Source organism: Lactuca saligna, chromosome 9 (genome assembly GCF_052625555.1).
Source record: "Lactuca saligna cultivar CGN05327 chromosome 9, ASM5262555v1, whole genome shotgun sequence".
Lineage (NCBI taxonomy): Eukaryota > Viridiplantae > Streptophyta > Magnoliopsida > Asterales > Asteraceae > Lactuca > Lactuca saligna.
Window position 1 is genome coordinate 43,100,655 of NC_136425.1, and position 72,089 is coordinate 43,172,743.

A 72,089-nucleotide genomic window follows, 5' to 3' on the forward strand; every position below is an offset into this window, starting at 1 on the left:
GTAGTGGTGCTCAACGACGGCTCACGGCGGCGACCACCACCTCATAGTGGTGGTTATGGTACTAGTCCATTTTTGTCCAAGGATCCCAAAAGCAACTAAACGCAAGCAAAAGCACACTGCCACCTAACATGGCAACTGGTGGCGGTAGCCACCACATCACGGTGGTGGTTATGAGTTTTCTTTTTATTATTCTAGCACCGATTACAACATTACAATGTAAAATCCCAAATAACACACACACACACAACCACCCTTGTGGTGGTCGGCGGTGGCACATGGTGGTGGTGGGGATGTTTCTTGGTTTTCCGGTTGACAAAAACATACATTATCACACTCTCAAATGCACGCGTACACACTAGAACACACACAGCCACCACCATAGGGAGGTTGGTGGGGGAGGAATAGTTGGTACTAGGTGGCAGCCACCATGGTTGGCCGCCTTGGTGGTTCTCTCATAGTTATGGCTAACAAAAACGCTCAAAAACACGATAAGCAATAGCAACACTCGACTTTTACGCCTAAAAGAATGTAGCCACCCACCTGGTGGCGCATGGTGACGGCAGTGGAAACGCTAACGGCCATAGCGACGGATGATGGTAGTTTACAGCAGCAACGGGAGCCTAGAGCCCAGTGACATCTTTGTCTTTGATGGAGACGGGAAACCGCGACGCTAACAGGATTGAGACACATTGCCGGTGAAGAGATGTGGAACAGAAAATAGATGGCTGCAACATGGCAGCGACAACATCTCCGATCTCTATCCGGTGCAGCTTCATTCGACCGTTCTCAGTGGTTTTTCCCTGGCTACACATGGCGTCTAGTAGTGGCGATGGAATTCCGATGGCGAAGAGGTAAGTGGCATGGTGGCAGTGGCTGGAGGAGGGGAGTAGTGAAGGTGGCGGCTGGTGTTTGCTTTAGGGTTAAGGTTATCAAGGGTGGAGTAAAGTGACGGGTTTAATACCCGATCACACAAACTTTGTGTCCAAAGAACACCTTTTGTCCCTCCTTCCCGATTTCTTTTCAAGATTAGGCTATATTTTACAGAGCAGCCCCAACATCCCAGATTCTTTCATATTAAGTCCAAAAGTTACCAAACACCCCTTCGCTTTGAAAATCTTTTGGAAAACTAATCCAATAATTACCCTTTTAACCCCCAAGATTTCAATTATGATATATTCAGCCCTTCCTTATCTTTATCTTTCAAATTTACTTCAAATTTACCCAAATAGCCTGTAACAGCCCGGAATTTCAGGTATTGCTTTAAAACTATTTTTGAGGCATTTTTAGGAGGGGACTCGGCGAGTTGGTGCCTGACTCGCCGAGTAGGACCACGGTCTTGGTCACAGATTCGCGACTGGACTCGACAAGTCCATTAGGGACTCGGCAAGTCAACGCTGTTCAGCAGAAACCCTAGCCGTTTGATTCTGGATCGTATATAACGTCTTTAGGGCCGTCATTTCTCGTCTTTTGGCCGATTGAGGATATCCTAAACGTCTGTGGGCATCTGGAGCAGGAGTGAAGGCTAGTGGAAACTTGAAGGAGTTGTTAGGCAAGAAGAGGCAAGGTTGTGGTCAAAGGAGGATCAAGAGGATTGAGCTCTGAAGGTTGGGGACACAGAGAACACGTTTTCCAGGTAATACTCGGATCATTTCTGTTGTTTTGGTGTTGTACACGAATCTAGGGTTTATGAGACCCATTTGAGGATTAGATAGATTATTATGTTGTTACCCAATCGTTTATACCCCAGTAATAGGATGCTTAGAGGTCCAGAAAGTCCCATGGGTGCATGTCTCGGGACCATGCGTATTTCAGGAAGCAGATGATCGACTGCATGGCATGGACTCGCCGAGTCCAATGATCAGACTCGGCGAGTAGCTTGAAGATTTACTGAGACTCGCTGAGTTGTTCTTCAGACTCGGCGTGTAGTTGAGGATTCATTGGAACTCGTCGAGTTGTCTTCGGACTCGGCGAGTGGAGTCGGGGTGGCCCCGCGATTCCTCCACGAGGACCTCGTCGAGTCAAGAGGGATACTCGACGAGTAGAAAGGAGAACAACAGGGAAAATTAGGGAGGACGTCTAGACTCGCCGAGTCGCCTTTGCACTCGACGAGTCCGGTCAAGTTGACCGTTGACCAGAGTTGACCTGCATGTAATTCTTAGGGTCAGTTGTCTTGAATGATAAGAGTATTAATAAGGGTATATGGTATTATAGGGAGTCTGCAGATCGGCGGATCTAGCGCGAGTAGTTTCAAGAGTTGATAGCTTACATTACCACGAGGTGAGTCTTCTCACTATACTGTACCCGGAAGGGTTTAACTGTGTGACCGGAAGGTCGGATATGTTATGTGTTATATATATGCTATAATTGAAAGGAATAGTTGCTATGCATGCTATGTATGTTTCTATGGGCCGGAAGGCAATGTATTATGTGACAGGAAGGTCAGGTATGATATATGATATATGTGATATATGTGTTAGAGTAAACGTATTATGTGTTATATATGGTTATGGGCCGGAAGGCAATCATGTTATGGCCGGAAGGCAATTATCTTATGGGCCGGAAGGCAATTATCTTATGGGCCGGAAGGCGATTATCATATGGGTCGGAAGGCATTGTACTATGGACCGGAAGATCCGGGCCTGGAAAGGCGTATATGTGTAAGTGGTATACTGGGGAACTCACTAAGCATTTATGCTTACAAGTTGTTATGTATGTGTTTCAGGTACTAACGAGGACCGTGGAAAGGCGCCGGCATGATGCATACACACTGCTGATATTTGAGATCTTGGGGATTTTACATATGTATTTGTTTTGAAACATGAAATAAATATTATTGGTTGAATGAATTCACTTTATTTAAAATGAAAAATTTATTTGAAAATTTGCGTTGTTACATAGCCCCTCCTCTACAAGATATTTTTACTATAAGTCCACAAACTACAAAACGAGTCCGATTGATTATCCTTTAGCCATATGTTCAAATATTCTTTCCACTACGAACCTCGAAAGCCCTTTTTAGACCTCCAAAACAAATTATAATGCCAATTACACACCTTTTCACTAAACTCTTTATTTAAATATATACATATATCGAAATAAAATAATACTAAAAACACATTTTCAAATTTTAGGGTTTGACTTGTAAACGGGGTGTTACAACTCCCCCCCCCCCCCCGACTTAAATTAGATTTCGTTCTCAAAATCATTCCTTACTGATGTGTGACATGGACATCTTATGATTTTGTTACCATCAAGATTGTAAGCCTAGTGTTGTGAACATAACCTAGGGTTAACTACAAAATAAGTAAGTTAATGTGTGAGGTATATATGATGACCAACCATATATGAGTTAATTGAACCAACCAATTTAATTAACTACCATTACAAGTCTTGCACGATTCGAACTTAATACTAGGAAACTTGTTAATTTAATCAACTGATCACTGCTTGAATTGTTTTTTTGCTAAAGGATTATTAATAGTGAACATGAACCTAATCATATTAGAAATCGGTAATTGATAATGCACTAATCCAACGCACTTGCCATAAAATCAACCATAGGATTAAGTGAATCAAATCAAAATGGAAGTCTCTTTAATATTCTTGAATCAAGTCGTCTTTTGTCATTCAATTAGTTGTTAATTGTTTCTTTGTTAAGTGCTTAATTGAATCTTTCACCGTTCCCTGTGTTCGATACCTTACTTACATGCACTGCTCTACTATTCGATTAGGTACATTGCCTATCGTGTGTTGGTTTTTGGTTAAGCGAGTTAGGATTAAAACTAGTACATTTCGCATGTATCAAGTTTTTGGCATCATTGTCAGTGAACGATTATAAATAGTTATGTGACATCCCCAAAATCTCGGCCCGAAAAGACCGATTTCATTTATGCTTTTTAAAATAATTTTCAGAGTAAATCCTTTTAATTTTAAAAGAGATGCGGAATTTGTTCCCAAAAACAAAACATGATAAAATAGATATTTATCAAAACATTTCATAAAGAAATATGATTTCATTTCATAATCAAAAGTCGGGATGTCATGTTCCGATACAGATCATAAAGCATAAACGATAGCATTACAAGTCTTTCAACAAATATATACATATACAGACTTGTAAACAAAACAACTTGATGTTCGCCCATCTTAAGCTCTTGCGCCACTTCCTGTAAAATAAATCAACTGAGTGGGTCAGGCTTGGGAGCCTGGTGAGCATATAGGGTTTTCAACCCACAATAAATAATTAAATTAATTATTATCAACCAACAATAACCCAGTTACCCAATCCCGTTATTCTCACTTTATGTCCCTAAAATAACTAACACAAGGGACCTAGTCTAAGAATATTTCATCGGGGCGACTACACATGCTTCGGGGGTTCCTCGGCAATATAAGTCAAATAAGGCAACCATGGGGGGGATGGAATACAGCGAATGAACACCCAAGTTCATTAACACCTACAGGTTATGAGCCTGCTAGCGTTCCACTGGACTGTCTAGAAAAGTCCGTGGTCGTCATCTAAATTCCGCTAGATGACTGGATCAAAACAACATCGAGGCCTCTCATCTGTTTATTACACACCAACTATCTACCCATATTCTACCCAACATATTAGTAGATAAAATATACATTTTTATACGTAGTTTCAAAACCTGTATAGCATGCTCAATCAAAACATTTTTCACATAACAGATGAGGCATACACACATAACACGTATTTCATAGAGAATACTTCAGATCTATAAGATAGAAGAGAGTGAGTATACACTCACACGTATAACAACCAAATATATACACATAGCACGTATTTTATAGGAAATACTTCATAATATTGTGCTGGAATGAAAGTAACTACACACTCACTTGATCAGAAGATGATCGGGCAACACTACGGCTTGCAGAAGAGGTGTTTCTCCGTAGATCTGGAAGATCTTCACAAAACCGGGCTCCTCGCGGGCAGCGTTTCGGCTCGGGAATAACGCTCTTCGGGATTCTCGGGGCTTCAGATCTTGCTTCGGGGCTCGAGAATATTACCGGGGCTTCGGGGTATAAACGGCACGCAAAACGAGGCAAAACTTAGAGAGAAAGAAGACTTTGAACAAGAGAAAATGGCTGAATTCGAGTTCTATTTATAGGCTGCTGGGTCTGGGATTACGCGGGGCGTACTCAAATTACGCGGGGCGTACTCAGTACGCGGGGCGTACTCAGGTTACGCGGGGCGTACTTTGACGTCACTGCGTGCGTCGACTGGTGGCACTCGAGTATTGGTCAGACAAGTTGCATCCGACTGAGTACGCGGGGCGTACTCAAATTACGCGGGGCGTAATTGACTTGTCAAACTTCTAAATTGCGTAACTTTCGCATACGAGCTCCGTTTTCGACGTTCTTTATATCCACGCGAAGGTCAGACCATACTCTACAACTTTCATTTAGACTCCGTCGGCTAATTTTGACTTTTATTTTTATTATTTATTTTTAGAAGGCCGGGACAGAAAAACTTCGTTATAAATTCATAACTTCTTCGTCTGACGTCCGTTCTCGCCTAACTTTTCATTGCTTTGCTACTAACAACAAGATCTTCGATTCTCATTTAGATTGTTTCGGCTAAAAACCGCTCGATCTCAAATCGAGTATTCGGGCTGCATACTGCTACGTCGAAACTTCAGAAAGTCATAACTTCCTCATACGAAGTCAGATTTGGGCGTTCCTTTTATGCATGCTCTCGGTTTAACGAAATCTACGACTTTCGTTTAGATCGCTAAGGCTAAATATCGCTCTATCTTAAATTCATATTTTACGTCACTCGGCGTCGTGCCGGTTCTGTCGCGAAACTTCGACAGGTCATAACTTTTTCGTTATAACTCGGATTTTGGCATTCCTTATATATCCGGAATCCTTGTTTCAACCACTACAACTTTATGCAAAGATATCAAGCTTATCTCACACTTTAATTTTGACGCTTATTTTATTCTTAATTCATTAAATTATAAAAATTAAGAAAATACACACATAAATCACATAATTCAAATAATTCACAAATAATACATTCTTATTATTTCAAGTTGAGTTACAAAGGTTAACCTAGACTATTACATTGCTAAAAATGGCAAGCCCAGAAACACGGGCGTTACAATTCTCTCCACCTTAGAATGATTCCGTCCCCGGAATCACACACCAGCAAACAAATGTGGATAGCGACTCATCATATCACTCTCCGTCTCCCAGGTGAGATTTGGCCCATTCGTGTGTTTCCATCGGACAAGCACTAACTCCACCATCTTACGTCGCAATTTCTTAGTCTTTCGGTTAACAATTGCCTCTGGTTCCTCAATCAACCTTTTGTTCTCATCAATCCTCAACTCTGAAAGTGGAATAATGTCGGGAACTTCTCCCGTGAACTTCCTCAAATAACACACATGGAAAGTGTTATGAATTCCATTTAGTTCTTCTGGTAGTTCGAGCTTGTAAGCTTGGTTCCCAATCCTCTGAAGAACTTTAAACGGTCCAATAAACCTTGGACTCAACTTTCCCCTTTTACCAAATCTTATAAGTCCCTTCCACGGCGAGACTTTAAGCAAAACCGAATCCCCAACTTCAAAAGTCATCGGTCTTCGCTTTTTGTCAGCATAACTCTTTTGACGATCTTGAGCTGCTAACATTCTTTCCCTAATTATTTTCAACTTTTTAGCAGTCTGATGAACCATCTCCGGTCCCATAAACTGCTTTTCCCCAGCCTCAAGCCAACAAGACGGCGTACGACACTTTTGTCCATACAAAGCTTGGTAAGGTGCCATCTTAATGCTCGAGTGAAAACTATTGTTATAGGAAAATTCTACCAATGGTAAATGTTCATCCCAATTACCTAGGAATTCCAAGGTACATGCTCTCAGCATATCTTCAAGTGTTTGTATCGTTCGTTCGCTCTGACCATCGGTCTGCGGATGGTAAGCTGTACTTAAACACAACTTGGTACCCAATTCTTCTTGTAGACTTTTCCAAAATCGCGAGGTGAAACGACTATCACGATCCGACACAATTGTTAACGGAACACCGTGAAGCCTCACAATTTCCTTTACGTAAGAATTCGCAAGCTTTTCCATAGACCATTTCTCCTTGGCTGCTATGAAATGCGCACTCTTAGTGAATCGATCAACGACCACCCAAATCATGTCGTGACCATTCTTTGTTCTGGGCAGTTTAGTGACAAAATCCATGGCAATGTCTTCCCACTTACCCATAGGCACAGGTAAAGGTTCTAAACTCCCGTACGGTTTCTGATGTTGTGTCTTGACTCTCGCACAAGTCACACACTCGGCCACATACTTTGCAACATCAAGCTTCATCGTCGGCCACCAGTAGTAGGGTTTCAGGTCCCTATACATTTTAGTGCTACCGGGATGAATCGAATACATGGTCTTATGAGCTTCTTCCATCAGAAGATCTCTAATTCCTCCTGACTTAGGTACCCAAATACGATCTTGGAATACCTTCAGTCCATGGCCGTTTGTACCAAACACCAACGTTTTACCCAAACGTTCCTCCTTTCGGTCATTTTTCTCAGAAGCTTCCTCTTGAGCTTTCTTTATACTTTCCACAATGGTCGAGACAACTTCAATTCTCAACGCTCTTGGCCTTTTCCTTTCAAGATTGACTTTCCGACTGAGAGCATCAGCAACAATATTAGCCTTACCGCGGTGGTAAAGTATCTCGCAGTCGTAGTCCTTGAGTAATTCCAGCCAGCGTCGTTGCCTCATATTCAATTCCTTCTGATTAAAGAGATATTGTAGACTCTTATGATCAGTGAAAAGTTTGCACTTAGTGCCATAGAGGTAATGCCTCCATATCTTCAGAGCGAAAACTACTGCTGCCAACTCCAAATCATGAGTCGGGTAGTTCTTTTCATGCTCTTTCAGTTGTCGAGATGCATATGCTATCACCTTTTCTCTTTGGGTTAAAACACAACCCAATCCAACCCCAGACGCATCGCTATAAACAGCAAAGTCTTCAACTCCATCGGGTAGAGAAAGTATCGGTGCCTCGCATAGTTTCTTCTTTAGCTTCTCGAATGCTTCTTTATGCTTCTCACTCCAAGCATAAGCAGCTCCTTTGTGGGTCAAAGCTGTCAATGGAGTAGCAATCGAAGAAAAGCCTTGGATAAACCTTCGGTAATATCCGGCTAATCCTAAAAAGCTTCGGATCTCCGTGGGACTTTTCGGTTGTTCCCACTTCATTACAGCTTCAATCTTTGCTGGATCAACCATTATCCCTTCATGGTTGACCACGTGACCCAAGAATTGGACTTCACGAATCCAAAAATCACATTTGGAGAACTTAGCATACAACTTCTCCTTCTTCAAAACTTCTAACACTTCTCGCAAGTGTCTGCCATGCTCCTCCTGGCTTTTTGAGTAAATCAGAATGTCGTCGATGAACACTATCACGGATTTATCAAGGAACGGATTACAAACCCTATTCATTAAATCCATGAATGCTGCCGGAGCATTGGTTAGTCCAAACGACATAACCAAGAACTCGTAGTGTCCATATCTAGTTCTGAACGCAGTCTTCTCTATATCCTGCTCTCTTACTTTCAGCTGATGATATCCTGACCTAAGATCGATCTTCGAGAAATAGCTCGAACCTTGCAATTGATCAAATAGGTCATCAATCCTTGGCAACGGATATCTATTCTTTATTGTTGCCTTGTTCAGCTCTCTGTAATCAATGCACATTCTCATACTTCCATCTTTCTTCTTCACGAATAACACCGGAGCTCCCCAGGGCGATGAACTAGGTCTAATGAAACCTTTGTCCAACAACTCTTGAAGTTGCATCATCAGCTCCTTCATCTCCGTTGGTGCTAATCGATAAGGTGATTTTGCTATTGGCGTGGTTCCTGGTAACAAGTCAATACGGAATTCCACTTGTCGATCAGGTGGTAATCCAGGAAGATCTTCGGGAAATACTTCCGGATAATCACACACCACAGGAATACTCTGCATCACCTTCTTCTCCTTCTTAGCATCAATCACGAATGCTAAATATGATGTATATCCCTTGGTCAAACACTTTCTGGCTTTCATTAGGGAAATGATTCCAGAATTCACTCGGCGTTTGTCCCCATACACCATAAATGATTCCTTCCCAGGCGGGTTTACTTTAACAATCTTCTTTCTTGCATAAAATTTCAGCATCATTGGCGCTGAGCCAATCCATTCCCAACACGATGTCGAAACCGTTAAGTTCGATAGGCAATAATTCCTCGCAGAACTTATTCCCATTCAAGTCGATTAAGATGTTTTTCATACGATGGCTAGCAGGTACAAACTTGCCACTAGCAACTTCGACTAATAAAGCATTATCTAGTCTATCAACAGGCAAAGCTAGTTTTCTACCAAATTCATGCGATATAAAGGAGTAGTTGGCTCCAGAATCAAATAAAATTTGGGCAGGCAAATTGTTAACGAGAAAGGTACCTGAAGCGACATCAGCTTCATCCTTAGCAGCTTCCAGTGTCATCTGGAATGCTCTCGCCTTCGGCTTTGGTGGAATGTTGGGCTTAGCTGCCTCCTTCTTCTTCGGACAGTCTTTCAAAATATGCCCCTCTTCATTACAACCAAAACACATCCTTTTGTTGTTCGGACATTCATTGGCAAAATGTCCAACCTTTCCACACTTGTAGCAAGTTACATCCTCGCTACATTTCCCGAAGTGCTTTTTCTTACACTTTTCACACCACTTCGCTTCCCCTCCTTTACCCCCACCAAACCTTTTCGAATCAGATTTCGAAAATTTGCTTTTCTTGCCGGAACCAGATGTTCCCTCAAACTTCCTCTTCTCACCAACCTCAACCTTGCTGGTGGTTCTCCCCTTTATCATGTTCTCAACAGACTTGGCAGCCCAGATAGCTGCCTCTAAAGTATGTGCCTGACGTACTGGCACCTCATACTCCCATGGGAGTCCCTTCGCATACCGGTCCACCTTCGTCAGCTCGTCTGGAACGATACGCAAAGCAAACTCCATCTTATCGGTGAAGTTATTGGTGTATTCATCAACTGACATACTGCCCTTAGTCAATGTCAGGAACTTGTTCTCCAACTCCAACAGATTTTGAGCCGAGCAGAACTTGCGCTTAAACTGCACCAAGAACTCCGCCCATGACAATTGCAGTGGCTCATTAGGGCTCAAAGTCTTCCCTAGAGTGTTCCACCAACGAACGGCTCCACCTCGGAATTGACGCACGACATAGATGGTTTGCAACTTACCTCTGCAGCCACACGTCATGAAGGCTAGCTCCATTTCGGAGATCCAATCCATAACCCCAATCGGATCCTCCTTTCCATTGAAGGTCGATGGTTTGCAAGTCAAAAAGTCCTTATACTTGCATCCCATTCCATCATTCCTTCCATCGCGGTTATCTTGCCTAACTATCGGTGGGTTGGCTTGACCAACTGATCCACTGAAGTTTCCACCTTCCGAGTGTCCTTCATTTAATTCAGGCTCTTCCACACGAATCGACAGTTCTTCACGATTTTGTTGAAGCAACCGTCTAGTTTCCTCCATCTGACGATCCAACATCGTCTGAATCATCAATTGCACACCAGCCATGGTTATTGGCTCAGGTGCTGCTGCTACAACAGGTCTTTGTTCAATCACTGGTGGTTGATTCCTATTTTCATCAGCATTTCCAACTCCACTTCTTGTTCTCACCATTTTTGATCTACACACCGAATAAGGTGAAATTAGATCCTTATTCACGATAGAATTCAAATCATCCTTATCACTCCGAAACGTTTACATGCTAGTTCTAATATCGTAGACGTACGCTTAGAATCCTACACACATAAGGTTTCTAGATCCGGTCGGCAACAGACCATAGATCCGAACAAATAATATCATATATGGCAACATATAACATTTAGCACATAAAGCATTTTAGGCAACTTTCCTAAAATAAACTAGTGCTTGTGTCTTAAAACATAACAGACACATCTCAAAATTCCACTTAGCATTCTAAGTTTAAGTCTAGAAATCCTACAAATTCCTAGTTCACTTAAACTAATGCTCTGATACCAACTGTGACATCCCCAAAATCTCGGCCCGAAAAGACTGATTTCATTTATGCTTTTTAAAATAATTTTCAGAGTAAATCCTTTTAATTTTAAAAGAGATGCGGAATTTGTTCCCAAAAACAAAACATGATAAAATAGATATTTATCAAAACATTTCATAAAGAAATATGATTTCATTTCATAATCAAAAGTCGGGATGTCATGTTCCGATACAGATCATAAAGCATAAACGATAGCATTACAAGTCTTTCAACAAATATATACATATACAGACTTGTAAACAAAACAACTTGATGTTCGCCCATCTTAAGCTCTTGCGCCACTTCCTGTAAAATAAATCAACTGAGTGGGTCAGGCTTGGGAGCCTGGTGAGCATATAGGGTTTTCAACCCACAATAAATAATTAAATTAATTATTATCAACCAACAATAACCCAGTTACCCAATCCCGTTATTCTCACTTTATGTCCCTAAAATAACTAACACAAGGGACCTAGTCTAAGAATATTTCATCGGGGCGACTACACATGCTTCGGGGGTTCCTCGGCAATATAAGTCAAATAAGGCAACCATGGGGGGGATGGAATACAGCGAATGAACACCCAAGTTCATTAACACCTACAGGTTATGAGCCTGCTAGCGTTCCACTGGACTGTCTAGAAAAGTCCGTGGTCGTCATCTAAATTCCGCTAGATGACTGGATCAAAACAACATCGAGGCCTCTCATCTGTTTATTACACACCAACTATCTACCCATATTCTACCCAACATATTAGTAGATAAAATATACATTTTTATACGTAGTTTCAAAACCTGTATAGCATGCTCAATCAAAACATTTTTCACATAACAGATGAGGCATACACACATAACACGTATTTCATAGAGAATACTTCAGATCTATAAGATAGAAGAGAGTGAGTATACACTCACACGTATAACAACCAAATATATACACATAGCACGTATTTTATAGGAAATACTTCATAATATTGTGCTGGAATGAAAGTAACTACACACTCACTTGATCAGAAGATGATCGGGCAACACTACGGCTTGCAGAAGAGGTGTTTCTCCGTAGATCTGGAAGATCTTCACAAAACCGGGCTCCTCGCGGGCAGCGTTTCGGCTCGGGAATAACGCTCTTCGGGATTCTCGGGGCTTCAGATCTTGCTTCGGGGCTCGAGAATATTACCGGGGCTTCGGGGTATAAACGGCACGCAAAACGAGGCAAAACTTAGAGAGAAAGAAGACTTTGAACAAGAGAAAATGGCTGAATTCGAGTTCTATTTATAGGCTGCTGGGTCTGGGATTACGCGGGGCGTACTCAGTACGCGGGGCGTACTCAGGTTACGCGGGGCGTACTTTGACGTCACTGCGTGCGTCGACTGGTGGCACTCGAGTATTGGTCAGACAAGTTGCATCCGACTGAGTACGCGGGGCGTACTCAAATTACGCGGGGCGTAATTGACTTGTCAAACTTCTAAATTGCGTAACTTTCGCATACGAGCTCCGTTTTCGACGTTCTTTATATCCACGCGAAGGTCAGACCATACTCTACAACTTTCATTTAGACTCCGTCGGCTAATTTTGACTTTTATTTTTATTATTTATTTTTAGAAGGCCGGGACAGAAAAACTTCGTTATAAATTCATAACTTCTTCGTCTGACGTCCGTTCTCGCCTAACTTTTCATTGCTTTGCTACTAACAACAAGATCTTCGATTCTCATTTAGATTGTTTCGGCTAAAAACCGCTCGATCTCAAATCGAGTATTCGGGCTGCATACTGCTACGTCGAAACTTCAGAAAGTCATAACTTCCTCATACGAAGTCAGATTTGGGCGTTCCTTTTATGCATGCTCTCGGTTTAACGAAATCTATGACTTTCGTTTAGATCGCTAAGGCTAAATATCGCTCTATCTTAAATTCATATTTTACGTCACTCGGCGTCGTGCCGGTTCTGTCGCGAAACTTCGACAGGTCATAACTTCTTCGTTATAACTCGGATTTTGGCATTCCTTATATCTCCGGAATCCTTGTTTCAACCACTACAACTTTATGCAAAGATATCAAGCTTATCTCACACTTTAATTTTGACGCTTATTTTATTCTTAATTCATTAAATTATAAAAATTAAGAAAATACACACATAAATCACATAATTCAAATAATTCACAAATAATACATTCTTATTATTTCAAGTTGAGTTACAAAGGTTAACCTAGACTATTACATTGCTAAAAATGGCAAGCCCAGAAACACGGGCGTTACAAGTTAATTTTATTTGATAATTGTTATCGATCCTTTGTGTGAGATTTATCTCATATAAAGTTAAAAGTTTTTTGTTTTAATTTTCATATCTATTTTATTCTATTTTTGCATAAAACACATCGTGGTCATTTTTGAACACGCAGTGTTTATCGTGCTTCTAGTTTTCATTTTAGTTCGTTTTACGCGTAATTTTCTGTTTCGTTTCGGTTAGTTTATGACCCGGAGCTCTAATTCTACAACAATACCACCATTGGAAGATCCGAAATCAATTTTGTGCAAAAAGAAGCACAAAGCAATCGGGGAATCAAGCGGTTTTGAAAGTTTCGAGAAAAATCAAGAAGACAAGGCAGTGGATCACGAGCCCAAAACACCCAAATCACCTAAACCATAAGTAAAGATGGAGGATATTGCATATATTTCCATTGAGGAATACAAGAAGAGGATGTGTGAGGATACCAGACCATGTTTGTGCAACCCACCATTCCGACGACAACAAACATTGAGTTGAAGGGTCACATACTCACCCAACTGAAGGACATCCCATTCTATGTGAAGGATCACCTAGATGCCTATAAACATATTGACGAGGTCAACAACATAGCCGACTACTTCAACATTCCAAATTTTCCATGCGAGACTGTGCTACTTAGGATGCTACTGATTACATTCAAGGGTTCTGCAAAGGATTAGTTGAAAGAACTTCCCCCAGGATCAATAAACACATGGCCAAAAATGCGTGAAGAGTTCATTCAGCAGTTCTCCCCCCTCCCCCTGAAGGTCTCAAAGTTAAAGAAAGCAATCGCCAATTTTGAACAGCAACGGGGCGAATCACTTTATGAAGCATGGGAAAGATACAAAGGCTTTCTGAATAATTGTCCCTAGAATAACATCAATGTGCAATAGGAAGTCTCCATTTTCTACGATGGGCTAAATGTGACAACCAGGTAGCTCCTCTACTCCCAAGGACCACTCACGAAGAAAGCACCAGCTGTGATAAAGGGGTTGATTGAAGAATTCTCTAAACACTCAAAAGAATATCATAATCCTCAAAATAACACGACTCGAGGGACAGTGAATATAGCTACAGATGATATGGAGGTGGTAATAGCCAAGTTGGAGAGCATGGATCGTAGGATGAAAAAGATAGACTAATCCATGCATGCCGTTCGTGTGGGATATGATAACTGTAGTGTTCTGCATCTTACAATAGATTATAACCTTGATGAGAACGGAAATCGGAAAGCCTAAGTGTGTTATTCAAGCAGAGACAACTTTGATGAAGATAGGAGGAAACCTAAAAAGGAATGGATATGATATGAGGAATACAAGAAGGGTAAGGAAGAGAAGTTCAATACAAAAATCTAGAGGGTTCTATCAAAAAGAAGAACCGGTGCCAGAAAAGAAGATAGATCTTGAAGCAATGCTCATTCGTTTTGCATCTGCATCAGAGAAGATGCATAATTAAATGGATGCGACAATAAAAGATCAATAAGCTATGATGAGAGATCAGTAATCCCTTATGAGGAATCAGCAAGCTTTAAACCTCAACATCGAGAAGCAACTCGGGAAACTTGCAAAACAATTCAACGAACGGTCACCTGGTGGACTTTCGAGCAACACCGAGCAAAATCCAAGAGCGGAAAATATAAATGTTGTAACAACAAGGAGTGGGAAATTTCACTCCTTTAACACCAATACCTAATGAATATGTAAAGGTTATGCGGGAATTAGGATGAGAGAACCGGATATCACACTCAGACAACCAAGCACATCATGTTGAAGAGAAGAACATGATGTGTTCTTCGACTAAAAAGAATAAAAATCTTCTGATAAAGCCATATCAGTCTCCATTTCCATTCCTAAGACGAGCTATACGAAAAAAAAAAGTATAAGAAGTATCTAGAGCATATCAAGGCCGTAGAAATCAACATTCCATTCATTGAGGCGGTGTCTCAAACGCCAAAGTATGTCAGGTTCTTAAAGGACCTTCTCACTAATAGAAAGAATATGGAGGAGGCATCTAAGGTGGTTTTGAACGAAAATTGCTCAGTGATGTTGAATAAACTACCAAAGAAGATGGGGGGCCCGAGAAGTTTAACTTTCCCATGTTAATTCGAGAACTTGGCTACAAGTTATGCATTGGCCAATTCGGGAGCTAGTGTAAACCTTCTGCCTTACTCATTTTTCAAAAAGTTGAATCTTCTAGAACCGAGGCTTATTCGTATGAAAATTCATCTAGCTAACAAGACAGTGACATTTCCAAGAGGGATATGCGAGCATCTACTTATGAAAGTCGACAAATCCGTGTTTCCTATAGATTTTATTGTGCTAGATATGGAACAAGATTATTAAGTGCCGCTAATCCTTGGAGGACCGTTTCTAAGCACCACTCGAGCCCTAGTGGATGTGAGAGAGTCCAAACTCACTCTATGGGTAGGAGAAGATGTCGTCACCTTTGGATTTGATCGATCAATGTAACATTCAAGATCTAGTGATAATGCAATCTCCTTGGTGGGTATGGTTGATGAGTTGTTAGAAAAGGAATTAGCGAGTTGGCAAGGATATAGTTCAATGGAATTCACGTTATTATTAGAGGGGGACGTTGGTGCAAATAAAGACCTACAAGAGTTGGAGAAGTTGATTAAAGGAATTATAGTTGAAAAATGTATAAAAAAACTCTGAAGAAGAAACATGTCGTGTGTAACACCTGCGTTTCCAGGCTAGGTATTATTGTTGATGTAATAGTCTAGGTTAACCCTTGTAACTCTTTTTGAAGTATTAATAATGAAATATTTGAGTATTATGTGAATTATGTGTTTATTTTCTTAACTATTATACTTTAATGAATTAAGAATAAAATAAGCGTCAAATTTAAAGTGTGAGATAAGCCCGATATCTTTGCATGAAGATGTAGTGGTAGAAACAAGGATTCCAGAGATATAAAGAATGTTGAAATCCGAGTTATAACGAAGAAGTTATGACATGTCGAAGTTTCGCGACAGAACTGGCGACGCTGAATGACGTAAAAAGTAAAATATATGTTAGAGTGATATTTAACCTTAGTGATATCAACGAAAGTCGTAGAGTTCGTTAAACCGAGAGCGTGCATAAAAAGAACGCCCAAATCTAACATCATATGAGGAAGTTATGATTTTCCGAAGTTTCGACTCAGCAGTATGCAGCCCGAATACTCGTTTTGAGATCAAGCGGTTTTTAGCCGAAACAATCTAAACGAGAATCGAAGATCTCGTTAATAGTAGTGAAACGTTAAAAAGACAGGAGAAAATGGATGTCAAATGAAGATGTTATTAATTTATAACGGAGTTTTCCTGTCCCGGCCTACTAAAAATAAATAAATAATAATAAAGTCAAAATTAGCCGACGGAGTCTAAATGAAAGTTGTAGAGTATAGTCTCACCTACACGGAGATATAAATAACATCGAAAACGGAGTTCGTATGAGGAAGATATGAATTTTTGAAGTTTATTAAATAATTAAAATATTAAATTTAATTATAAATTCCGATATTATCCAAAGGGGGGGGGGGGGGGGGGGGGGGAGTCAGCGACCCTATCCGGGTTACACCCAGCGTAACTAGGATTTACGCCCAGCGTAAATCGAGGATCCAACCCCCTATAAAAGGAAGTCGAGGCTGCCGAGTTTCAGTTGCTATTTTCTTTCCTTCTCTAGCGTTTTTACCTTGTTTTGCGTGCAAGAAATATTCCGAAGCCCCGGTATCATTCCTGAGACCCAAAGCTAGTCCTGAAGCCCCAAAGATTCCGAGAAGTAAAATTTCCGAGCCGAAGCTCTGCCCACGAGGAGCCCGGTTTTTGTGAAGGTCTTCCAGATCTGCCGAAGAATGCTACTTATACAAACCGTAGTACTGTCCGATCATCTTCTGATCAAGTGAGTGTGTAGTCACTTTGATATATATATATATATATATATATATATATATATATATATATATATATATATATATATATATATATATATATAATCATTAATTACCGTTAGGCCAAATTCCCCTTTTTATATATATATATATATATATATATATATATATATATATATATATATATATATATATATATATATATATAAAAAGGATGGTTTGTGTTCAAACTGAAAACTCATACATAACCATAACAACCTTTTTTGTAATTTACTTTAATAAATTTAATACTAACAGTATTATAAATATATTCTTGATATTAATGAATTTGATGATTATAGTATTATAAATATAATGTCATTATGTTTTTAATGATATAACTAGGATTTTACATGGTGTATGTTGCGATGATAATAATAGATTTACATAAAATATAAAATAACTCTTTCAATGGCATTATAAGTTTTGGAGGACTTGGGTTGTTAAACCACAAATATCAAGGATCAAAATCATACATAAAAACTTAGGAGGACTTAAGTTGACAAAACACAAAAATCAGTGACCACATAGATGTACAAGAAAAATGCTTAAATATAAGCACGAAAACCTAAAATTTTACGTAGAAACATAGATAAAACCGGTGGATATGAAAATCAAATTATATATAGTATGGAGGGTAAACATGAAAGTTTAGAAAATGAAGGGTGTATAAGGTTGCGACGATAATAATATATTTAAGAAGGAAACTAAGGGGTGAAAGTGATATATTATACAATAAAAATCAGATTATATACAAATTATATATACTATGGGGTAAACTCGAAAGTTAAAAAATGGAAGGGATGGAAATGACAATTTAAAAAGTTTTTAAAAGTTAAAGGGTGTAAAAGCATAATCTTGAAAAGTTGGGGATATAAAGTATTCATATACAAACTAAAAGGAGAAAAGTGATAGAAATAAATAGTATAGGGACTAAATATTGAAAAGAAAAGTAACCACCGACTTTCCTTTTTAGTGTTATATATATATATATATATATATATATATATATATATATATATATATATATATATATATATATATATATATATATATATATTGTTAGGCTAGATAACATTCCTTAACATCTTGCAACATTATATTTTTAGATAACTTCTCGTTCTTAACATTTGGTATAGAGTGATAACACTTCTAATACTTTATTTTTTTTTCAAATTTAGTTAAATATTATAACCATCAAATTTCAAATGCAATGAGATAGAGAGAAACTTCAATCTATACCATTTAAAGTGTTTCAAGAAGCATAAAATGAATGATTTTGTCAATTAGACATTTTACCACTTTATATATATATATATATATATATATATATATATATATATATATATATATATATATATATATATATATATAAAAGTAATTTCATCTCATTGGAACCCATTTAATCATAGAACATCAAAAGATATGGGTTCATGGATGCTTGCAAACTCGACAAAACTAGAAGGGATCGAATTTAATCCTTAAAGTAAGAAGAATTGATCGATCGATCGTCAAATCCGCAAACATCACCGTGAAATCATCTAAATCCAGCACACATGCTCCACTCTTATTGCTCTCCAAAACATTCAACAACCTCTTGAAGAAAATCACGTCGCACCTCCTCTACCGATATTAGATCTACATCGACACCTTTCTCCAATCACAACCAAGTTCCTGCTTCTCTCTCCTATCGTTACCTCCGTAGTGTCTTCTCCTTGGCGAGTCCCCTAGCAAGTGCTAGGGGGCGGTGTTCTATATCCATAAAGAGCCTTAGCGAGGGTGTATAGCGAGTCCACCTCTTCTAGCCTTATATTCTTTGACGATAAATTTAATATTTTAAAATGTTAAAGTTAAAGTGAAAACTATATTGTGTTTTTATGGGAAAAAACTCTTTTAAAAAACAAAAGTATAAATGGAAAGTTCATTAGATCATCCGTTATACCCACCACATACCATATATGTGGTGGGTGCCACATCAGCACCACATTCTTCTACCACTAACATGGGATACCTACCACTAACTTACTACTTCACCTTATTTTTTTTATTTAAATTAAATTCAAAAATACATTAAAACACAATAACATATTTTTTTTAATTAAATTTAATTCAAACACACAATAAAACATATATATATATATATATATATATATATATATATATATATATATATATATATATTATATTATTAAACTAGCTTTTTATTTAATAAAACAAGATTACATTAAATTAAAACTAACAACATTAAAAAAAACATAAAAAAACCTTAGAAAATACAACCACAAACAACTTAAAACTACTTTTTAAACCTTATTTTACTCACTACTTTTTAAACCTTATTTTACTCACTACATTTTGGGCACTCTCTTAATATTCGCAAAACTTCAACGTGTTTAAACGATGTGTGTTTCGTGTCTTTATATTGGTTTATGGCCACCGCAAACGGGTCGTTTTCATGTACGTTGTTTATAATAAAGTTATAAATACCACTGAATTCAATGCATTTAACTCTCATATCGCAATACTTCGAACATATTTCATCAACACTACGATTTTGGCAACCCATTAATTCATGAAAAATGTTTCCAACCTTTATCCAAAAATTAGGACGCGTTACTTAGTCTTCTAAAACCGCTACTCATGCTCGTGCTAAGTTTTCTTCTTCATTTTCTCCCCAATTCATCCTTTTAGGAAACATTGGTTTTGGAATAATGTAAAAGAAATATGTGATTTTGTGAGAAAAGAAAGAAGAAAGTGAGTGAATATGTTTAATAGAAAGTGTGGTATTTATAGAAGAAAGTTAATATGTTTGAAAGGTAAAAAAGAAAAAATAAATAAATAATACCATTGCAATCCAAAAGTAGCCGTTGCAGTATCGAGCCAATAGAAATGCCCGTTTGATTTCGTGGTACACACAACGAACGAACACGACCATGATCGACCATGACCGGCCGAGACGATGTGCATGGTCGTGATCGTGGTCCACGTATATCACGATCGACCTCGTGCTATGTATACCGTATGGCCTTACATATTGGAGAGGTTAAAATAAAATTTTGATGATTGATATGATAAGGGGTATAGTTGGAAATTGAGGGTGTGCGCATGCCTATAAGTTCAGCTTAATCGTATACTAAAATAAGCACACAATAAAAAAGGCAAAGCAAAGTAAAACACTAAAATGATGGGAGATCGCGATGAGCAGCATGAAGAAGGTCGACGCTTTGACATCTGCACTAAAGCCGGTCTGGAAACTGGTATTTCAAAACCCAGGTCGGATTTGTTGCTAAATTAATAATCTTTTGATCAATTTTTCGTTTTCGAAAGTAACCCGATGTCAAAATAGTGTGACGTGATCACAATTTTCTATCGTGACCAGTTAAACATTTGGTTCGTGTTTCGTTACTCACTAATAAGAAACTGAGAAAAGGGAATGATTCTCAATTTCAATAGTTGTGTGATTACTGGGGTTTGGATTACAGACTAGAACGTTAGACAAGTTGTTCATGCATGACATACAACTACGATGATTTTGTAACATACTCCATATATATATCAAGGTTGAATTTTATAACTCATGATAGGTTTGACCTTTATTTTATTCAACACACTGTCTGTCACAGTTATATTTCTTATTTACGTAACTTTTTTTGGGTAGTTTTTCAGTTCTTAAACACTTTATAAACTGTTTGATATGAAATTTCTTGGGATATTTATTCAATGATCAAACATTGTACAGAAGCGTCGTCCACAAAGATGAGGATTATCACCGAGGTGTTCACGTATGGATTTTTGCTGAAAGTACACAAGAACTACTTCTACAAAAACGTGCATGGCCTGGATTATGGGATATCTCTAGTGCAAATCATGTATCTGCTGGAAGCACATCCCTTGTCACTGCCAGGTAGATTATCAGATGCTACCGAAACTCTTTTTTAAAGTGTGCTATTATAGGTACCCAATTATATTTATATGTGACACCCCATTTTTAAGTCGTGACTATTACAGTTTAAGAATTTCACAGTTTTTCCTCACCTTTAGAGCTAGGTACTTTATATTTCCTGTCCCGAGACACAAGTCCATACATACATGTACTATTAGCCGAAACTTTGTGAGATCATGATTTTCTTAATTTCTTTGAACATATAATAATAAACTGTAAAATATGTAATACATAGACATAAAAAAACGTTCATGGACATGACATGAAACTAATTCAATGTATGGTTATAGTGAATAAATTACTCTTAACCGACATAACATGAATTCGATGTCCTGAAGATAACATGATTCGTCGTCCCAAGCATGTATCTTCATAATCAGATTTCAGTATCCACGCACGTGAAACAATGAAATAATTTCATAAACAAGCATGAATAAAATTCGGATCCTTGTATGAAACAACTTGCAAATTAAGCATCATAATAGCTCATGAAAATAACTGTAAATTTGATATGTATCTCAGTTATTCAAAATTCATGAATCTCACATGTTTGTCGAGGATATGGACCCGATCTATGTCAAAAGTTCTCCTACATTGTTAATAACTCCTAGTAAATATAGTAACTTAATATACAACTAGATGTATCTCTAAACACTCATCGGTTTATCGTCCTCAAGTTCGTAAATAATCCAAAAGTCTATATAATTCGTCATAGTTGGCAAATCATAAAATTATTGTATTTGACTAAATATTTTTCTCAAATAGTTTTAATACATTGATCCTCTAATAGTGCTTGTTGGAATGTATATTTTCAGTGATCAATGTATTACTATAATTTTTTATTATTTAATTGGCAATAAAATATTTCTAAAATATATCCTTAGCAAAATGCAAGTAAAACTTTTATGTTATATATATATATATATATATATATATATATATATATATATATATATATATATATATATATATATATATATATATATATATATATATACATGTTCAGATTCATTTGAGACCATTCTAATTTTGTGAGACCGTGAAACCAAATCTAAAAATAATTTTAAAATTCAAAATAAATGGAAAAATCCAAAAATTCTTTTTTTAAATATTATTTTCAGAACTTGAATTAACTAAAAAAAATCCCCCTTTTTTTTAAAAAATACGTGAAATATTCTAATAGAATATTACACTGACATATTCTAAAAAGTAATTTTAAAAAGCAAAATAAATGGAAAAATCTAAAAATTCATTTTTTAAATATTATTTTCGGAACTTGAATTAACTAAAAAAAATAAAAAAATCCCATTTTTTTAAAAATACGTGAAATATTCTAATAGAATATATTACATTGTACATATTCTAAAAAATGATTTTAAAATGCAAAATAAATGGAAAAATCTAAAAATTCCTTTTTTAAATATTATTTTCGGAACTTGAATTAACTAAAAAAAATAAATAAAAAAAATCCCGTTTTTTTTTTAAAAAAATGCGTGAAATATTCTAATAGAATATTACACTGTACATATTCTAAAAAATAATTTTAAAATGCAAAATAAACGGAAAAATCCAAATATTCTTTTTTTAAATATTATTTTCGGAACTTGAATTAACTAAAAAAGATTAAAAAAAAATACGTCTCACGGTCTTAAAAAATATAGGTGGTCTCAAATGAACCTAACCCTATATATATATATATATATATATATATATATATATATATATATATATATATATATATATATATATATATATATATATATATATATATATATATATATATAAAAGGTAGGTTCAACTATTCTAACTAACTATTATGGGAATATCGTACGCTATGAAAATGATAAAGAAAACATGTTGTTTGATAATATAAATACGTTTAATCTTACATAACTATTGTCATTAACACGCATTCTCACTAATTAAATCGTCTATAAGGTTATTATACATTTATTATTATTATTTTCATTTCTATTAGAATGTTATCAAAATGTTTTATTGGATCGTATTCTGTCAGGATGAAAATGAGTGAAAAAAATGTGTGAGAGCAAAAAAAATAAAAATTATAATAAGCGAGAATACATGAAAACGATGATATTTTTGTAAGGTTGAACGTATTTGCATTGTTAAACAACTTATTCTTTTAGTAATTCTCATAGCATACGATATCCGCACAATAATTAGTTACAACAGAATAACCTAAGCATATATATATATATATATATATATATATATATATATATATATATATATATATATATATATATATATATATATATATATATATATATATATATATCGTCCTTAATAAATGAAAGTTTTTTTTGCCACATGTCAATCTCTCATGAGTTTTGACACTTATCATTTTATGGTATTTTTGAAATAAATATTATCCACTTGTCAATTTTTGATTTGTTTCAAATTTTAAAATTAAAATCATAGTTATATATGTAAAGTATTAATTATCATATATATGATATTAAATTTCAATAAATATGTTGTTTTTTTTTTTTTTAAAAAAAGTTGTACATTAAAAAATATTTTTTGTCTACACTTTAATTTAACGTTTACTCTTTTTTTAAATCAACCCGTGGAATATACGGGTCTCACAATTAGTGTGTGTGTGTGTGTATATATATATAACCAAAATAAGAAAATTATAATTCTTTTTCTTTTTTTTTTATGAAAATTCCGTTAACACAGTACATAAATCCAGAAACAACCACTTTTTATAATATCATAACTTCAACACCATAATTAAATATATTTTGTTGCGGTAATTAAGTAAACGAAAAATAAGAGACACACACTCCAAATTCTTTCACTAGATTAAATGGTGCATTTTTTCCTGAACGCAAACTCTGCCGGTAGTAGACTAATTACAAAACAGGTCCTTGCAGTTCCAATTTAATTAGGACTAATTACATAAATGGTCTCTAGGTTTCCTAGATTCTGGTTTTTGTCATTTAACATTTTTTTCGTATCATAATTAAGTCCTATGGTTTAAATTTCCTATAGGTTTGGTCACTTACCCATATGAAACGATTTTTATATTTTTTTTCATTTTATATTATATTTTCCTTTAACTAATTTTAATATAAAAAAAAAAAAACAAAACAAAACAAAACAAAACAAAAACAATACTCCACCCCATCGCATCCCAACCCACACACATATGCGAGTCGCTTGTGATCATTCTATCACTTCTATTTACTTCGGCTATGTTTTGCGTACTAGCTGTTAGATGAAAAAACTATCTGATAGTTGGGAAGCTAACTGATAAAAATGATGTTTGATAAAACTAATTGAAATTAAAACTAGCTGAAATATATAAAATATATAAAATGACATTTAAGAGTATTTGTTTTTATAATTAATTAAGAGATATATTTGGAAATTTTTAAAAAAACTCTTAAAAAACTAGTCTAAGTAGCTTTTCAAAACGCTAGCTTATAGGCTATTTTTTGGTTTGCCAAACACAACAACATAAAAAAAAACTCGAAAAATAAACTAGCTGTGACGTGTCAAACATGACCTTCAAGTCCACCGCCACCTCCAACAACATATATCCATTTAAAACTATAATTAAGATAACTTGTTCACTAATTTTAAACGAACATATCTTAATTTTTTAATTTAAGAGCTGTAAAATATATTGTTATCCTTTATATCAATTAACAAAAATATATAATCTAAAATAAAGAAGGTTTAAATATATTGTCCTTCTAAATTGAAAAACTAAACTATTCCAATAGGGATAAAACTGATACAACGTAAGAAGAAAAATATATTCTAAAATTACGTATCTTGTTTTTATTTTAGTGCCAAAATAAATTTTTTTTTTTTGTTTCATTTTAGATCCAAAACTATACATTAACGTAATATATTTTCAATTAACTATAAACCATATAAAAAGTCATGTATAGCTCAAAATTAAAACTTATATAATATATAAACATAAATTTTATTTCTTTAATATCTCAATAAATTATAAATACACAAAATAGAAATATTTAGACCTAAATAAGATAATAAACTGTAATGAAAAAAATATTTTAATCATCATAAATTCCGTACTAATGATTTTTTACTGAAAAAAATATTAGTCTTGTGACAATTTCGTTAAGTCTTATAAACGTAAATGATCATAAGTGCAAATTACATTTTTATAAGGGGTACATGAATTTGTCATATTAATTCTTAATTTTTAAAATGTTGATATGTTAGAAGTTTGAATCAAAGTAGGTCCTTTATATATTCTTTTTGAAGTTTAGTTTCGGCCCCCTGACTATAATAAGATATGTGTTTTGCCCGGTATTGGTTAAATAACTTAACATAAAGGAATGATTATAAACAAACATAAACCAATAACATAAACATAAAGGAATGATTATAAACAAACGTAAACGAATAACATAAACATAATAACTAAATATCATGAACCTAAAATGAAATAAGAATAAATAAAACAAGAAAAGTAAACGAAATATTTAATATAACTCATGTGGTTAAGCCATATTAATAGGATAACCAAAGCCCGAATAATAAGAATGATGATTATTAGTTGAAAAATAAAATAATATAAAATACAAAATATTATTAAAGAATTAATAATAATAATAATTAATATTAAAAAAATGAAAACATTCATAGAAAAAATCTAATAACAATAATTATAATAAAAGAAAAAAAACAACAAAAATAAGAATAAGCAAAAGACAATAAAAAAACAAAATAAGTAGTGGTGGGGTCCAAATAACCCAGCTCACAATGAGCAAAAATCATAATCACAAACGAAATGCAACTCACAAAATGATTGTCAATACTTGAACCCTTGACCATTGAACCAACTTAGATGAGAATCTTTATTCATATGCTATATGTGTCAAATGTTTATTTTACACTACAAATTTATGGCTATATGATTTGAAAATGTTGTATGATTTCAGGAGAGGGCTTCTAGAAGAGCTTGGTCTAAGCCTTCCAAATGATGCTTTTGAATTGCTATTTGTTTTCCAGCAAGAATGGTACACCGTCTATGTAATTAGTATGTTTGTTTCATGTATGTGTAGGTCACCAAATGTGAAAACATGAACCTTTTGTGATACATGAAATCTTAGATCATAACAAATTTTCATAGTGAACATTTTTTTTAAGATTACTACAATTGTTTTTGAAGTGCTATTATTGACTTTGAATTTGGTTGTAGTGATACAAATGGTGAGAAGTTCATCAATAATGAATTTAATGATGTTTATCTTGTGACAACACTAGCCCCAATTCCGTTGGAAGCTTTTACTCTTCAGGTAATGTTTTGTTTAATTATACCAAAGTAGCAAATGGGACATGCATGCCCATCTATACTTGTAAACCTTACATGCTCATTTTTTAACAATTAGTTATGTACATAAATTCTTTTTCCATGTAGGAATCTAAAGTTTCAGCTGTCAAATATATCTCAGTTCAAGAGTATAAGCACCTACATGTTAAGGGAGACCCTCAATATGTACCCTACAATTTTCATGGACAATATGGTCAACTTTTTGACATAATTACCGAAAGGTATATATTTATGCATTCATAGAAGCACTTTCGTATAGTTATATGCATACATAAATAGTTTTCAAATCATAATTCACATCATGTATCATAATATTGAGTTAAAGCATGAATTTGGAATTCGACATAAAGGAAATATATTTTGAACTAAAGCATATTTATATTATGTTACCACCAAGTTGGATGAAATTTAAATGAAATCATTAAATTAATATTGGGCTGGAAATCTTTATAGGTACCAAGACAATGTCGAAGCAAAATGTTTAATTCTGCAAAAGAAGCTTAATCGTTATGCTTCTATCTCAGTTGATGCAGAGGTTGTGTTTCCTTTTTTGTTTTTTTGTTTTTTTTTTTTCAGTATTGATTAAAATTTGAATTAGGAATTTAATTAAATTTTTGTATGGCAGTTGACCGATCTCAATGAGGAGGACAAGGAAGTTCTTGTTTTAATCATTCAAGCTGCGAGATTAATGGATGATATATTCTATAACCAGGTCTAATTTATGAACTTGTACATATATACATAGTTGTTTATAAATATGTAACTACTTTATTGCATGATGACCGATTCACATGCTAGTTTAGATAATAACAAATTAGTAGATTTCATTTTCCTTTTATTTTTTTCTTTGAATCAGGCTTGGTACAGCAATGCATCTTTAAGGGAATGGTTAAACCAGCAAAGTCAATTATCTGAGTTTGACATGTTAAAATTGAAGTATTATTTGATAAATAAGTGTCCATGGTAAGATTATGCTCATATAAGTATTGTAGTGTCTCTCCTATTAGATATTTTCATATAGTAAATCCACCACTTTGTAAAAATTATGTCATTTAATCAGAAAAACAAAATTAACCTCTATTTCTTATATATCAAAGTTAAGTTGATTTTTTTGATAGGTCGTCTCTTGATGAAGATGAAGCATTTTTGACAACTGCAGACTCTGCAGTGAAATTGCTTCCAGAAGCAACAAGGAAGGTGGTTGGTTGGAAAGGTCTAGAATACAAAGCTGCATTTCCCCTAGTGAAACCACCTGGTGCCAGCTTTTACCCTCCAGACATGGATAAAATGGTAATTTCTTTCTATGTTACCATTCTACTTTGATATAATTTTTTATTAAGGCATAATACTTTGAAACGTATTTCCACCTATAGCATGTACTTTCAAAGTATTTCTTATTAGGGGCATTTAATTTTGAAAAATCTATTCAAGTGAAAATTGATTTCTATTCAGACAAAATTGTTATACTTGGGTTAATTTTTCAAAGTATAATTCTATAATAGGAACAAATGAAAGTAGGATGATATAATAAACAAATAAATGAAAATACATTAAGGTATTTTGTGATAGCATCCTACTTTAACTTCTTTCTATTTTTTTTCTTATTAAGGCATTTCAAATTATTTCTTATTAGGGCATTATACAGTGAAAACATACCAAATTATAACAATGAAAATGGTTTTGTTTTTGGATGACATTGCAATAACTAGATAGATTTTTCAAAGTAAAATACTCTAGTAGGAAGGAGTGAGAGTAAAATACTATGATAAACTATTTAATAGAAGTACATTGCTTTTTCTTGCATTTTGTTTATTACAGTATCCTACTTTCATTAATTTTAATTTTAACAATGTAATTTAATTTTATTTCTTATTAGGGCATGATACTTTGTAAAATCTATCCAATTAAATCAATAAACATTACTTCGTATGTAATTAGCATTACTACAACTTGGTACAATTTTCAAAGTACAATGTTATAACAGGAAGAAAAGAAAGCATGATGCAATAATAAACAAGTAAATGAAAGCAAATTGATATATCTTGCGTTTTGTATATTTTAGCATCATGGCTTCATTTATTTCTATTTTAGCATTGTACTTTCAATTATATCTTATTAGTGCATTATACTTTTAAATTATTTCTTAATTAGACATTATACTTTGAATAATTACCCACTAATAGTAGTGAACATTTCTTAATATTTTAGGTGACATTGTTATAAATGGTTAGAGTTTTCAAAGTACAAATGTTGTAATAGGAAGAAATGAAAGTAACATGATGTAATAAAAAAAAAGTAAAAGTGTATTGCTATATCTTGCATTTAACACTTTCTTAATCTTGGCAAGGAATTCGAATTATGGGTGAAAGGGCTCTCGGATGATGAAAAGAAAGACGCAACAAGCTTTTTCAGTGTTATTAGAAGGCATAGTGACTGTCATTCCAATAATATAGTAGTTAGCAGTAATCCCACAAGTGATCTCTATATCATCCCGTTCTCTCAAGAATATTTTTCCTTTCTTGCAAAAGCAGCTGAATTATTGCATAAAGCAGGGGATTTAACCACTTCACCTAGGTATTCTATACATTTTATTAAATCTTATTATATCTGTTAGTTCATACGTACAAAGTTAAGTCACATTTTTGTAGTTTGAAGAGACTATTACATAGCAAGGCCGAAGCTTTCCTCTCAAATGACTATTATGACTCTGATATAGCTTGGATGGAATTGGTCAGTGTACAATTCACTTTATTGTATATCAATATTTTGTAACTTGAGTTGTTTTTCTTATGTTAAATATGGTTGTAATTGTTTTTCTTTCATCCTCTTAAGGATTCCAAGTTGGATGTTACTATTGGCCCATACGAGACTTATGAAGATGTATTATTCGGATACAAGGTATTGTTTTTTATTCTTTTGTGCATCGTTCACTATGATTCATGGTAAAATAAAAATTCATCACCAAGGTTTTTGTGATTTTTCTTTAGGCGGCGTTTGAGGCATTTATTGGAATTCGGGATGATAAAGCAACTGCTCAACTTAAAATTTTTGGGGATCATTTGAAGGTACATTGTTGGATTAACTAATGATTAATATTACTTTGATTTTTTAGTTTATTTACAAGTCCTTAAGGCTGGGGAGAAGGGGTGATGTGGGCTAGCTCAAGGGTTGCTGAAAGCATAACCCTTTATTACTTTTCAACTTTGTTAGTAATACTTTTATTTAATTAAATAATTAAAGTACATGTAGGACTTGGAGCAAAATCTTCCAATGGACGACATGTACAAATCAGAAGATGTGACATTTGCACCTATTCGCATCATCCAACTTGTTTATAATTCAGGGGTAAGTTAATGTGACAAATGACGTGAATGCCCTCATTATAACCAGATAGCCCTAGAAAGCTTGTATAGTTCCACTTGTACATGTATGTGTTTTGTGAAAGTATTTTGTTAAAATATGAATTTCATTTATCATGTTAATGCAGGATGTGAAGGGACCACAAATTCTAGCCTTTAATCTTCCGAATGATGAGCGTATTGTAAAAGATCGTGGTACATCAATGGTCATGTTGAAGAATGTTTCTGAGGCAAAGTAAAGTGAACAATCCATGATTATATACTTAAATATATTTGAAATCATAAACATATGTGTTTATGATTGATTATATAGGTGTTAAAAGATAAATTGTGATAATGATATGATACTTAAACTTTTTTTCTATGTAGGTTCAAGCTAATTCTTCAACCTATAGCCGAGTTGTGTATTGTAAAGGAGCAACAAGAGCTAGTTGACTTTGACTCTTTTTTCACTCACACAATTTGTCATGAATGTTGTCATGGTATTGGACCACATACAATAACACTCCCTGGTGGTCAAAAGTCTACTGTGCGATTGGTTAGTTTTTCTAATTTAATCAGGAACTGAATGGAATCGTTGATTCCTTTATTTTTTTTCAATATGATATAATTGATTTTTTGTTTCCTCAATTAAACAGGAGCTACAAGAACTTCACACGACTCTTGAAGAAGCTAAAGCTGATATTGTTGGCTTGTGGGCACTTAATTTCCTTATTTCAAAGGTCAGTTAGTAAGGGGGTATAGTTCTCACTATCATATCGTCTTCAATAGTTTTCATGTTTGATTTTTTTATGGGGTTGACCAGGATTTACTTCCAAAGACCCTTGTAAAGTCCATCTACGTTTCTTTCCTTGCTAGCTGTTTTCGGACAGTACGTTTCGGCTTAACGGAAGCTCATGGGTAACGCAACTAATCAGTAAATTTATCAACTTTTCATCCATATATATATATATATATATATATATATATATATATATATATATATATGGCATGTTATATTTATATTTAGAGTGATGGATTATTATAAATGTATATCAGTAAAGGACAAGCACTGCAGTTTAACTGGCTACTAGAGAAAGGAGCGTATGTTTTGCATCCTGATGACACATTCTCCGTTGACTTTGATAAGGTGTGATTCCTTAAACTTTATGTTTTTTAATCAAAATATAATTTTCGTTTTAATAAATTGTTTCATGTGTTTGTAATAGATTGAAGGTGCGGTTGAAGGCTTAAGTAGGGAAATACTTACGATACAAGCCAAAGGAGACAAAGATTTTGCACAGAAGCTTCTGGAAAAATATGGTCAAATGACAGAACCTCTCACCACTGCTTTAGGAAAATTGGCAAATGTTGAGGTAAAATTTGACTTTATATATATATATATATATATATATATATATATATATATATATATATATATATATATATATATATAGGTAAGTTCAATTGAGAAAATAAAAAAGGTTGAATATGGGGGAATCATTCTTAGTCACTAATTTATTTTTACTGCAAAAACCTCCATTGTACTGGTGGAAATGGGAAAAGAATACACATGTGTTTTCCAACAAAACATATGTCCTTAAACTATGTTAATCATTACTTTAATATATACAAAAACATAGTTTTTTTTTTAAGTTTTTTTTAATTTTTAAGGAGCTATTTTTATTGAAAAAATATTTTTAAATATATCAAAATTCATAATTTTTTATTCTTTTCAAATAGATATCTATATTGATAAGTTTTAAGATAAATTAAAAATTTTATTTTTTAAAGTTTTAGCTAGTGTTATTAATAAGAGAATAGGAATGCATTAGATTTTTACCACTTTACATTCGTTATTCACTTATGAATTAAAAAATATATTTAATCTTTTTTTACACTTTAAGTATCATTTATACTACTTATTAATATATGAATAACAAATTAACTGGAACAAAAATCTGATAAATATTTTATTCATATATGACAATAAAATATGACGACAACTAATACATGTTTTATTCATATATAAATATAATATATGACGAAAGATGATGTAAAAAATATATCTTAAGTAAAAAAAAACTTTATTACGTGGTTATATGTATATATGAACGATACTCAAACTAAAAAAAAAAAAAAAAAAAAAAAAAAACCTTACGTTTTATTCATATGTGAATAACGAATGTACTGTAATAAATAACAAGAGTGAAACTCTATAAAAAATAATTTTTCTATTTTATCTTAAAATTATATCAATATGAATATCTATTTATAGAGAACAAAAATGTATGAATTTTGATAAATTTAAAATATTTTTTCGATAAAAATAACTTTCTAAAAATAAAAATAAAAAACAAAAAGAAGTATGTTTTTGGGTATACTAAGGTAATGATTAGCATAGTTTAAGGAAACATGTTTGGTTGGAAAACTCATGTGTATCCGTTATCTATTTCCGCTGGTACGCCTAAGTCATTTTGCGGCAAAATAAATGTATGACTGAGATTGATTTCCTAATTCTCAACTTTTTTTTTTCAGTTGAACCCTCATCTCTCTCTCTCTCTCTCTCTCTCTCTATATATATATATATATATATATATATATATATATATATATATATATATATATATATATATATATATAACTTTAATTGATTTACCTCCTTTTTATGTGTACCCATTTGATGAATTTACAGGTTCCTGTTGATATAGCACCAAATTTTCCAGTTGTTACCAAATTACTACACAACAATTAAACAATTGTTGTAGTGTTTCTTGATCTTGGATGTGATAATGGCTTTCTTTTTGGAAGTACATTCAGAATGGCTCTCATTGTTTTAATAAGGGTAAAAATTGTGTAGTGTTGTTATGTATTGTAAACTATATAATAAAATGGCTTTGTTCTTGGAAGGGCATTCATAATAGCTCTCATTGTTTTAATAATGGTACAAATTCTGTAATATTGTTTTGTATTGTAAACTATATAATAAAATGGATTTGTTATTAGAAGTGCATTCACACTGGCTCTCCTTGTTTTGATAAGGGTACAAATTGTGTAATATTTTTGTGTTGTGTGTTGTAAACTATATCATAAAATAGACTTGTTCCTTAAAGTACATTCACAATGGCTCTCATTGTTTTGATAAGGGTAAAAATTTTGTTTTAATGTTGTGTATTGTAAACTATATCGTAAAATGGCTCTGGAAGTACATTCACAATGGGTATCATTGTTTGATAAGGGTACAAGTTATATAGTAGTGTTGTGTATTGTAAACTATATTATAAAATGACTTTGTTCCTGGATGTACATTCACAATGGTCTCATTGTTTTGACAAGGGTACAAATTATGTTGTATTGTTATGTATTTTTAAACTGTATCATATGTAACACTTCTACTTTATACAACTGGAATTAACAATATTTTACATCATTTGCAGTGATGTCTTTGTCCAACGGAAATACAGTTAACTTTTTGCAATTTACAAACCAATCCTAATTCCAACTCAGGTGTTACAAAATTCAAAAGTCATAATGACACATTATAATACTAACAAAATGAACATAACAACCATTTTTTAATTGCTTCACTCCTTGCTAATCTGGGAGTCATCTAACTTCTTCAAATTTATCATATCTAAGGATAAAGGCAATCAACTCTAATATCAATATACGGAACATATGTCATAGAAAATAATATGTAAGACAAATAAATTTGTCTTGTGAGTACATAAGTTTTAGACTCAAAGAAAATATTTAACAAAAAAAATTCATATCTTTATTTGGTTTTCTTTCAAAATATTTGATAACCAAAGTAACCGTTTACCCAAAAAAAACCAATTACATATCCAAGAGTTCCTTTTGACACAACTAAAACACTTTTATCCAAAACAACTGTATACAAAATTCTTATTTACAAGGTACAACATTAGTCTAATACTTTATTTCCAAACGTATGTCATAACCGAATACTTATTCCAAGAGTGTGAGAGCATCTTCTAGGGTTTGATGTTCATCCTCAAGGAAGAAGGTGGAATTTGTGGAGACTTGGAGGCTTGCTTTGTTATGGTGTTTGGGGAACTTCTTCTTCAACAAACATCTAAGGTAATACTACATTTCCATAAGTGTAGTGCTCTCCTTAAGTTCATTTCTATTGTCCATTTAATCCACACACAAGAAGGAAGCCATGAATGATGCAAAAATCCTTGGTTTTAGTGTATTGGTTGTTCCAACTCATATCCCAATCGTCCTAATCACTTAGAAATGGTTTTGAAGGGTTAAGATCACCATAATAAAGATTTTGATCAGACCCAAACTGAGAAGAAAAGACTATCAATCAATGATCAAAATCTGTAACTGCCCAATTCTCGCAACGTGAGCACCCACTTGCCATGTCGTGACTACGAGACTTTGAATTTCTATGGTTACGTATGATTCTTGACCACGCCATGAGCATCCATTTGCCACATCGTAACGATGGGGAATTGACAGATCAAATCTTAATGGTTATTTTGATCACGACATGGACATCCTTGTGCCACAATGTGATGGCAGAAATTGATCGGGATAGAATCGCGATGAACAACACTAAGCTCACGACGTAACACCCTTTTGGTCATGGCATGAGACCTATATGGACATAATTATTTTTATTTTATGACCTTTCAGTTTTATGGGTATTCTTTTAGGTGTATTAAAGTACCTGTATGAAGGTGGTTTTCCTCTATTCATAGCTCTGTATAACTTGGACTAGAGGTAAGTCATTTCTTGTGGTGGTTTAAGCATTGGTTTGGAAAGATAGCATGCACCTATGCTTGTGTTCATGTCTAATTGATATTGTGTGATGTTATAAACTAAATGTCAAGAGTTAATTATAAGTTGGACATGTATATTTATTGATGATGCAATAGCATTTAGGAATCCTTTCTATGCTAGAATTCTTAAATTAATCATTTAGTGAAAATTGAGAGAGTTAGGACCATGCTAGAAGTGAGGATTATTTGTGTGGTTAAATTGTGATGATACGAATGTTATAGTTATGTTTTGTTACTCACAAATGAAACTAGGATATGCATACTAGAAGTTGTTTTGTTGAAAGGTGTATCACTTTTCATGCTACTAATTGATGTTATGTAGTGTTTATGTGAATATACTTTTGATGTATGATTTTAGATGTAGTATGCCATGAATTAACTATGATAATAATTCACTAGCATGATTACATAATGATATCGGTAAGGTGTGTGTGCCTATGTGAGTGAATTAATTAATTATACCAATTAATTAATAAAGGGGAATACACATAGTGGGGATAAAAGGGTAGTAACCTAACCTAGGTGCGTACCCTTACGAGATATCACGATGGAATGATATCGTTGGAGGAGAAATTGCTTAAGCCAATTCGAAATCGAATGGTTTTCTAGTTGACCATTTTGAGGCATGGTTGTGGTACACTTAGTGTATGAGAACTTAAGTGATGTTGGCTACTCAGAGATGCCAGATCAAGCATCATGTTTGGGTGTAGGTGTGCCCATGGAGGTACTGAATACTAACCTCGAACGACAATGCATCATGTTCGTACATGCAAAGTCGAATAAGTGAAGACGGAGAATCAGGGTCAATGTTATGGGTGGGATTCGCACCCCATTTGGTGCACTGGGTTGCCAGGTCCCGTTAGTATCGAACATGGCCTTCATTTAAGGAGTATTAGCGATTTAATAGACCCTAGTTAGTGATGGACATTATTAGTAGTTAAAGCAAAGCAAATAAATTAATAGTTACCGTGATGAAAGAATGTCCGGATTAATGTATACATATATATATTAATAATTATCGATGTATGATGCATAGATTGATGTGATTGCATGACTTGACATAGTGTATGTGTATGTTTTGTTTCCATGATTACATTCTTGAGATTGACTCATTGTGTGGATGTTGACACTTTTTTCTTGCATGTTGTTGTGGCTTTTGCATTGGTACATGTAGTTTGACGTTGATAGCCTAGTGAGTTTGGGAGCTTTTGGGTAGTTATAGTCTATTGGTTGGTAGTGATGATATCAGTTTGAGACTTGATGTGATGTTTCATTTACTCTTTGTTTTGATACTTGTTTTGGTTGGGTTTTACAACTTTGGATTTTAATGGATTATTTTTGAAAGATTTTCTAAGTATCACTGGTGATGTTTTCTTAATAAGACTTCTACTAATGTTTTCTAATATAAATTGGTTAAAAATAAAAAGAAAAAAATTGGGTGAAAAACCACGGTGTTACAAAAGTACTTGTGTAACACCCCATTTTCTCCTTACATTATAAAAGTTTTTGATAGAAGACTATTTAGGATAAATAGACTTGATGAAAGTCATAGTAATCGAAAAACCGAGAGCATGTATATAGAGAACATCCAAATGTAAAATCCCAAAATATGAAGGTAAAAATTTCATTTTTAAAGCATAATCAAAACACTCATTTATCCTTTATTCAAATATTTGGAGTATTTCGAAATAAAAAGAATTATCAGAGTTCATTCCCAAAATCTCAAATTGCAAAAGACACGGGTGTATGCGCTGCGATTAAGCCGGGCCCTTCCCTTTTGAACCGAAAGTACCTGAAACCATGAACCACAAATTGTAAGCCTAAAGTTTAGTGAGTTTGCTAAATACCACATACCATACATGTAACATCCCAATTCAAGACCAAAAATTTCATTTTTGAATTAATATTTTATAAAGCATTTTACCAAAACATTGTCAATAAAACAACACATTACAAATTCATAATGTTGTGTCTCAGCCCATGACGTCAAAAGTAATGAAAATCAGAGTACAATACCAGAAACCTAATGCGGAAACCATGTGTGTGTGTGATGCGTTGCTACATTGCCGGCTCCTTCCCCTTCGATCAAGAGGTACCTGAAACCAAACCAAAAACTGTAAGCATAAAGCTTAGTGAGTTCCCCCATCATACCATATATCATATAATATCGTCGGTATCTTTCAACTGGTAACTGCCATCGGTATCTTTCAATCGGTAACTATCATCGGTATCTTTCAACCAGTAACCGCCATCGGTATCTTTCAACCGATAATTGCCATCGGTATCTTTCAACCGTTAACTGTGGACTATTTCACCCCTACCACTAGCATACTATAAACATACAGTCAGGCATATCGGGTACTGACCTACCCCTCGGTCCTAACGACCTATGCCAGGGAAAGACTATTCCATGTCACCACCACTGAGAAAGATATCATACCACGTAGGCATATCTCATAACCAAATCACATAACCAAACCAAGATAATTATCACAAAGACAACTATCTAATAATTACCCTTGTTGGTGGGTCGGCATTGTGGCCTTAAACCCACCCCTACTAGAAGGTAACTCACCTCGATGTGGTGTAGTATCTGAACCGTCCTTTGCGTGAAGATCGACTCTCCTCGACTCCTCAATCCCTACAAAACAATTCTCAAGTCATCAAATAGAACATGCAACCCTAACCAGGGTCAATACCCTAACCAGCCAAAGTCAACATCCAGTTGACCTGACTCGCCGAGTTGGCCCGCTGAGTCCATACTCCACTAATCTGATACAACCTCGACGCCACTCGTCGAGTCTAGCAAGAACTCGTCGAGTTTTCCTTCATTCAAACCATCGGGACCATCTCCATCTGACTTGTCGAGTTCTTCCTTCAACTCGGAGAGTTCATCTCCCTCATAAGAACGTGTCCAGTCTATGACTCGCTGAGTTGTAGAACAGCTCGTCAAGTCCATCTTCAAAGGTTGGGATATTTCCTTGGACTCGTCGAGTCTATTCATACACTCGTCGAGTCCCATGATTCCCAGGTCCCTTTACAAGTCTAAACATTTATGGGACTTCATTCCCGAACCACTGGTCCAACCTCAGAAAGGATTTAGTGGTCATTACACACCGACTTGCTGAGTTCCAAGAGCAACTCGTTGAGTCCCTTCTTGACCCTTACTATACAGTCGATTTAAATGGGTCTTAACACATCAAAATCATAGATTTGGCCTCCTAATGTCCATTTTATACGTAAAGTTCCAAACTTGGTGCACATGCATGGGGTTTTTGGCTCAAAAATCCATAAAAGGTTCTCTACAACGTGCATGGGGCTCTCATGGCCATAGAGTTGGCACCTTTATGCCATGAGACCCCTCCAATGACTCAAATCTAAAAGTAGAACCCCATGAATTGTTGGGTTTTGAGCAATCTAACACTTCCTAAGTGTGCATGCAACCCTAATAAACCTTGGATCTATGTGTTGGGTTTTGGTCATAAGACATCCTATGTGCTCATACAAACCCTAATGCTCGGATCTAGGTTTCTCTATTGTACATGCTTTGAATCCAAGACTATAAACCCTAATTCTAGCATACATATAATCATATTGACATGAGAATAAGTTTATAGTGTTACCTTGATTGTTATGTAGCAATAACAATCCCAAATCTCCTTGTATTGACTTTGGAAGGCTTAGAGTCACAAGTGTCACTCCTCTAATGGCTCACAAACACCATAAGCAAGTGGAGAAGGTATATAGAGAGAGGTGAGAGGTTAGAATTCGTATCTAGGACCTCTTGGGAAGGGATTTTCGAATTCATGGCCCTAGGGGTGTTTATATAGGTGTAGAGATAGGGTTTCAGTCATTATCCTTATCTAGTTGATTATCCATTAAGCAACCAATAAGATAATCCTTGAATCCTTATCATACTCGAATTCTAAGGGATTTACACCTCAAATTCGTTCACCATATATATAAGATAATTCTTACCTTATTTTGTAACTATCACATAATTACAAATCAGCCCCTCTAGTTTAATTAATTACATTTGATCACAAAAATAATTCTTAATTAATTATTGACCAATATTAATTAAACAAATATGATTTCTCCTTTAATATATTATTCTTATAACATATTAATAAATCATATTATCCTCTCTCTCTTTATTCATTTCTCCAATCAAGTTGCTTTGGTGAAGGCAACCCAAAAGGACCATGCACCATCGGGTCAAGTACATACCAAAATAGTTATGGACTTAGACACTAATCCAACAGTCTCCCACTTGGATAAGTCTAACAACTATTTTGCGTATGACTTCAGATCCTGATCTGCAATCGTAGCTTTCCAAAGCCGCTGTTAACTCTGATCATATCAGATACGCGTGTCCTTAGATAAGGGATCATATATTCCTCCATTCTAGATATCGTATGAGATATGATTTCAAATCATTCTCTTTGTACTACTTCTCGATTTCCGATTTATGAAGACAGACTAATTGAACAAATCAAATTAGCCCTAGCCCGGCCGAGCATTTACGTATGTCATCACTAAACCATCGAGGGGCCCAAAGATATCGCTTTTATCCTACTTTGGATAAGAGGAACGGATAAACTTTGATACAATGCTCGCTTGCACTCACTCACCGAATTACACACAACAATATGTTTTATAACACCAAGTTACTAGTGCGTTTACATATTATCAATGTGCAACCGATTCGCAAGATACAACTCACACATCTCGGTTTCAAGAATATAAGATGTTATCGTCTCACCAATCACTCGTAATACAATTCATGGAGTGATCCAAGTGAGCGTGGGTTTAATCCAATGCTCAAATCATATTCGTAAGCACTCATGAACGTTGCAGCAAACATTTGCTTATGTCTAATACTCTTCTAGACAATCCACACACCAATTCACGACAGTCTTCATTCATATCTACTTCCAACATATGAACGACTGTGGCCCGTTTGAATAATTCGATTATTCTTAATAAACTCAATTATTCTGGAAGTCAAAACATGCAAGGTGAAACACAAGAATAATACTAATCCCATATGGCCTCAAACCTTTGAGTATAAACAAAAACACGTTTTATTTATCACCATATCGATTACTCATTATTTGTCGTTTCGGGTAATCAACTTCGCATTTGAATTCCAACACTTGTCCCATGCTCCTAGCATGCACACCATGTTTACCTATGGTTCTTACTTTTGCGAAATAGACAAATTGGAACACATTTCCAATCATTCTCATTTTACAACACCAAATCCATTTTCTTAAGTGTAAGAATATCAAATTCTTGTTACTTATAGAATATATTAGATTCTAACACTTTATGCAACGATCCTTTCGTAATGTCACTGCACCAAAGTCTCAAAGACTATTGCCAATGATATTACAAATTCCTCTATCGGAGATTGTTACAAGACAATTCCTTAGATATGATGTCTCTCACTCAAAGTACATTCCTTTGAACATCCTTTCGCATAAAGTTTCTAATCTAGACATAGATTTTACTTCCCAACATGGACACACTTCCATATTTTCTATATGACAACTCATTCTTAATAGAATCTTATCTATTCGTAATGATGTCGATATCGTCCATCCAATATGGAAACACTTCCATAATTTCCAATACTATACTTCCAACTACTCGCAAGCGACCAATCCTCGTCAAACTTTGGATTGTCCTTTGATAATTGTTTAATTATTTTAGTCAAAACCAATTCTAGTCCCTTTTCCCTCTAAATGCACTATACATTTGGAAAATTTTAGAATGGTCAAACATTAAAGCATTCGCAATCGATCCTATACCCGAAGCGTATGGGACACGACGCATAATGTTTTATTTGCTATGTTCTCAAAACTCGAATTGCGAAGAGGAATGCCGTAATCACAATCGAAATTTTAAGAACACACTATGTACCTTTGACTAAATTTATTAACATTCCACAACTTAATCCTTTAGATTTGAAATGAAGCATAATATTCTCTCCCTTAATTATAGCAAAACAACCTTTCAACTCTTACAACTTTGCAAAGTATGACTCTTGTTTTCTATAATTAATATTGCCAACTATGCAATACGTGCCTTAATAATCATACAATCATAACATTTATGCTCCCACTATCATGATGATTATTATAAAACATAACACTTATGCTCCCACTAGCTTCGACATGTATCATAAACATCTTAACTTTCAGAAAAACAATACTTATTGAATTTCTTAAGTTCATGTTTCTAATACTTAGTGCTTTGATAATCTTTTATCAAGGCTTCTTGAACTTATACACTTTTGCCTTAGATAGTTCATATGTGTGTCTTAACAATTAAGACTAATTGCCAAACCTCACAATTCAAATTATGGAAAGGGATGCCGTAACCATGATCGAATTTGAGAATGCAATTTTACAATCACTATCTTTTAAAATCTTTCTTAGTGAAAGCATTTTCTCACAATCATTTTCATGAAGGAGGAAATCTTATGACACTTAGATTTAAACGGTGTATGTGTTCCTATCCATGCGAATTTGTTAAAACCAAAGTTTACGACAAATTCAAACTCATATGGATCGAACTTTCTTAATCTTGATTTCTTGCCTTATGGTAGCACAGCTGCCCACCACGTCTTCCAAGTAGTTAAGCATCTTACCTTTTTCCTATCAATGTACCTTTCATTGATCAAGGTCCTTGCCTTTTATGCATTCAAATGAGAACTCATAGGACTCACATGCATAATTAACTCGATTGGATTGACACAGAAACAAAATAATGTCTTCACGATAGGTTGTAAACCTCAACTCGTGTGCTAGTGATGATCGATAAGGTTTATTTGATTTGTTCTTGAAACTTTTCAAGACTATTAAGACTCCCACTGACTCCTTGACATATACGATTCTTTTGTCAATAAACATTTCTTGACAAACAAATTTTCAAGAGTTAGTGTAGCTTGTATCAAAACACTTCATAAATTGGTCATAGTTGGTCTTTGTCTTATCCAAGACATCACAACTTTCCACATTTGATGAATGTTATAAACCTTTAATACTTTTTACTCATTGTCACAATCTTAACTTTAAGACTTGTTATTGGAACAAAGTATGATTGTCTTCTTGATTTGACCATTTCATCAATCTTTGATTCCTCTTCTTGGACATACAATTGTACCAAGAATCACTTAGAGGATCAATTGAGATATGGTTCTTAATCATTAAGACCTATCATAAAGCATAAAAGCCACTCTCCCTTCTTCTTAGAATGGAGAAACTCTTATCTTTCTGCCTATATGATTCTTCTTATTCGTTCTACTATTGATCTAAACCCTTTAATCAATTTAGAATTACACTTAATCTTGTAAGTATAATCATATTTACTAAGCCTTTTAGTAAATCATGATGAATATCTTTGTTATTCTTATGGTGAACTTGATCAACACACAACTTTGTGTACTCGATCTCCTAGTCCTTCACTTGACACATTGTCAATGAATTTGTCTAATTTCCAAATATGGAATTTCTCATTCATCATGCAACCAAGTTGCGTGATTCCAAATTTCTGTCCAATTGAAACTTGGGCGATGAGAAACTCTCCCTATTTGGTAAATTCTTGACTTTCCATAACATAATAAGAACCAAATCCATTATTGCTAATAATTTTAACATCAATTTTTTTCATACACGCCATTGTAAGGATAAATAAATAAAATTTAAAATCAAAATTTATTTTATTGCGGAAAAATTTGTCCTTCACAATGCAACTCTTTGAAAAACTTATACGAATACATCTTTCTTAGCAATCTAATTCTAACTCTAAGTAGTAGCTCAAGAATCTATTCTTCGAGAAACGCAATCGAAATCCATTCCTTCATGGTTAGATTCTGCTCACTTCTTCCCTTAAGCTTCTTTTCTTTTCTTTGATCCTTCTAAACATCAAATGTAATCTTATCACATTATGTATTCAGATCCTAGAATGAAGCTTAAAAGAGTTAGTCAATGGATTTTACCTAAATTAGAGCCATACGTTTCGACTCTCCCATCTCTTAGATCTCTTAGGTAAATAAGGCAGCTTCGTCTCCAATGCCCCTTCTCTTGGCAATAAAAGCAAATTGACTCTTTTTGGAACAACACATGGAACTACTTCAGACATCGCCTTTCTCTTATGATCAAACTTTTCGATCATTGCATGTCTTTCATTGCCATTGTCTATATCCACAGAGGTCTCGAAGGCAGATTCACCAATCAACTTTGCTTTTCTATTGCGCCAAACCATTGCTGATTCAGCAGCAATAAGCATATAGGTGAGATCTATAAGGGTCACGTCGCGGTTCATCATATAGTACTCTCTTACGAACTCACTATATGAGTTAGGAAGTGATTGAAGAACCCAATCAACAGCCATCTCTTCACCGACAATGGATCCTATCATTCTTAGTCTATCAATGTGCGACTTCATCCCAAGGACGTGTGCACACACCGACTTTCCTTCTTTATGTTTACTTGCCAAAAGGGCTTGAGTGATATTGAACTTTTCAATTTTACAATCTTGTGGGTTAGGGAGAATAATTGGAGGAGGAGGAGGAAGTGAAGCATGATTTCTTGTTCCTCGATCGAATCGTGGAATATCATCTTCATGTGGAATGCTTGTTCCACGGGATTTGAGAAGACCATGGTTGTCGAACTTTGACATCGGGAGAAAAACGAATTCAAGTTAGTTGATTGATTGAGTCCTTGGTAAATCACCCAAATGAAATTCCAAGGCTAGGACCCAACACAATATCCTACAACTCGGGAGAGGGATGCCGTAACCCAAATCGCAGAACATTTGAAGGTAAGTGAATGACGATTCACTAGTTTTCACCATGAGAAACGAAAAAGAAATTTAAGTTTTAAATCTATGAAAACTCCTAGATCCTTTGAGATTCATTGAACATTTCAATGGCATGTTTAAATCTCGATATGCCCCTCTTGTTTGTGACTGGGATGCCGAGGATCACAAAGCGGGTGTGAATAACCATGCGAACTACATGGTGCCCTCACATGTTACAATCACCTATTCGATGTGCCGGTAAACCACACACGCTCCACCGAACTATGACAAACATTGAGTCACCCTTTGCTACCTTTGCTTAGAACCATTTAGTGTGCCGGTAAACCACACACGCTCCACTAACGTCTTCGCAAGGGCACAAAGTGTAATTTCATGGAATTGCATCAATTCACTTTTGCCTAAGTAACTAAGATTGGGAATTTGCGAAACATTTAGTTACTCTGTATTTCATTATACTTATAATGGAAGGTTTCGTCCTATCCTACCCGTTCAGCTAACGACCCTCCACTAGTCAAGAGTGCGGTGGGTAAGAGTGGATACCCATTCAATCGCCATTTTATAGGCAATTTCCTTAAACACCCCTTATAAACCAGCTCCGTGAATGAGGCCTACTAACGGTAAGACTGACTTTTAGTTATACATATATATAATGTTAGACCTTTAATGTTATATATAGTATAGGGTGTATTTTATAACTTTTAAAATACTGTGTGGTTAACTTTAACAATTACACCTTTAATTCTATTAAATAGTTAACCTAAACTTTTATGGATTTATTAAACCTCTTTTAATTATACTCCTTAATTAATTAATAAAACCATAAGGGTGTGATTTGAACTTTTCAAAACATCACTAGAGTTTTAGAATTTAACATTTCTAATTAAACCTTTTAATCAACTTTTAAATTCCAAAACTTGAGGGCAAGTTTTGAAACATTTCAAAACATTAGGGTTTTAACTATTTAAATTTCAAAACAACAAAACTTTTGGGGTTCAAATTTAAACTATAAAACCTAAAGGGATAAATTGAAACTATTTCACAAGATAATTCAAATCTAAATTACAAATAATCAAACTTTATCTAATAAAACAAGTGATTATCTAAATTTTGACAATTATCTTCTATTTTGGTAAGGATAATCACATAATAATGAAAAAATTCGGATTTTATCACAAAAGCAAGTTTATGGTAATTATCCAAAACCAAAACAGGAAGAAAATCGCGAATCTGAGCTGTCAGACCCTTTGACTCGTCGAGTCTGGGCTTGGACTCGTCGAGTTCAGCTGACTCGGCGAGTTCACCAAGTGACTCGGCGAGTCAAACCTTCAAAACTAAAAAAAAATCGATTTTCAGTGCTTATTTCGATCAAATATGCATCAATACAATTGAAATCAATCAAGGCTCTGATACCACTGTTGGGTTTTGGTCATAAGACATCCTATGTGCTCATATAAACCCTAATGCTCGGATCTAGGTTTCTCTATTGTACATGCTTTGAATCCAAGACTATAAACCCTAATTCTAGCATACATATAATCATATTGACATGAGAATAAGTTTATAGTGTTACCTTGATTGTTATGTAGCAATAACAATCCCAAATCTCCTTGTATTGACTTTGGAAGGCTTAGAGTCACAAGTGTCACTCCTCTAATGGCTCACAAACACCATAAGCAAGTGGAGAAGGTATATAGAGAGAGGTGAGAGGTTAGAATTCGTATCTAGGACCTCTTGGGAAGGGATTTTCGAATTCATGGCCCTAGGGGTGTTTATATAGGTGTAGAGATAGGGTTTCAGTCATTATCCTTATCTAGTTGATTATCCATTAAGCAACCAATAAGATAATCCTTGAATCCTTATCATACTCGAATTCTAAGGGATTTACACCTCAAATTCGTTCACCATATATATAAGATAATTCTTACCTTATTTTGTAACTATCACATAATTACAAATCATCCCCTCTAGTTTAATTAATTACATTTGATCACAAAACTAATTCTTAATTAATTATTGACCAATATTAATTAAACAAATATGATTTCTCCTTTAATATATTATTCTTATAACATATTAATAAATCATATTATCCTCTCTCTCTTTATTCATTTCTCCAATCAAGTTGCTTTGGTGAAGGTAACCCAAAAGGACCATGCACCATCGGGTCAAGTACATACCAAAATAGTTATGGACTTAGACACTAATCCAACACTATGTTTGTCTAAATACATGCAAAATAATAATTTTCCAAGGTTCATAACCTATCTAACATGGCATGGGGTACTTTTAAACATAAAAGAGTTAGAAGAGATTACATACCTTTTTGATGAGTTTGATTCTTAAGGAGTTTGAGGGCCAAGCACCAATAGTGTGAATGCCTCAAATGGAATCACAAATCACCACAAACTCTTGGAAAACTTTGAGAGAGTGTATACACACTAATAAAATCGGTCACACACAAACACACATACTAGTTACACTAGTTGCACTAGTGGCTATTTCATGCAACATAAGCATGCTTATATAGTGTACATGATTAGGGTGAAACCCTAATAACCCATGACCTTTCCTTTTCCAAGGATCCATGGGTTAAAAGCTCCATGGATCATCCATGGACTTCCATATTAGCTTAGCCCATTAACAAATGAGTATTAGCCCACACTATATAAAATATAATAGCCCACAATTTAATTAGTCTTCCTTTTAATCTCTAAATTAATTCATAATTAATTTAAGACTAACACTAATTAAATAACTTCATATTAATATATTATAACTTACAATATATTAATAGACATATGTGTATAACTCTCATAAAATTATCCATAAATAGTTCGGATGAAATGCAACCCAAATGGACCATGCCGGGTCGGGTCAAGTATATACCAAATAAGTTATGGACTTAGACACCTTATCCAACAGACTCCCACTTGGATAAGTGTAATAACTGTATTTGCGTATGTTACTTCAAGAACCAACCAACAATCGTAGCTCTCGAAAACTCTGTTGAACTATGAAGCGCCATTTTAGATAAGTGATCATATAATCCTCTGTTCTCATGATATCAGCCGGACAAATACATGGAACAACGTCATACTTATTGTCCAGCAGGTTTGTTTCCCGATTTTCGATTTGTTTGACAAAGAACTTAATCGAACACATCAATTTAGTTCTGACCGGCTGGTACATAGGTCACAACAAAATCATCGAGGGGCCTAGATATCGCTTCTATTTCTAGAAGGAACAGATAAACTTCGACTCATATACTTGTTCTACTACTTGTTGAATTGTACACAAAGGCACGTTTTATAACATCAAGTTACTAATGCGTTTACGTGCAATCAATGCACAACCAACTCATAGGTAACAACTCATATCTCTAGGCTTGAAGATTTATATGATATTACCGTCTCACGATCACTCGAGATAAATTCCATGAAGTGATACAAGTGAGCGTGGGTTTATTCCAATAGTCATAACTTATGAGCACTCATGAATGTTGTAGCAACCATTGCTATGACTAAACCCATTTAGCCATCTACAAACCCGATTCATGACAGTCTTGATTCATACCTACTTCCAACATATGAACGACTGTGGAGTGTTTAAATAACTTAGTCATTCGGAAAGAATAACCTAGCTATTTTGGAAGTCAAAACATGCAAAGTGAAACACAGTAATAATCGAATCCAATATGGTCTCAGAACCCTTTTGAATATAAATAGAACCACCTTTTATTTATCACCATATTGATTACACATTATTCATTGTATAATGTTTCAAACAATCAACTTAAGACTTGAATAAAAACAACAGTCGTCCCATGCTCCTAGCATGTACACTTTGTTTTTCTAAAAAAATAGTTATGTCATACTCCAAGTATGCACACTATGTTTGTCTATGATCCTTACATTGTGATGTAGATCAATTGAACATGATTCCAATGATACTCATTTCACAATCCCAAATCCTTATTGTAAATGTGAGAATCCCTGATTCCTATCATTTACCAAAAAAACTGTTAGATTTTAAACTTTTATGCAATGTTCCTCTTGTAATGATTATGCACAAAGTCACCAAAACCTTTTCACCAGTCATTACAAAGTATTCCAAAGAAGGTCAACTTCTATGGAACGGAAGTCTCATATTCAAAGTACATTGCTTTGAACATCCTTCTTGCATTAAGGTTTTCTAATCTTACATAGATTGAATAACTTCCACCTATGGAGACATTTCCATAGTCCCATTTTGACTATCACTTCCGAACAAGAGTTACTTCCTTTCAGAACATGTCAATACGGTCCTTTCCGACAACTTACATCATACTTCCAACTTTCCCTGAGCAACCAATCTTTAGCGAACCTCAGATTGTCCTCGACAATTGCTTAATCACTTTAGTCATATCCAGTTCTAGACTTTTCCCTTCTAAATGCCCTGAGCATTTGGAAAATTTAGAAAGGATGAATATTATAGCACATGAAATCGATCCTATATCCGAAGCATATGGGACATGATTCATGATGTTTGACATAAAGACATGATACTAGATCAGTCTTTTGCTACAATATTTTTATTTGCCATGTTTTCAAAATTTAACTATGAAGAGGGATGCCGTAATGATAATCGAATTTTGAAAACGCAATATATATAGAATTTCTTCAAGTTGAACCATTCCAACACAAAATTCATATATATATATATATATATATATATATATATATATATATATATATATATATATATATATATATATATTCTTGACTAAAGATGATTAAAATCTCAATCTAAGCTTTAGAAATGAAATGAAGTATAATTTCCTCTCCCTTAATTATAGCAAAACAACTTTTCAACCCCTGCAACTTCACGAATTGAAACTTTGTTTTCTATAATTAACATTGCTAACTTGCAACACTAAACGTAATAATCGTGCTCCCACTAACATGATGATTATTAGCATAACACTTATGCTCCCACTAACTCTGACATATTTCCAGAAATCTGCTGGACTTCTGAAATTTAGATTTATACACCCTTTCTTAGATAGCTCACATGTGTGTCTAAACAATTTTCAGAACTATGAAAAGGGATACCGTAATCATAGTCTCAATTGTTTAGACCGTTGCCATTTCTCACAAGTCCAAGTTAGTGTGCCGTTTAACCACACACGCTCCACTAACGACTTTTGAAAATGCAAATAACACAATTGCTATCTACTTAAAATCTACATAGTGAAAGCGTTTCCTCACCATCATTCTCATGAATCAGAGAGAAACCTTATGACACTTAGATTTTATGGTGTATGAGTTCCTATCCATGTTAATTTGTCAAAACCATAATCACAAGACAAGGCTAGTGACAAATTCAAACTCGTATGGATTGAACTTGTTCAATCTTAATTTCTTGCCACTTGGTAGCACAAAAGCCCACCATTGCTTCCAAGTTGAACTCTGATAACTCACATGCATATTCAACTTATTTGAAGTAGGCACAGAAATAAGAATTATGCCAACACGATAGGTTGCAAACCTTAAGTCGCGTGCTAGTGATAAACTATAGGTTTTACTCTTGATTAAATCTTGAAATCCTTTCAGGATCTTTAAGGCTCCCACTGTCCTCTTGACATATAAGTTTCCCTAGTCATGGACCATTCCTTGACAAAACAAATATTCAAGGGATAGTGCGGATTCTTATCAAGATAAACACTTCACACAATTGGTCTTAGTTGGTCTTTGTCTCATCCAAGACATCACAACTTACCAATCTCAAATGTACAAGAGTAGAAAACATTTTACTCTTACATTTGACTAGTGTTAATAAATATTCCTTTATGTCACTCAAGGGTACAATCTTACTCTAAGAATTGTTTTGGAACGAAGTATGACTCATCTTCTTGATTTTAACCAATCGAACAATTCATGACCTCTCTTCTTAGCCATAACAATGCACTAAGACGTCCTTAGAGTATGAATTTGTGATATGGTTTCATAATCATTAAGATGATAATGAAATACGATACTAAAGTACTCTCCTATCCTTTCAGATTTGAGAAACTTTTATCTTTCTGCCTAATTTGATTCTTCTCATTTGTTTTGTCATACATTGTAACCTTTCCAATGTTACAGAATTATACTTAACCTTATAAGTATAATCATATTTACTAATCTTTAGTAAATCATGACAAATCATCTTTGTGGTGGACCTTGACCAGCGCACACCCAGTGTACCTAATTCCTTAGTCCTTCAATTGACTCACATACACATGTGATCAAAGAATTAGTCTTAATTTTCAAAGATGAAAATTCTCATTCATCATACTTGTATGATTCCAAGTTTCTGTCCAATTGAAACTTGGGTGATGAAAAACTTTATTCATTTGGTAAATTCAGACACTACCACAAATGAAAGAATCAAATCCACTTTCCAATATTGCTAATACTGGAAACATATAAACAACAATTTTTCGATAGATGCCATTGTAAGGATATTTTTTTTTAAAATAAATAAAATTAAAACCCCTTTTTTTTTCTTTTTTTTTTAAAACTTTGCGGAAAAACTTATCCTTACAATCCACATGAAAACTTGTTGTTATCTATTCATAAGCAATATATTATAACTCTTAAGCAACAACTCAAAATTCTGATTACCGAACCATGCGATCGAAACCCACCTTCACAATCAGAATCAACATATACTTACTTTAAGCTTCCTATTTGATTCTTAATAGAGTTAGTCAGTGGACTTTACCTGAAGTAGAGTCAAACCTCTTGACTTGATCAACCTTATGACCTTTCAGGTGAATAGGGCAGCTTCGCAACCAATGCTCCTTCCTTTGGCAACAAAACACATGGACCCTTTGATAATGGCACATGAGACTATCTCAGACTTAGCCTTTCTCTTTACCATTTGGTCAACCGAGTTGACTATGGCCGATCCCTTTCCATTGGGAAGAGAAATCTTTTTCTAGATATCCAATGCTACCATTGTCAATGTCCATTTAAGACTTGGGAAGTTTTTCTTTTAATCAAATTTGCTTTACTGGTGTTCCAAATCATTGTTGATTCCACAACACCAAGCAAATAGATAACATCATTAAGGGTCATGTCATAGTCTATCTCATAGTAGTCCCAAAGAGACTCACTATGTTACTAAGAAAGTGATTGAACATCCAACTTTCACGAGACTTTGACACCCAACTCTCCCAGCTTGTCAATATGTGACTTTATCTCCAAGATGTGAGCACACATAGACTATGCTTGCCAATAGGGATTTAGTGACTTTAAACTTTTCAAGAACTTGTGGGTGAGGGAGAATAATTGGAGGAGGTGGAGGAAGTGAAGCATGATGTTGAGGGACACCATCTTCAAGAGATTTGGGAAGATCATAGTTGTCTGAACCAGACATCTATAATGGGAGAAAATCAAGTTAGTTGATTCAAAGTCCTTAATATAACACCCAATATGAAATATTAAGGCTAGGACCCAACATAATATTTTATAACTTGGAAGAGGGATGCTGTAATCCAAGCTATAAAATATTTGAAGGTAGGCGTATAATGATTCACCAATTTCCACCATGAAAAACGAAATAATTTATTAGGTTTTAATTTGATTTGAAATTCCTAGATCTTTTGAGATTCATTGAACTTTTCAATGGCATGTTTCAATCTCGAGTGTGCCCTCTCAAATTTTGTGACTAGGATGCCGAGGATCACAAAACAAGGTGTGAATAACCATACCAATTCACTTGGTACCCTTAATATTATCACCTAATCAATGTGCCGGTTAACACACACGCTCCATTGATCTATGACAAACATTAAGTCACCCTTCGTGATCCTTACTAGTCCAAGTTAGTATGTCGGTTAACCACACACGCTCCACCAACGACTTGGTAAGGTACAAAGTGTGAATTCCATGGGCTAGCACCAAATTCACATTTTTCCTAAAGTAACTAAGATTGGGAATTAAATAAAAAAAAATATTTAGTTACTTCATAATAATCATTATACTTAACGATAATTTATAAGTCATTGTCGTACCCGTTCGGCTAACAACCCTCCACCGATCAAGCAAGCGGTAGGTGAGAGTGGACACCCATTAAGTCGCCATTTTATAGGCAACAACCTTTTACCCACCTTATAGACCGGCTTCGTGAATGAGGCCTACTAACGGTAAAACGACTTGTTCTTATACATATATATATATATATATATATATATATATATATATATATATATATATATATATATATATATATAATTAACCATTAATGTTATAAATAGTATAAGTGTTGAATTTTAACTTTTAAAATTCTAAGTGTTGGAATTAAAGTTTATTAAAGTGTGTGAAACTTTTCCAAATTCCAAAACTTGAGGGCAAGTTTTGAACAATTCATAAACTTTTGGATATTCATAACTTATGAGTTTTAATTAAGTGTTTAATACTTTTAATGAAGAATCTCTTGGAAATCCATAACTTGAGGACAAGTTATGAAATCCATAAAAGCATTTATTAGAAAAACTCTTCAAAAGTGTAACTTATGATTTCTTAAAAAAACATTTAAAAGAAAATCCTTTTGGAATTCCATAACTTGAGGAGAAATTATGAATTCCATTAAAACACATTAAGATCAAGAATTAACTAACAAACAATTTGCAAATAATTCCTATGATCTAACAAACTCATATGAACATGAACATCCACATCAACAATTTCAAGAATCATATGAACACATATAAACTTGAAATTTTGATTATAACTTTGAAATTGGTTCACCATCATCATTACCACATCAAAAATAGGTTTTATGAGTCCAAAACAGTTTAAGGTAATGATTCTAGACCAATTCCAGCACCAAAACTCGTAGATATGCTGTCTGGGGGTCCAACTCGTCGAGTGCATGAACCAACTCGCCGAGTTGGATGAATTTTGTCTTGGACTCGTCGAGGCCCTTCATGGACTCGGTGAGTCTGCTGTGCAGACAGCACATATGTAACGCCCGTGTTTTTGGGCTTGCCATTTTTAGCAATGTAATAGTCTAGGTTAATCTTTGTAACTCAACTTGAAATAATAAGAATGTATTATTTGTGAATTATGTGAATTATGTGATTTATGTGTTTATTTTCTTGATTTTTATAATTTAATGAATTAAGAATGAAATAAGCGTCAAAATTAAAGTGTGATATACGTCCGATATCTTTGCATAAAGTTGTAGTGGTCGAAACAAGGATTTCGGAGATATAAGGAATGCCAAAATCCGAGTTATAACGAAGAAGTTATGACCCGTCGAAGTTTCGAGACAGAACCGGCACGACGCCGAGTGACGTAAAATATGAATTTAAGATAGAACGATATTTAGCCTTAGCGATCTAAACGAAAGTCATAGATTTCGTTAAACTGAGAGCGTGCATAAAAGGAACGCCCAAATCTGACTTCGTATGAGGAAGTTATGATTTTCTGAAGTTTCGACGTGGCAGTATGCAGCCCGAATACTCGATTTGAGATCGAGCGGTTTTTAGCTGAAACAATCTAAATGAGAATCGAAGATCTTGTTGTTAGTAGCGAAGCAATGAAAAGTTAGGCGAGAACGGACGTCAGACGAAGAAGTTATGAATTTATAACGAAGTTTTTCTGTCCCGGCCTTCTAAAAATAAATAATAAAAATAAAAGTCAAAATTAGCCGACGAAGTCTAAATGAAAGTTGTAGAGTACGGTCTGACCTTCGCGTGGATATAAAGAACGTCGAAAATGGAGCTCGTATGCGAAAGTTACGCAATTTAGAAGTTTGACAAGTCAATTACGCCCCGCGTAATTTGAGTACGCCCCGCGTACTCAGTCGGTTGCAACTTGTCTGACCAATACTCAAGTGCCACCAGTCGATGCACGCAGTGACGTCAAAGTACGCCCCGCGTAACCCAAGTACGCCCCGCGTACTGAGTACGCCCCGCGTAACCCGAGTACGCCCAACACAATATTATGAAGTATTTCCTATAAAATACGTGTTATGTGTATATATTTGGTTGTTATACGTGTGAGTGTATATTCACTCTCTTCTATCTTATAGATCTGATTATTTCTCTATGAAATACGTGTTATGTGTGTGTGCCTCATCTGTTATGTGAAAAATGTTTTGATTGAGCATGCTATACAGGTTTTGAAACTACGTATAAAAATGTATATTTTATCTACTAATATGTTGGGTAGAATATGGGTAGATAGTTGGTGTGTAATAAACAGATGAGAGGCCTCGATGTTGTTTTGATCCAGTCATCTAGCGGAATTTAGATGACGACCACGGACTTTTCTAGACAGTCCAGTGGAACGCTAGCAGGCTCATAACCTATAGGTGTTAATGAACTTGGGTGTTCATTCGCTGTATTCCATCCCCCCCATGGTTGCCTTATTTGACTTATATTGCTGAGGAACCCCCGAAGCATGTGTAGTCGCCCCGATGAAATATTCTTAGACTAGGTCCCTTGTGTTAGTTATTTTAGGGACATAAAGTGAGAATAACGGGAATGGGTAACTGGGTTATTGTTGGTTGATAATAATTAATTTAATTATTTATTGTGGGTTGAAAACCCTATATGCTCACCAGGCTCCCAAGCCTGACCCACTCAGTTGATTTATTTTACAGGAAGTGGCGCAAGAGCTTAAGATGGGCGAACATCAAGTTGTTTTGTTTACAAGTCTGTATATGTATATATTTGTTGAAAGACTTGTAATGCTATCGTTTATGCTTTATGATCTGTATCGGAACATGACATCCCGACTTTTGATTATGAAATGAAATCATATTTCTTTATGAAATGTTTTGATAAATATCTATTTTATCATGTTTTGTTTTTGGGAACAAATTCCGCATCTCTTTTAAAATTAAAAGGATTTACTCTGAAAATTATTTTAAAAAGCATAAATGAAATCGGTCTTTTCGGGCCGAGATTTTGGGGATGTCACAACATAAACTTCGATTTTCATCAATTTGCATCAAGTATCAAACAAGCAAGCGTAGGCTCTGATACCACTGTTGGGTTTTGAGCAATCTAACACTTCCTAAGTGTGCATGCAACCCTAATAAACCTTGGATCTATGTTTGTCTAAATACATGCAAAATAATAATTTTCCAAGGTTCATAACCTATCTAACATGGCATGGGGTACTTTTAAACATAAAAGAGTTAGAAGAGATTACATACCTTTTTGATGATTTTGATTCTTAAGGAGTTTGAGGGCCAAGCACCAATAGTGTGAATGCCTCAAATGGAATCACAAATCACCACAAACTCATGGAAAACTTTGAGAGAGTGTATACACACTAATAAAATCGGTCACACACAAACACACATACTAGTTACACTAGTTGCACTAGTGGCTATTTCATGCAACATAAGCATGCTTATATAGTGTACATGATTAGGGTGAAACCCTAATAACCCATGACCTTTCCTTTTCCAAGGATCCATGGGTTAAAACTTCCATGGATCATCCATGGACTTCCATATTAGCTTAGCCCATTAACAAATGAGTATTAGCCCACACTATATAAAATATAATAGCCCACAATTTAATTAGTCTTCCTTTTAATCTCTAAATTAATTCATAATTAATTTAAGACTAACACTAATTAAATAACTTCATATTAATATATTATAACTTACAATATATTAATAGACATATGTGTATAACTCTCATAAAATTATCCATAAATAGTTTGGATGAAATGCAACCCAAATGGACCATGCCGGGTCGGGTCAAGTATATACCAAATAAGTTATGGACTTAGACACCTTATCCAACATGAATCACTTCACAAATCCGGAAATGGCTTAGAAAACCCTAAATGCACCCAAAATCTAAGCCCTAAAGATGAACAACCAAATGGAAGACCAAAATAGGGGGATTTACCTTGGTTGAGCTGGAGATGGAATAAGATCTCTGGATCTACAAGGCCCAACTCGAATTCCCAAGCTTCTCCCTTCCTTTCAAGCTTTACAACCACCCAAAAGCACCAAAAATAGCCTTAGATCACTCAAAGCGGCTAGGGTTTAGATAAGAGGTGTTTTGGAAGCATAAGGGATAATGAGGCTACAATAAGGCATTTAAATAGGGTGCAAACCCTCAAATTTAGGTTTTACTCAAACATCACCTACTCGCCAAGTCAGTCTCCGACTCGTCGAGTAGGTCACTTAAACTTCCCGCGGAACCCGTCTTTACTCAACAAGTTGGGCCAGAAATTCATCGAGTCCCAGAGAAAAATACATAAAATTCTTGAATTAAAGACATACCAGGAATCGGGTGTTACAATACATAACATATAAGCCATACATATCAAACATACAATAGGAGGTGCTATGTGCCAACCATAGTCTTGTCATTATGCAACGAGTCATATCATGGTCTTTCCTTTCCAGGTCAAGGGCCAAGGCCCTGGGTCTTACAGACAAGTTCTAGGAGCCACCTCATGGTCTTCCATGCAAGCATCACAAAGACAACTAGCTACAAACTACAACTACTTAACTAATTAACTGCCAGAGTTCAGGCTTTGCTCTTGTAGACAAATTTCCAGGAGGCACCTCCTGGTCTTTCATACAAATGCCAAGAACCACCCCCCATGTCCTCCTATAATACATAAACCAAATGGGCTGGTATTGGTGCCTTCGACCCATAGTATAATGAGGAGACTCACCTCGACAGCTGAACCCACGAATAAATCTCTGACCGCTAATCCGCTAGAATCCCCGCGCTATCAAACAGATAACACCCAATTAACAATTGGGATTTAAACCAAAACCAATGATCCATATATGGGGTAAAATGACCATTTTACCCTTTACCTAGTTTGGTCCAAGACTAAGGCCCAAAATCTCCATCATAAAGGCCCATAAACCAATAATTATCCAAAGCCCACTTATGGCTGAATTTTCCAAATTGGGCCCAAACCCTTACTTGGGATTTACCCTAAATCCCATTAACTTTTCCCCAATCAAAACACTTACATATAGATGGTCCAACAAATCCCTAAGCAATCCAATCCCAAAAGATAGCCCAAACACACCAAGCCCATTCAAACCGAGTATGCAGAGCATATATATACATATGCACGATGTACTCGCTTGAAGGCTTGTAAGCTAAGCGTACCTGCTTATATGCCCATCATACTCACTCTCATTCAGTCCAGATCAATTTCCACTTAATCCATTAAGACAAAGCTTCCAAACCACATATCTAACTTCCTTAAGTTGGAATACCACGTAAAGTTGCCAACTTTACGTTCATAGATGGCTAAAATTATTGGATTAGGTGTCTAAGCCTATAATTATTATTGGTATGTACTTGACCCGAGAGTAGCATGGTCCATTTGGGTTGCATATCACCAAGACAATTTGATAAGATGGACTTTTGAGAAGAGGTTATTTATGATTTGTTAATATATTATAAGTTCTAATATATTAATATGAAATCATATTATTTAATTGGTATTGATCAAAAGTTAATTTGGACATAATTTTGTGATAAAAAAAGACTAATTAAATATAAGGGGTTGATTGGTAAATCATTCATTCTTATGGTGTGGGCCAATGATCCATGATTCCTTAGGTTGGGCTAAACCCATGTGACAACCCATGGATGATCCATGGAGGTTTAAACCCATGGATCATAAGGAATATGGAAGGCCATGTCCATTAAGGCTTACATGGTGTAACCCTAATCTTGTCACACTATATAAGAAGCCTCGTGGCTACCAAAATGGAACTTAAGTGGAATACTAGAGGGTTGGCCGATTTTGGTGCAAGAAGATAGTATCTCAAATGTTTCCTTTGTCCAAAGGTGTGTTGTGATTCCATTTGAGGTGCAACACTTGGGGCACTAAGTTCTTAAAGGTCCAAGGATTCTAACTACAACAAAAGGATCTAAATAGAATTTGTAGTAAAGATACTCCATTGTATTCTAGTTAGGATGATACTTTGGAAAAACAAAGTTTGCATGTATATTAGAGAAAACATAGACCCAAAGCATCTAGGGTTGCATGTAAACCATAGGAGTGTTACAATGCTCAAAACCCTTCACTGGTATTAGAGCCTAGGGTTGTTTTCTTATATATTTGATGCTATTTGTTTTCAAAGCTTGAAAAACGATTTTTTGTTGTCTGGAGAGTGGATTCTCCGAGTCCACTGGGGAACTCGACGATTTCACCCTATAAAATGACCAACTCGTCGAGTCACTTCATGCACTCGATGAGTTGGTGCTCCTGGATGCAGAATTTCAAGTTTTAAGGTTGGAGTTAGACTAGGATCATTACCTTAAACTGTTTTTTGAACTTATAAACCTATTTTTGATGTTGTAATGATCATGCTTATCCAATTTAAAAGATAATTGTCAAATTTTCATGTTTTGTATTAGTTTATATGGTTAGGCTAATTACATGAAATTTGTTTCATATGAGTTGTCTTGTTCTTATGAGTTTAATTTAGATCATTGAGAATTTGTTTGATTTTGTAAGTTACATTAGTTGATCTAAATGTTTTTGATGAATTTCATAACTTGTCCTCAAGTTATGGAAAAATGAAAAGTCTTTCTTTTAAAAGGTTATTAAAACTCATAGGTTTTGGGAAAGTGAAGAGTCTTTTACATAAATGTTTTTTATGAACTTCATAACTTGTCCTTAAGTTATGGATTCTTAAGAGTCTTTTCATTAAAACATGTATTAAACTCATAAGTTATGGATTCCAAAAGTTTTTTTGAATAGTTCAAAACTTGCCCTCAAGTTTTGGAATTTGTAAATGTAAAAGTCTAACTTTTGAAACATTTAATTCCAAACTCTAGAATTTTAAAGTTTAAAATTCTACCCTTATATTATAGGTTTAATATTTATATATATGTATAAGAACAAAGTCAGTCTTACTGTTAGTAGGCCTCATTCACGAAACCGGTCTATAAGGGGGGTATAAGGTTACTGGCTATAAAATGGCAGTTTAATGGGTGTCCACTCTTACCCACCGCTTTCTTGACTGGTGGAGGGTCGTTAGCAAAACGGGTAGGATAGGACTCTAATTCTCCCTTCATTAAAAGTATAATGATAAATATGAAGTAACTAAACACTTATAAATTCCCAAATCTTAGTTACTTGGGAAAATGTGAACATGGAGCTAACCCATGAAATTGCACTCTGCACCTTGTTAGGTCGTTAGTGGAGCATGTGTGGTTAACTGACACACTAATCTAGCACTGACAGAGCATGGCAAAGGGTAGCTTGATGTTAATCATAGATTAATGGAGTGCGTGTGGTTAATCGGAACATTGATTAGGTGGTTGTAACATTGGGCGTACCAAGTTAATTTGTATGGTTATTCACACCTTGTTTGTGATCCTCGGCATCCTAGTCACATAATTGAAGGGCACAATAGAGATTTAAACATGCCATTGAAAGTTTCAATGAATCTCAAAGGATCTAGGAATTTCAATTCACTTAAAACCTAAAATTCTTTTTCGTTTTTCGTGATGGAAATTGGTAAATCGTAATTTACCTACCTTCAAATATTTTTCAATTGGATTACGACATCCCTCTTCCAAATTGTAAAATATTGTGTTGGGTCATAGCCTTACTATTTCATTTGGGTGTTATATTAAGGACTTAAATCAACTAACTTGAATTTTTCCCATCGTAGATTTCTAGTTCAGACAACTATGGTCTTCCCAATTCTTTTGGAACAAGCTTTTCTCTTGAAGATGATGTCCCGCGGTTGGATCGTGGAAGTCATACTTCACTTCCTCCACCTCCTCTAATAATTCTCCGTAACCCACAAGTTCAAAGACTTGAAAAATTCAAGGTCACTCAAGCCTTACTTGCAATACAACATCAAGATGGAAGGTCTTTGTGCACTCAGGTCTTGGATATGAAGTCACATATTGACAGGCTGAGAGTATTAGGTGTCGTTGTCTCGAGGAAGTTGGCGGTTGACTAGGTTCTTCAATCACTTACCAAGTTATATAGTGAGGTCATTAAGGACTACTATGTGACAGACGATGACAAGACCCTTATTGATCTTACCTATTTTCTTGTTGCTGCTGAATCAGCAATGATTTGGCGCACTGGAAAAGAAAATTTGATTGGAAGATCTACTCGCCAAACTTCCATGGACATTGGAAGTCCAAAAAAGATTTCTCTTTCCAAGGGAAGAGAAAGGCCAAGTCTGAGATTGTCTCGTGTACCATTCCTAAAGAGTTTATATGTTTCTATTGCCAAGAGAAGGGGAATTGGTTGCGAATCTGTCCTGACTACGTGAAAGATCTAAGAAAAGGTAGAATCGAAAAGTTTAACTCTGCTTCAGGCAAGTCTATTGTCTAACTCTAGTAAGTTCCTAATTGTTGATTCTTAATACATGATTTGAAAAGGTTGCATTTTGATGTTTTGTAGGATCATGCAAAGGGAAGGAAGCTTAAAGGAAGAGTATGTTGAATCTGATCGCGAAGATGGATTTCAATCGCATGGTTCAAAGATCGGATTTTTGAGCTACTGCTTAGAGTTATGATAGATTGCTAAGAAATATTTATAACACAGTTTTCATTTGTAATTTCATTATAAGGAAAAGTTTTTTCCGCATTTTATAAATAAATAAAATTTTGTTTTTATTTTATTATATCTCCTTGCAATGGCATTTGTGAAAATTGATGTTTGTATGTTTCTATGTTAGCAAAATCTTAGTGCATTTGTATGGCTAAGAAGAGGAATCGTGAATTGTTGAAATAGTTTAAATCAAGAAGATGAGTCATACATTGTTCCCAAAACAAGTCATAGAGTCATACTCCAAGGTTGTAACTTTGAGTGACATAATCTTAAGCAAGGTTTAAAACACTTATCAAATGTAGAGTAAAAGTTTTCTACTCTTGTACATTTGAAATTGGTAAGTTGGGATGTTTTGGATAAAACAAAGACCAACTAAGGCCAATTGTGTGAAGTGTTTGTCTTAATAAGAATCCGTACTAACTCTTGAATATTTGTTTTGTCAAGGAATAATTCATGACAAGAGAATCTTATATGTCAAGACGGCAGTGGGAGTCTTAAAGATCTTGGAAAAACTTCAAGAACTAATTAAGAATAAAATCTATTGTTTATCATTAGCACACGACTTGAGGTTTATAGCCTATTGTGTTGACTTATTCGTATTTTTGTGCCCATTCCAGTTAAAGTTGACTACCACATGACTTGAGAATCTCAGTCGTTTGCATAACTACTTAGAAACAATGGTAGGCCCTTGTGCTGCCAAGTGGCAAGAAATTAAGATTGAGCAAGTTCAGTCCATATGAGTTTGGATTTGTCACTAACCATGTCTTGTGATTATGGTCATGACAAATTCACTTGGATAGGAACACATATACCATAAAATCTAAGTGTCATAAGGTTTTTATCTACTTCATGAAAATGATTGTGAGGAAACGCATTCACTAAGTAGATTTTAAGCAGATACAAATTGTGATATTTGCATTATCAAATTCAATTATGATTACGGCATCCCTCTTCATAATTTGAATTGTGAGAAAAGGCAAAGGGTCTAAACCTTTGAGACTTATTGCTATAAGTTCTAAATTTTTTTAGATACACTTGTGAGCTATCTAAGGAAAGGTGCATGAGTTTGAGAAGCCAAGATAAAGTCTTATCAAAGCATCTCATATCAGAAATCTGAACTTTGCTAATGAGAGTCAGTAAGTATTGATTTCTAGAAGTCCAGCTGATTTCTAAAAACGTGTCAAAGCTAATGGGATCATAAGTGTTATGCTAATAAAGATAATAATTAGTGTGCTATCGGGAGCATAATTATTATGGAAAGTGTTGCAAGTTGGAAATGTTAATTATAGAAAACAAAAGTTTCAAGTTGCAAAGTCACATGGTTTGAAAAGTTGTTTTGCTATAATTAAGGGAGAGGAATTTATACTTCATTTCAAATCTAAAAGCTTATATTGTGAGATTTTAATCAAATTTAGTCAAATATATATATGAATGTTATGTTGGAATGGTTCAATATAAGGAAATTCTATATATGGAAATGTTAATTGTTTTCTCAAATTTGATTATAATTATGACATCCCTCTTCAAAATCAAAATTATGAGAACATGGAAAACAGAAATATTATAGCAAAAGATTGATTAAGTATCATGTCTTTATGTTAGACATTATGAATTGTGTCCCATATGCTTCGGGTATAGGATCGATTCTTATGCTATAATATTCTTGTGTTTTAATTTTCCTAATGCCTCAGGCGTTCAGAGGGAAAAAGGAATAGAAGCGGATATGATAAAGTGGTTAAACAACTGTGAAGGACAATCTAAGTGTGACAACCTGTAACTTCTAACTTGTAAAAGTCAAACATGGACAAATAAAGTCAAACATATTAAAAGAAAGTCAAACTTATTTCTTTTATTATCCTAATATAATTAGGGTAATGAATTATAGATATATAAACCTTGTATTCGAGTGTGTTAAATGAAGGAAGCAATTAGGGCCGACGACCTTCGCATAAGCCGCAAACTCTTGGATCGTAAACGAGCCTTCAGGCCGTGAACTCCTTCGGGTCATGAACCTCCCTTGGACCTCAAACTCTACTTATATATATATATATATATATGTGTGTGTGTGTGTGTGTGTGTGTGTGTTTGACTGAATTTATCCTCACTTTTACACTTCTAAACGTAAACTCAAGCCATTTTCTCTCAAATTCTTCAACCGAAAACCCAAGTTTTCTCTCATTTATCATCCGAAGATCATCCAATACACCTCTGGATCATATTTAAGAACATCTATATTTCTTTTCTTCACAATCAATCACCCTTCATTCTTGAGTTTACAGCTGTGAACACCTACATCTCCTTCATTTCACCAAGAACACACATTGAGTTCCAGCCGAAAACACTTGAATCTTCAAGGGCCAAAAACCATATGCGGTCGTGAACACCAAAGGTTAACCGTGAACACTGAAGCCAGCCTTGAACTCCAAGAAGTTGCTTGATTTCAGTTCTAACACTTCTTTGGTAAGTTTTCCTTACATCACATGTTTTTTTCTTTACACCTTTGAGGTTATACTCACTAATTCCATGCCTATATATCGCATGAAATGCATTATAGGACTTGTTTTGTATCGGGATCTAACTTGTGGAAACAATCAGCCTAAATCGAACATCCAAACGAATCACTCACAAAAGGTGAGTTCATACCCCTACAAAATATCTTTTTTCAATGTTTTAGGGGGGGGGGGGGGGGATACAAGTAGAACACAATAGAATTGTGTTAACATTTACATGTGAAAATAATTAAACAAAGGATTTCTTATGCTTTTATAAGTTGTTAAAATCATTTCAAAAACTCTTTTAAACTATTTTAGACTGCTGTTTATTATCAAAATCGTATTCATTTATATATTTATGTATAAGTATGCTTTAACGGATTTAAGACTATTGCTAAATACCTTGAATCGTGTTCCTTGTTTGGTTGTGGGCATAGGGTAGGATCACTAGTCTGACTGTCGGCTAAATGATAGTTATACTTGCTAAATATATGGATGAATATTAAACTCCATTTTCAAGTACCTACTTAACTCAGTTGCATACATTAGGCAAATGAGTCTTTTCTCCAAATCAGTTACGGTTCAAACAAACATACTAGTAAACTATCATAGGTATAGTTTAAATGATCAATACATACTATTTTCTATAACAGAGGAATGATACATGAATCCATACATACATACTATTACTATTCATTGCAAAGTATACTATTCATTTACAAGGACAAGAAGGGAGCTTACATACTATATTAAGAACAAGATAACTAAAATATGAGATACTATTTCATGGAATAGAAATATTCTAGTTATGTCACGTTTTGTAACCAGAGTCTCCTGGAGGGAGAGCATGAGTTTGTGTATAGATCTATACGGGATTGACCATCCCACACCTTGTTGCTACCTACAGTAGGACCTGCAGGTCTATGAGTTACAAATGTCATAACTTATTCGACGCCTGAAGAACGTCGTGTTTCATACTAGTCAATCAATCATGGTTATAACTTTATCACATTTTAAACTTAAATTAACCACTTTGGTTACAAGGTAGTTAATGCATCAGTAGTGTAATCCATGCAATACTACTATAAACCTTCATTTCCATTACATTCATTAAGTGATTTTCTCACATGAGAAATGCATACTATTTTTCTAGTAAATATGGAACACATACATTTTATACTATTTCAAGTACAAACATACATTTTACACTATTTTCAAGAGGACAAAACATACAAACAATTGAGTCTTGGTAGAAGACTACTTTTCATTTAAGCAAAAAATATAGGATTTTCTGTGAAGTATTCAAACATTTTCACTAGACAGTTACAAACATTTTTACTATACATATACAAACATTTTCATGAAACAAATGCAAACACTTAAAACTAAAATACTTATGAACTCACCAACTTAAATGTTGATACTCTCATTCAAAATAACTTGTATTCTCAGGTCACCAGTAAACGAGTACACTGGACCAGGTTTTGAAAAGACGGAGCATGTTCAAGACTCGTCTTTTATTTTGATATATTTTTGGTGTCTTACAACTTTACACAGAACACATATGTACTAACTATTTTATTAATGCAATGGATGTTGTTGTTTGTTTTACTATTGTGCATTGTTATGATACTGTACATGACGTCCTTTGCCCCCAAATGTTTCCGCCATCTCGATTTGGAGGTGTGACACTAAGGTTCGCCAAGGATTGGTCGCTTAAGGACAGTTGGAAGTATAGTAATGGGAGGAATATATTGACATTATTTTGAATAGACATGAGTCTATTAATAATGAGTTGTCGTGTGGCAAATATGGAATGTTTCTATATTGGGGGTTGAAGACTAGATGAAAAGTTAGAAACTTTTATGAAAGAAGAACGTTCAAAGGAATGTACTTTGAATTTCAGACTTCATTTCCATGGAATTGTCTTGTAACAATCTCCAAAGTAATATTGTAGGTTCCCATTCTATCAATTTGATCGGTGCGGAAGATATTACCAAGAAGATAATCGTGTATGAACATGAAGAACATAATATGTGAGTAAAATTGTAGTAGATAAATAGAGAGATATAAAATATTACAATAACACTCATGGTTTGGGAGAGATAACTCTCCCTTGGTGGGAGAGATCCCACCACACTCTCTCTAAACTACAAAGTCTACATAGTGCACTCTTACTAAACAAAAGACCATCACCTCCACTTTATATACTAGTGGAGGGAATATGCTTTTCATACAAGGGAATATTCTAACCTAATAAACACTCAACATTGTAGAGAATTTTCATGCTCCAACAATATCCCCATAAATACTCGAAAATAGTGAGGGTAAAGCAGTAATAAAAGGTAGAACATCCGACAGGCAGGTCCGGTAGGTTTGATGCTGAAGTGTCTCGGAAAAGCTGAAGCAGTCATGATCTCGGAATCTAGTAATGGAATCTCTAGAATTAAAGAACATACAGAGGAACCCAATCTTTGAATAAAAATATGAAATCCCAATCTTCGAATGTGATCAGTCCCCAAAAACCAATCATGTTCACAATCCCCCCCCCCCTCGGACTGTAGAACCGAAGAGCACAATCTTGAATCACACAACGTCTTCAATATTCCGAAATCGAATGATAATGCACCAAATAATCTCTGAAGAATAACCTGCTGAAAATGTCAAGCATCCAAAAGTAAAGTCCGAATAATAAATAATGTGAATCCGAGGACATGGTCTAGCAATGCCAAAAATTTGATCGGAAGATCAAAAATAAGTGTCACGCCACATCGCTAAAATAATCATCGTCTTCAAAATATTGCAAATCCAAACTCGAGCAATCATAAGATCTGAACCGGATGTAAACACAAATGAGGCCTTCCAAAGTGTAGAGTTTGAAGATAAATAATCGTAGTCCAAAGAACATCAAGTAATGCCAACAATTCGATCTAAGAAGACCAAAATTCAGTGCCACATCACACTACTAAATGAATCTTCGTCTTCAAATGTCTCTAATGTCAAAACTCCAATAATAAACCAGAATGGATGCTTATGATTCTCCCCTTCTTTTTGAATTGACCATGCAATAAAGATCAAAAATAATCATGAAACCCGACAAGAGCATATGTCGGATATGATGGAGCATCGCACGCTCCCCCTTGATGTGAGCATCTACCTGTAAAAACGAGGATATTATTTTTCGGTTATGGGTAGACATGGTGATGTATTGCTGAACTGAACAAACATTGTAGAATATATATATATATATATATATATATATATATATATATATATATATATATATATATATATATATGATAGACCCGCTGCTGAAGAATCATAAATGTTGAACTGAAGTAATGCCCAAAAGCGAAATGCAAACCTGAACTCCCAAATAATGGTCTGAAACCATATATAAATAGTCCGAAGGGAGTAAAAATGCGAACCTCGAAAATGATCAATCTTTGAAGTACATAAATATGAGGCTGCAAATGCGAGTGGCTCGGTAGAAGTGAGACACAAATAATAATCTTTGAACCAACTGTGTCATCACTCATAATCAGCAAGAAGAATGAAACATTGAACTATAGGGCTAAAATTAGTGTTAAAAAATAATTAGTTTTAATAAAAAAAATTGGTATTAAAAAATAATGGGTGATAAATAAAATGAATTAAAAATAAAATGGAAATTGATTTTAAATAAAAAATAATTGGATAAAAGAAAATAAAAGAAACAAATTTTTTATAAAAGAAAATAACAAAAAAAAAAAAAAAAAAGATTCTCGGAAATGAATTTGGATTATGAATCCAAAAAGTGTTAAGATGGATACGGTAGATCCGAATGGAGATGTAAATGGGTAAAAGAAAAATGGTTGGAACGAAGTGAATCCAAGAAAATTTGAATCCGAGATAAAATTGTTGAATATGGAATGGACAAATTGGTTTAAAGAAAAAAGTGGAAGCGTATCTTAACAAGGTGGGCTCCGGGATTTTTTTTGTCTGAAATTTTTTAGTCCGGAATTGGTGGGTTCCGAAGTAGAAAAAAAAGGTCCGCATTTTTTTTTTTTTATTTAAATTCCGGAAACAGGTGGGTTTCCATGTGGAAAAAAAATGGACCCGAATAAAATTAGAGTTCCGAAGTGGGTTTAAAAAAAATTCGGAATGGGTAAGAAAATAAAAAGTTCGGATTTTAAAATAAAAGGGTGCAAAATGGAAATAAGGTAAAAGGTCCGGAGCAAAAAAAATTGTGAGTTCCGAAACAAAAGTGGTTCCGGAGTGGTTACATATTAGTCTGGTCCGGAATAAAAGGGCAAGTGTGTGGCACATTCATATTAAATGAGTCTAAGAATTGACCTTGAATGGATGTAGAAAATTGTCGGGTGGCAGGGAGTGAGTGGACAAGGGCTGAGGCGTGTGGCAGGTGAATGCGTCAGGTGGCAGTAGAACTTTGAGTTGTGGCATGCGCCTGTTGGATAATAGAGAGAGCAAACAACACATGTGGGACCAAGTGGTGACGTGTCGTGTGTGACATGGAGGCGTGAAAAGCACGCGTTAAATGAAAACGTATTGTATTTGCTCATGTTTTTAACTACTTGCTAAGGCTAAAAGGAGTGGTGACACTTCTAACACCATGCTAAAGCATGTTACATCATACATTTTATTTTCCACCTAAGTTTTTCTTAAAAAACACAAACACTTGGATTTTAGAAAAAGAAAAGAAAAAAAATAGAGAAGAACCAATAAGAACCATTTGTTTTTAGAAAAAAAAACAAATGAAAAACAAATACAAAAAGAATGGACCAATTGCAGCTTTCATTTTTCTGTTGCTCTCTCTCTCTCTCTCTCTCTCTCTCTCTCTCTCCTCACACTAAGGAGTTAGCGATTTTTATTTGACACCTCCATTAGCACATGCTAGGGGGTGGTGTTTGCCTTGTGCAAGCGAGGGTCTTAGCGACCCCACTCCCATTAGTCTAAGAATGTGGCACATTCTATATTAGAGTATATTTGCTGTTTTAAAAAAATGAAAAAGTGGTACACCCGGTTGCAAAGCACACAACATTCAATGCTTCTTGTTTGACTCTTATTAAAGTATTGCTGGAAGATTGCATGTCATTTGATGATTGGTACGTGCATGGGCGAAACCACTTAGTTGGCAGGGGAGCCCGTGCTACCCCTAAAAAATTCCCGAGAAGAAGACAGGAGAAGAAAATCAATGGTATCTATCTCGAGTACTCAAGGTTCTACTCCTCATATTAATTTTGTTCCACTCAAGAGCTTGTCGGAAACCCTAAATAATCATGAATCTGCAATTGCTCTGGATCAAGGCTACCGCACAGGGCCAAAATTTTTGAGGGCCCAAAATCTTGTGTCTATTAAATACGGGCACAGGGATATGTTTTTCTTGGATGTTGATAGGTAAGTAGTTGACTGATAATTTTTTTTGTTTGCAAGTTGCTTTCAGTTAAGGGTTTTTGGTTTTTTAGGAACTTTTACATGTCAAACTTGTTTTGGTACCATTTAAAGTGATTTGCTTACTTTTATTCAAGTATCATTGTAGAAGATTTCACTACTGTGATACTCCTTTACAATTATGCTATTTTTTCATTGGTTTTATTAATATTCAAGGTTGTAGTTTTTAGAGTTTATGCACTTTGGATCTTTTTTACCCCTGCTTGGTTTCTTTGGTGTAGAGATGTTTTGATGCTATTTCTTTTAATGTTTCCCCTCCCCTTGGGTGTTGCTTTCTTTGGATGTCTGTTGGTGTGTGGAAGTCTCATTGTGGATATTGCATGAAGTTTCAAACAGAATGTGACTGTGATACTTCTAGTTATGTGTGGATGGCTTGTGATTATTGTGCAACCTATAGATTGGTTGTTGTCATAAATGTTTTCAAGTTCTACCCCTTTATCAGTTCTCAAGTAAGTTAATATTTTGTTGTGGCTTTTCTTACTAGTTGATGCCCTCGATTTACTCCTTTCAAGCATTGATGAAAACATAAAATTTACAAGGTATGGCTTTTCTTTTTAGTCCATCTCTCTATATTTGCCTCTTTCTAAATACTGAAATTTTTGTAGTTAAGTTGGCAATTATTCTTTATATAACCAACGAGTTTTTGTGGTTAATTTCATATAACAATTTATATTTTATCAGTATATTTTTTTGTGCTACTCCTAGCGAAAGTTTCTAGTTCCGCCCCTAGGTACGTGCCTCACAATCTCCACAAACTTAGAGCATGCGCATGATAGTTGTGTTCAATCACAATAAATGTCAAGTTGACATTTATTTATTTTTGGCAAAATCACATGCGTGAAGTAAAAGTCATTTGGCATGAGTTCAAATTAACCAACAATCACTCATTTCACATTTTCGGAAATCACATGCATACTCCGGACTTATACTTGGAGTAAATAAACTTGTAATCTCGGAATTTTGTACAAAAACACACCAAATTAAATTTCATCACGGAAATAGTATGCATCTAACACTTATATCACCAGCTCAACCACCTTGTACATTCCAAAATAAATATCTCAACACTCTAAAAATCAAATACCCCGAAACAATGACCAACTCTTCAATCTCTTACCCCAAAATAATTTGTCTTTTTCTAAACACCTTTTTGCATGGGATAATAAGATCAAACACCACCTTTTTAATGAGAACTTCATCTTCTTTATCAAACATATTTTTCTTTTCATAAACTCAAATTTAACAGCAGCAAAAGTGTATTGAGCAGTAGCAGCAAAATTTTTATTTCTAACAACATTACCAACAAAACAGTAAATAACTCATAGTATATATGAAGAAAATCTTCAAGATAATAAACCAATTGGGGTCGTTCCCTTGAAATAATCGTGAGAACTCCAAGGTCTCGTTCTGATACCACTTGTAGGTTCCCATTTTATTGATTGGATCGGTGCAAAAGATATTACCAAGAAGATAATCGTGTATAAACATGAAGAACATGATATGTGAGTAAAAATGTAGTAGATCAATAGAGAGATATAAAATATTACAATACACTCATGGTTTGGGAGAGATAACTCTCCCTTGGTGGGAGAGATCCCACCATACTCTCTCTAAACTACAAAGTCTACATAGTGCACACTTACTAAACAAATGACCATCACCTCCACTTTATATACTAGTGGAGGGAATATGCTTTTCATACAAGGGAATATTGTAACTTAATAAACACTCAACATTGTAGAGCATTTTCATGCTCTACAAATATTTTGTAATATTATTGGTCAAGTCTCTGTGATTTTTGGCACCTAGATATTACAAAAGAATCATTGCATGATAGTTTAGAATCTAACTGTAACACCGAAAAAAAATCATGCCAAATTTAAAGTTTTTAAAAACATTTCAAAACACATGGTTATTACAAAACTTGTTTTCAAACTATAATATTATCAAAGTATCCCAGAATCAAATCATGAAATCATAAAAGGTGAGGAGCGATATGATCACGCCTTCGCCTTCCCGCGATCATCAGAAGTACCTGAAACAATAATCGATTAATGTAAGCTCGAAGCTTAGTGAGATACCCCTAAAATACCAACGCCATATAGATATAACCATATCATATAAACATACAAGCAAACAGATACAACATGCATAATGAGCCATCAGTCTGACTGGACCAACTACCGGTCCTCAGTCTATCTGGACCGCTCTCCGAGCCCTCAGCACGTTTGGACCGCCCTTCTCGGGGCCTTCAGCCTATCGGGACCGCTCGTTGGGCCTTCGGCCTGACTAGATTTTCCCGACCCAGGCCTGTAGTTTACTCAGTCCGCCCATGGTGTCTTGGCCTACTGCACACAACATGACCTTCCTTAACCCTTTCCCCAAACCAATAAACATGTGCACATAAATATCATATGCTAGCATGCAATAACAGATAGTCATACAGATCTAACCGATCTCTAACATAACAACCATCCTACAACCAGGATATCAGTCTAACAGACTACTAGCATAGCAAACATCCTAAACCAGGATGTAATCTAACATAGCAACCATCCTAAACCAGGATGTAAATCATAAAGGGTCGGCCTTGGTGTCATAGACCCTATTGATATAGTGAGGTGAACTCACCTCACGATCTCGGACTGAAGTGATAGGATCAAACTCTTGAATCACCAACACGAACTCCGCCACCTATAATCACCATAAGACCTTTTTCCATAAATTTCTAATTTACCAAAATACCCCTATTGGTCAACTGGTAAGCCCTTGGTTAAAGTCAACAGTACATGCTGACCCGACTCGTCGAGTGGAGTTCACCAACTCGTCGAGTCCTTCCTGAACTTGAGATGTCGTGAAATCCTTGGTTGACTCATTGAGTTTCCCTATAACTCTTCGAGTTCGTGCATGTCCAAAGGTTGGGAAAACCATAGCCGACTCGCCGAGTCATTCGACTGACTCGTCGAGCCCAGGCAATCTCCATCGGACTTGTCGAGTTATTCATTAACTCGTCGAGTTTATCACTATCTTCATATGACTCGCCGAGTTGACCTTGCGACTCGTCGAGTCCCTTCAATCCTTCCTCCATACAGATGCTTTTCAGGCCATGCAAAGAATCCATACTGCAAATCTAAGCTCCTAGGGCATGTTTGTCACGTAAAGTTGCAAACTTTATGTGCATACAAGATGATAATGGCCCAAAACAAGCTAACAGAGTGGCTTAAGGTAAGGGAAAGGCCATAGATCAACGAATATTGGAACTTTATGACAAAGAGGGGCTAAAGGAGTCCAGATCTAAGATTGCAACCTCAGATCTTGACCCAAATCGGATAACCACTCCAAAACCCCAAAAAGGGCTCTAAACCCACAAATGTTGAGATCTAACCAAAGGGGAGTCAAGGTAACAACTTGTTACCTTCAAAACGATGCCAAGACAAAGAAGATTTCGGATCTACAACAACCCCTTGCTTCATACCTCTTGAACTCCAAGCCCTTTACTCCAAGAATTTTCTTTCAGGATAAGAAGCACACAAAAATAGAGGGAAAGCACAAATTAGGGTTTCTGAATTCGAAGGATGCAATAAGAGAGGCTAGGGAGAATAATTGGTCCTTTAATAGGGTGAAAATCCCCGAAATTCAGGGTTTCATATGCCAGCTCCTACTCGTCGAATCCTTTATTGGACTCGGCGAGTAGGTCACTAAAACACACAGACAATCCGCTGCTACTCGACGAGTAGGGCAACCAACTCGTCAAGTAGACCTTGAAAACAAGAAAATTATTATATTAATTTAATACCTGAGAATTGGGGCGTTACACTAACACTATCTAGCAGTGACAAGAATTTGGAATTCTTACACTTGCAATAAGGATTTGGAATTTTAAAATGAGCATCATTGAATTGATTTTCAATTGATCTATTTCACAAAGGACCATAGACCAACATAGTGTGCATGCTTGGTGCATGGCATAACTATTGTTTAGACAAACATAGTGTGCATACTTGGTACATGGCATAACTATTGTTTAGACCAACATAGTGTG

At 34.9% G+C, this 72,089-nt stretch overlaps 1 protein-coding gene and 1 non-coding gene across 2 annotated transcripts; one reads left to right on the top strand and one right to left on the bottom strand.

The window, feature by feature from the left end:
• Nucleotides 1-14,126: 14,126 nt before the first annotated feature.
• LOC145019104 (small nucleolar RNA R71) lies at nucleotides 14,127-14,233 on the bottom strand. Its single transcript, XR_013667422.1, has one exon. It is a non-coding gene; the product is annotated as a small nucleolar RNA R71 (small nucleolar RNA).
• A 6,193-nt stretch (nucleotides 14,234-20,426) lies between these two features.
• LOC145013980 (nudix hydrolase 3-like) lies at nucleotides 20,427-32,912 on the top strand. The gene is made up of 21 exons (XM_078972328.1): nucleotides 20,427-20,550; nucleotides 21,017-21,181; nucleotides 26,170-26,247; nucleotides 26,430-26,526; nucleotides 26,649-26,782; nucleotides 27,015-27,096; nucleotides 27,187-27,273; nucleotides 27,418-27,524; nucleotides 27,680-27,851; nucleotides 28,909-29,135; nucleotides 29,210-29,291; nucleotides 29,394-29,459; nucleotides 29,549-29,626; nucleotides 29,811-29,906; nucleotides 30,049-30,155; nucleotides 30,290-30,458; nucleotides 30,559-30,642; nucleotides 30,726-30,820; nucleotides 30,959-31,049; nucleotides 31,129-31,275; nucleotides 32,595-32,912. The coding sequence occupies exons 1-21, from the start codon at nucleotides 20,459-20,461 to the stop codon at nucleotides 32,652-32,654; spliced, it is 2,316 nt and encodes a 771-aa protein (XP_078828454.1). The 5' UTR covers nucleotides 20,427-20,458; the 3' UTR covers nucleotides 32,655-32,912.
• The last annotated feature ends 39,177 nt before the right edge of the window (nucleotides 32,913-72,089 follow it).

Excerpts from the sequence above, each read along its gene's own strand:
- LOC145013980 (XM_078972328.1), top strand. The coding sequence starts at position 20,459 with ATGATGGGAGATCGCGATGAGCAGCATGAAGAAGGTCGACGCTTTGAC. Across the intron at positions 29,907-30,048 it reads AACTTGTTTATAATTCAGGG|GATGTGAAGGGACCACAAAT; the intron begins GTAAGTTAATGT and ends ATGTTAATGCAG. Across the intron at positions 31,050-31,128 it reads TCTCCGTTGACTTTGATAAG|ATTGAAGGTGCGGTTGAAGG; the intron begins GTGTGATTCCTT and ends TGTTTGTAATAG.